This window comes from Quercus suber, unplaced genomic scaffold, assembly GCF_002906115.3.
Source record: "Quercus suber isolate HL8 unplaced genomic scaffold, Cork oak 2.0 scaffold_31, whole genome shotgun sequence".
Taxonomy (NCBI): domain Eukaryota; kingdom Viridiplantae; phylum Streptophyta; class Magnoliopsida; order Fagales; family Fagaceae; genus Quercus; species Quercus suber.
Genome location: NW_027069496.1, coordinates 1,600,468 through 1,672,556, shown reverse-complemented (window position 1 = coordinate 1,672,556; position 72,089 = coordinate 1,600,468). Strand labels below are relative to the sequence as shown.

General features: G+C 37.3%; 3 protein-coding genes and 1 pseudogene across 3 annotated transcripts; 2 read left to right on the top strand and 2 right to left on the bottom strand.

The window, feature by feature from the left end:
• Positions 1-9,769: 9,769 nt before the first annotated feature.
• Positions 9,770-11,167, bottom strand: LOC112016741 (hydroquinone glucosyltransferase). The gene has a single exon (XM_024049237.1). The coding sequence runs from the start codon at positions 11,165-11,167 to the stop codon at positions 9,770-9,772; it is 1,398 nt and encodes a 465-aa protein (XP_023905005.1).
• Positions 11,168-36,699: 25,532 nt separating this feature from the next.
• Positions 36,700-38,052, bottom strand: LOC112016650 (gibberellin 20 oxidase 2). Its single transcript, XM_065770448.1, has 4 exons — positions 37,966-38,052; positions 37,483-37,848; positions 37,042-37,363; positions 36,700-36,918 (listed from the first exon to the last, which is right to left on the bottom strand). Exons 2-4 carry the CDS (start codon positions 37,719-37,721, stop codon positions 36,748-36,750), a joined length of 732 nt encoding a protein of 243 aa, XP_065626520.1. The 5' UTR covers positions 37,722-37,848; positions 37,966-38,052; the 3' UTR covers positions 36,700-36,747.
• Positions 38,053-39,993: 1,941 nt separating this feature from the next.
• Positions 39,994-44,108, top strand: LOC112024839 (protein SRG1-like; annotated as a pseudogene).
• A 1,514-nt stretch (positions 44,109-45,622) lies between these two features.
• On the top strand, positions 45,623-46,545 carry LOC112024863 (mogroside IE synthase). The gene is given in 1 exon segment (XM_024057513.2): positions 45,623-46,545. A coding segment is annotated over 1 exon segment (714 nt). The 5' UTR covers positions 45,623-45,660; the 3' UTR covers positions 46,375-46,545.
• Positions 46,546-72,089: the final 25,544 nt, after the last annotated feature.

Here is a 72,089-nt window from a genome sequence, read left to right as displayed (position 1 = left end):
AGTTTTAGTATCCTTGAAATAAGGCAGCAAAAAGGAATGCAAATCCTTGATTCAGTTCTTGTAACATTTTTGCACAGAATATGAAAAATATGAGCGCAAATATCGATCTCTTCATCAGTAATCAGATCATGAAGGAACAAAACTCTCCCGAGATTCATGTATTTGGTGCTGGATAGACGATATAGATTGTGAAACATGATTATTGTAAGCACTCGTAGTTCTGGGGAAAGTAAGGAAACACTGATTAAGTTCCCATTTTGTGAGAACTCCAAGTTCCTTCTAAGAGCATCCTGAAGTAAATCCTCATCCGGATTCAAATCATCATATATTGGTGGCTTGGTAAACATCGGCCGGCTGATGTGTAGGATTTCTGCCATATAAACGGGAGTCACTGAGAAAATCTTTCCCCTAACCCAGTATGTGAGCTCTTTGCCCTCGACAATGGCATTAGCATAGAACTCTTTCACCAAATTTTTGTATGCATCATCAAGGCCGAAAATCTCTTAGGATGAAGTTTTAGTGAGAGAGAGGTGTTTTGGGAGGTGAAGAGATGAGGGCTATCGAGAGAGATCGAGGAAAGTGAGATCTGAATTGTGAAGCATGTATTTATAGGAACCTCATAATTCTCGACAGATCGAGAGGTGTCAAGCTTTAAAGGCGTGAAGAGATACAACTATCGAACAACTGTCCAGAGGTGTCCACAGCAAAACAAGCTCGATGGATTGAGTAGCTATCAAGGAGATAGAAACTTTCTCGATGGATCGATGAGCTATCGAGAAGCTGTCGAGATTGCAATAAAAAGAAGCTGAAGAGCTCGATAGATAAGCTAGGTGTCGAGAGGTGTCGAGGAGCTATCGAGATTGCTTAAAAACAGTTTTCAAGAAGAGAAAAACACAGACATGAATGCAATCAAATATGCAACTCAACCAAGGGTCCAAACAAAATTTTAATCTCTCAATCAAGAAAATTGTAAGCCCATAGATCCCAAAACACACACACGCACTAAACAAGTCTAACCAATTTTATATTTCAAAAACAAGTTAAAACAGTTTAGTAAGCATACATTAACACATGTATTCCTTATGATGGCCAAATCACATTGTACCTACATATGCATCAAAAGTAGCAAAGAATATTGCGTTTTGTATGTGAAGACATCGCAAGATTGCATAAGTGTCTACATGTTATGACGATTTGAGATATGAGAAAATCACTTTAACTTACACACACTCATAACTATTTGATGGGGACTATCACCTTTGAGATACAACCTATAGCTCCCACATCTCCTAAAATACACACTTGTAATCATATATAAAGCATTTTGATCTTTTTGCTTTTATTTTTTCTTTGCATATATATATTTTTTCTTTTAAGCAAACCATGCATGGGCATATAAGAGAGAGAAAAGAAATACCCAATGATGTTAAGCATTTGACATTGCACTTTTGGTATGCAAAAGCATACAGATATCATTTTATGATTGGCGGACAACAGTGATGAGATGGTTATTTATGCCTTTCTCTTCGGATTTTCTAGTCCTTCCCATCAAAAAGAGTGATACGAGTGTTAAGTACAAGTGATTACTTAATCTTACTCATCACAAACAAGAGCCACAAAGCTCACATGCTTAGTTGTGCATAAAGATGCTCATCTAAGCCACAAGAGATACAAAATTTAGAAAACTTTGTTTCAATGGCCATCCAAGGTACACAAGTACCAATGTACACAAACATACACTGTTTTGTATTTTTCACTTTTGTATTTTTATTTTTATATGGAAAAAAAAAAAAACTAAACTAAAAACTAACCAAACAAAAACATGTTAAACAAAACAAAGTAATGCATGAAACTAGACTAACTCAAAACAATAAAGCAAAACACACAAATGATGAAAAAACAAAAACAAGAAAGGGAGATAGAGAGAAGAAGTGACAGAATCACTTGGAGCCCTTTTCCTTCCACACCTTGGAAGAACCTTTTTGTTTAGAGAACCCTTAATCCGGCGGTGAGGGGGAAGAGTTAAAACCGTTCAAATTTGAAAGGAACATGAAGGCTTTGAGCAGATCTCCAAAAGAAGCTAAAAATGATGGAAGCTGATTCTAATCTCCAGATGCGATCATGCTATTGCTCTTTTGAGTGGCTAACCACTTATAGCAATTATGTTGAGTATGTCCAGCTACACCACAGTGATGATAGAAATGCTACTTTTTCTGTTTTGGCTTTTGAGAGTTTCCCTTCTTAGCCCTAGGGTTTTTAATCTCTTTCTTATCAAGTTTAGGGGGTGCTTCTAGGATAGATTTACCCTTGTTTATGTTCTCACTAGCTAATTCATTTTTAATATCATTGTTCTTAGTTTTAATATTATTAGTAGGAGGAACAAAAACAGTAGCACTAGTAGAAGGAATACTAGGAGAAGAGAAATCATACCCTAAATTGGTTCGATCTGAAGTAGATTTTTGAAGACTGAGCATCTCATCGAGCTTAGCACTTGAAGTCCTTTCCAACTGAGCTCTGACTTGGACCAGTTCTGCCTCAAGCTTCTTGGTCTTCTCAGCCAAGAAATTATTCTCAAATCTTAGTGCTCCAATGGTCTGATTTGCTTCATCAAACTTTGTAGAGATTTCTTCCCGCTTAAACTTCACATCACTAAGCTTCTTGGTGGCCAACCTATACAACTTCTCATGCTTTTCTAAGACCTTGTATAACTTTGCATAGGCTGTGTGAATGTCATCTTGTTCATCCATCTTCTCAAACTTGGGCTCCACCAATTCCTCTTCTTCATCCACATTTTCAACAATCCCTTCAGTAGGATTTACGGTGGTAGTGAAGGCATTTAGGATTCCATCATCCTCATTGTCACTCAACGTAGCAGCAAGTGCTTTGCTCTTCCCAATGGTCTTTAGATACATAGGGCACTCTTGTTTCATATGACCAAAACCTTGACACCCAAAGCACTTTGGTCCTGAGGGTACAATGTATTGACCGACATCCCTAACATCCTTTTTCCCTTTATCTTGACTCTTGAACTATAAGGAACTCGACTGCCTACGGTACTTGCCAAAGCCCTTCCCATTGGCATTCTTTATAAACTTCTTAAATTGTCTAATGATGTAGGACTTCATCTTAGAACCTTCATCATTAGAAGACTCATCAGTATTACTGCTCTTGGCCTTCAATGCCATGCTCTTGCTCTTGCTCGATTTCTCGATCCTTGTCAAACCCAACTCATAGGTCTGCAAATTGCCAACCAACTATGTCAAAGGAATTTTGTCAATGTCCTTTGATTCCTCAATAGCAGTGATCTTGGCATGGAATCTCTCAGGTAGAGATCTGAGCACCTTTCTCACAATCTTGGGTTCAGAAATGGTTTCCTCAAGATTAAAAGCTGAGTTTACTATATCCTTGAACTTGGCATAGAACTCATCAAATGACTCATCCTCCTCCATCTTGATCTCTTCAAAGCTTGTAGTAAGCCTTTGAAGTTTTGAATCCTTGATAGCCTTAGTTCCTTTAATAGGTTGTCTGGAGAATGGTCCATCCTTTCTTAGTAGTTTCAGTAGAGGATATCTTCTTGAACTCCTCATTCGTGACTGCACTGAATAGAGCATTCAATGCCCTGTTGTTGAAGTTTGCCACCTTGATCTCAGCATCATCCCAGTCGGCCAGCGCTTCTGTAGGCTTGGTCTAGCTTATCTCCAAAGCTTGCCACACTTTCTCATCTAAAGACTACAAGAAAGCTCTCATGTGTACTTTCCAGTATGTATAGTTAGTGCCATCAAATAAAGGAGGTATAATAAGAAACTATCCTATATCCATGACAAACAGGGGTTAATGAATCACATAGTAAAGATTAAAATCTAATCAGAATGTGCTTGCTCTGATACCACTTGATAGGCCAAAAACGTATTGACCTCTTGTGATGAATTAATTGATTAATTAGCCAAGTTTATTAATTAATCAAATTAACATGCAATTGTATTTGGCAACACAAACAAATCACCAATTAACTAAAGTATGCAGCGGAAAATAAATTGACACGGTGATTTGTTTATGAATAGGGAAAACTTACATGGCAAAAACTCCACCAGGTGATTTTAAGGTCACCACTCGCAAGAATCCACTATTATTAAAACAAGCGGTTACAAATAAAGGAATCTTAGTACCTTATACCAACCTACAGTTGAACCCTTACCCCAATACCCAATTGGACTTATTCTGTAGTGACAATCTCTCCTTTTCAATGCACGGTTCCTAGTACGTGACTAACCAATTGCGTGGATCCCAGTACGCGACTTGATCACTAACTTGAGAAGATCATGAAGTTACTTGGTCACAAAACCCTATAGTGCACAAACACAACAGCTTTTTGAAGAAAAAGATGAACTAGGGCAAATTCTGTCTCCGATCACAATTTGCATAAATAAGACTTTGCTTCACACTTGTGCAACCTTTGACTACCCTTAAAATAATCCTTATATATGTTTAGGGTTGTGAGAAAAAAAAGCCCAAACATACATTCACGGATTGGATGAAAATTAGTCCTGAAAAACTGAACTTCATAAATCTCGATAGATAGCCATCTATTGAGCTAGCTATCGAGCCATGAGCTTCAGCAGCTTTTAAACCTCGGTAGATGTTAGCTATCAACCTTTAAAATCCAGCACTTCATTCTGTGATTCTTGGATAGACTTGCATAACTTTAACACTTGAACTTGAAACCTTGTTTCTTGAAGCATTAAACACATCATAGATCTACCAAATTACAAGTAAAGTGCGTTTTGTCAAAGGATTAGCCAATTACACAAAATAGTGACATATGTTCCTAACATTGAATCACATATGTCCTAACACTTGATATCCTCACAATCGAGTTCTATCAATATTTTTAAGTAGAACTCGCCATTAGCAATGTCGAATTCCACTTAAATTTTCAAAAAAATTTAAGTGGCAAAATATACATAGAACTCAATATCATTGTTTTTAAACCCAGACCGGATCGACCGAGTGAACCGGGAACCGGTTCATCAATGTCTTTATTTTGGTAAAAATTGATGAAAATATACTGTTGGCAGGACTTGAACCTACTCTCAGCAAGTGAAATAACATGTCCAGCATGCAAACCATTAGGCCACACATATCTTGTTGGTCAGGAATGAAAAATTAATAAATATAAACCAATTTAAGTATTAAATATATTAAAAAATTAAATAATACATCACAGTTTGACCTCGATTGAACCTCCGTCCGACCTCAAGAATCTTGAACCTTTCCCTTTCTCGGTTCATTTAATGGTCCGGATTTCAAAATCACGCTCAACATTGCTAATATCAAGTACCACCTATAACTTGATTTTGTTAAAATTGAGTTTAAAAAACAATGGTATTTTGCTAAATAGCTTCAAAATATGAACATTTTACTGCATAGTTTGTAATTTAGGGACAAATGCCCATTTTTCACTAGGTCAAAATTGTTAGGTCAAATGCCCTTATAGCAATTTTACTTTTGGTTGGCATTTTGTTAGCATGTAATGTTGCCACGTTGGGCTTTAAGTTTATCCAGATTGAGATTAATTCTATTACAATATTATCATGGTTAACTAATAGAAATGCAACTTACCCTCCTAATATGATGTCTTTAATATATGATTGCAAGAGCCTCATGGAGCAGGATTGGGTGGTGCAAACGCGTCATATATACTGTGAAGCAAACGGATGCGTGGATGCACTAACAAAGCGGGGAACCCACCAACAACATCTTTTGTCTGTTTATAGTACCTGTCCCAGTTTTGTATACCATTGTTATGTAAGGGATTTGGCAGGCTCGAGAGTAATAGACTGTGTTCCGAACGGCCAGATTATAATGTTGTTGTATGAACTCTATATTATATAAATAAGACCTCCTGTTTCTAACCCAAAAAATAAAAGGATTTTTTTTAATTGATCTTATCCATGTGAAGATCATTGGACAGGAGTATATATATGAAAATGCAATGTGGTGGACTTGATTATTTATTCTGAAAAAATGTTAGTTGGACACATACATATATGTGCTAGATATTTTATTGTGTATTTGTTATATTGTGACTATGGTTTCCTTTTTTGGTTGTTATAAAATGAAGAACTACGGAGTTGGTATTTCAAGAATTGAAACAATAAAGCCAAATTCCAACAATTTAATATATATATATGTGGGGACTGGGTTTTCTTTTGGCTGCCCAGGCCCAATGGACCCGGGTCAAAAGCCCAACGAACCCCGCAATGAATTTGTAGAGAGTGGGTTGAAGGTCTAGGCACCCGCCGGCGCTCGAGTGGCGTGGACTCCGGCCTCTTTTATTTAAAGAACAAAGGATTTAGATAAAATTACATCTGGGATGGGCTCCTCGGCCCGTGGCCGAGGAGGCTCTTACCCCTGTTTCTCTCTCTTCTTCCTTCCTTTTTCTTTTTTCCGAATCCTCCTTTCAGGAGGGATTCCTTTACATTATATATCCCCCTTACAATTGATCCTAGCCCTACACTTGTTGGGCGATTAGGCCCTTTGATTAGATGCTTGTCCCATCAGCCGCCTTCCCAGTCTCTTTGGGAGTCACGGCCTCCAAGGTGATACTGGTGGAGGTCCCTTCCTCATTAATGCGGCCAGGATGATTGTCAGGTGTATTGAATGCTGAGGTGACCGTTTGGTTCGAGCCTATCCTTTAAACCCTCGGACGTCCGATGATGAGGTCGTCCTCGGACTTGGATTGTCTCCTCGGCTCGGGCCTTCGGCCCAGGAACGTAGTGGGCTGGGCTGCCAGATTATTGGGCCCCACAATATATATATAATTTTTTAATTATTTCATGCATTATATGAGTTAGCAACTAGTTAATTTATTTAAATAGATACCATATCACACACATGTAAATGTGAGTCAAGTCATATATTTTTATTTATTTAAACATCCATACTCAGATACTCAAATAATTAATCAAGTCATACTACGAAACAAGGAATTAATAGTGTTGCTTATAACTTTGCTAGATATGTTAGTGATTACTCGATATGGATGGAGGATGTTCCTCCACATCTTAATACTGTAATCTCAATTGATTTGGCTTCTCTTGCTTGATATTGTTACAACTTTCTTCTTAAAAAAAGAGTTGGGAAAATTCTATTTCGAGCAAAACTAAAAAAATGTTAAGTGTGACTAATTCATCTTTCCGTTTGGAGCTGGTCGGCTAGCCAGGCCTGCCTCAGATTCTCAGAAGGGTCAAATATTTCAATTATATAAAATTAGGACCGGCTTTTATTATTATTTTCTTATGAGAATTTGGAGGTGATATTATGATTTATGAATAGTACTAAACGCATAGAAATGAAAATTTTAATGACAAACGATGAATAAAGACAGAAGAGCAACAAGGAATAAAAGTAGAAATTTAAACCAAACTGAAAGCTCGAAAACGTGTTGAAAAACACAAGAGCTGTTTAGACCCCCGATTAAAATTACGGCTCGATAGATTTTACCCAACTTTAATATAAAGTGCGGAATAGTGTAAAAACGAGCGAATGAACAATAAAGCTACTCTAATCCATAAACTAAACAACACAACAGTATAATGGAATATAAAAGAGTAGGGAAGAGAGATGCAAACACAGAAAACACCAAGACGTGTTTTCGAAGAGGAAACCGAAGAACTCGGCGAAAAACCTCTCCACCGCCCTCCAAGCGGAAATCGATCCACTAGACAATCAGTTGGGATACATGAGTAAGCAAGAGACCCTCCAAGCCTAATCTACCCGATGTACCTAAGCCCTCCAAGCTCCTACTCCAACAAGGCTTCTCGGAACCGTGTCTTGTCTTAGTTATCCGGATCCCGCAACAAGCTCCATGTTTAGAAAGGTGGGGATGACAATCTCTAATTGCAAATGTGTTTGGCTAGGGTTTTCTCTCTGAAGCATTCCTCAACATTTGTGGGTAATGGGGGTTTATATAGGATAGGTGCAAAATGTGTGAGTCAGTCAGTACAGGCTGGCAGAACAGCATGTCTCGCGGGTGTCTCGCGGGAAGGCCTTACCCGCGAGATACTCGCGAGAGACAGCTGTCTCCATCTGTAATGACTCTTCGCATTCCAGCATGTGCAGGGCACATGCTTCACTTCGCGGGAAGCTTAGTCGCGAGACACCCGTGAGATTCCATCAGCTTCCAAATTGCTTGAGTCTTCACACACTCTCTATCACACACCCCTTACAACAATTCCCACAACAAATACAGGGTATAAACGATTGATAGAAATTACAATCAAATTTGGCACGGAATAAAAGCCAACAAAACACATAGTTGTAAATCACAACTTTACAATCTCCCCCTTTGGCTATTCCGTGACAAAACCCTAAAACAGACTCTAGACTTAAACGTGAGTTTGGGAACACAGGCAAAACTCACTCACACCTAATTCTAGATTCTGATAAGCTCTTGAAACATATGACCAAGTAACTCCTGAAACATAACAACAAAATATTATTATTGAATGCAGAAAACTTGAAAAGCATATGGAGCAATAGGCACATGATCAAGCAGAATGAAATAGAAACACTCAATCATGGCAAGATCAAATGAGTAATCACTATACACACGCAATTACTATGCTCATTCACACAAGGAATGAACATCCGGATATGCAAAATGATAGGCTCATATGAAGAGTACCATTTGCACATCCAACACTCAACCAATGCAAAATACTTGAAGAATTTGCATCTAGGAACAATCCTACTAGGGCACAAGAGTGTTCATCACTCAACCAATGCATAGAACATATATGCATCTAGGAACAATCCTACATGGGCACAAGAGTGATGTAGTGAAGTAAATGTATGACATTAAACTTCAATAGCACAAGCATAAAGGCTGCATAAGCAAAGTATTGCAAATACATGGCACAAACCATAAAAGCCTACAAATTATGCAATGAAATAAAACAACCCTTAAAGCTTACAAAAGCAACATGGGTACATGCAAAGTACGCTACAAAGCATAGAGAAAAACACAAAACAAACATCTGAACATAAATACTTAAATAAAGCATAGTATCAAAGTTTTGAACACAAAACAAGTAAACATAGGAACTGTTGACTTCTTCTCCCCCTATCTCCATACTCCCCTTATCAATGACATCATCTCCCCCTTTTTGTCATGGAATAGCTAGTCATCCCCTTCTAACTTCCGTTGAATTTCGTCTATCTGAGTTTGGAGAGATGTGAGCTGTGATGAACTTGGAACATATATACCTGTAACCTGAAACACTTGGGCAAACCACATTAGACCCTCAAGGTAAATCAGGTGATAAAAAGACAAGTATAATGTAACAAGTAAAATGCGATCAAGTAAACATGTTGTGAAACATATGAGCAACTTGATCAAACACAAGATAGTCATATGGAAATGACTACACTGATCATATAGCAAAGCAAATGATCATCCGAACATGCAACCAATAAAGCACAATAGCATAAGGGTAAAAGCATGTCCAACACATAAGCACGATGCAATGAGAGCAATAAAGCAAATCAAAGCATCATAAAGTAACGAGAAAACAAGCATAAAGTAGATCAAGGTTTTCTCAAAAAAAATGTCTTCTCCCCCTTGGTATATGCATCTCCCCTATGGCTTTCTCCCCCTACGAATGTGCACAAGGTAGAATTTCTCCCCCTAAGAGTGTGCATATGAGTCACATTGAAATGACGAAACACACCAGTATACTCTTCGGAATACAAACAAAGCTATCATGTCCTAAAAACGAGCTTGATTTGTCCAATGTGATGCTAAATCAGTGAGTGCCTTTGTCGAAGACCCATCTGCACTTAGTGCTTTTTCAGCAGCATCCCTTAGATCTTTCATACGGCTGTGAACTTTCTTTCCCTCTTCTCCAACCATGAGACCCTTTACAACTTTCGCAATTTCATCTCGGTGCACTAGGCCTTTCTCATTAGCTTTTGGTCTAAGTGCCACTTTTAGATCCTCAGCTAATAGAACAGCATTCATTCTTTGCTCTGCGAAAAGCGGCCATGCAATTAATGGTATGCCCTGCATGACACTTTCTAGGGTCGAATTCCAACCACAGTGACTTAAGAACCCACCTGTGGAACTGTGGCTAAGGACTTGGACTTGTGGTGCCCATGAGGGAACCACTAGACCTTGGCCTTTGGTTCTCTCTACAAACCCTTTTGGTAAGGAAGTAAGTGGGTTGTTTTCAAGGGTTTGGTCGCTAAGGTATGAAGCATCAGCGGATTCATTATTTGTAGTTCTTACAACCCATAAGAATTTTTGCTCACTCAATTCCAATCCAAAGGCTAGCTCATTGGTTTGTTCATATGAGAGGGTCCCACCACTCCCAAAACAAACAAATAGGACAGAGCCATGTGGCTGACTGTCCAACCATCTTAAGCAGTCTGACCCTTTAAATTGATTGCTTGAACCAGTTTGAATGATGGGTCCGATTGGATAAAGTGGGAGACTTTTAGCTTCTTCATCTAACAATGCTTTTATTGCATTTTCTTCCAATTCCATGAAAGTATTAAACATAATACCCTCGGCTAATCGCATCCGTTTTGTGCTGCGAAGAAACATTTTATACCAGTAACTAGTTCGATCTTGAACCGGTTCTGCAAGATCTCTACCGTGAATAGGTACGCACCCTGGAAGTTTCAATGGTTCTGCTTGGTCTCTATACTCGCCTGAAATTGTCTCATCTAGCTTTGGCAAATGCAAAACCAACGACAACGCAAAAGCATTTGACAAGAAGAAGATGTAGGGTGAGATGTTGAATTCCTTAGCAACATCTAGTGCATCCATGCCAAAAGTGTCCACGATAAAAGCAGCAAACCGAGTAGACTTTAACACATCACGAAGAGGTGGCAGTGACCGGGTCAAGGTGAGAATAGTTTGGACTTCAGGTAGTAAGCCTTCGAGGTCCTCAGAGCTCACTGAAGGAAGAAAGACATGGTCTATGCTGGTGGGCAAGGCTTGGAGGATCTCTTTCATGGCTCTGGATGGAGACCCAAGTACGGAAATGATACAAGTGATGTGGAAGTTGTGATGGAGAGCAAGTAGCTTTGCAAGCTCCAGATGAGGGATGAGATGTCCCATCCCTGGACTTGGAAAGATAGCTATGTGGGGTTTTTGTTCCATATGGAAAATATATGTGTCAATAATGCTTTGAAGTCTTGAATAAATGGGTTTTGAGAGAGAACAGTAAGATTTTTATGGTTCGGACTTGTAAGGTTACGTTGTTTATATAGGGTCTTTCTGAATGGGAGGATGGAAAGTGTGTACATGTTTTCTATACTTTTTAGTGTTATAAGATATATATCGACTATTTAGAATTTATCCATGGGATGTCATACATAGATGCAACCCCACCCCCACTAAACCCAACTGGGTCAGGTTCTTTCTATCAATATCTTAAAATTTTGGTTTTTTTTATTGTAAGGGTAACGTCTATTATATTAACCCAATGACAAAATTTTGGTTTTTCTTATTTAAGGGTAATGTCTATTATATACACCCAATTGCACACACCGTACACGCATTTCACTTTTGCATTGAAATTGTGTACATTTGTAAATGTGTATGTAAAAGACACTTCCTTTTATTTAATGTATTTGTTAATTGAAATTGTGTTCAATGTGTGTAAATGGGGGTATGTAAAAGACATTTCCTTTTTTTTAATGCATTTGTTGTGGTTGTGGTGGTAATGAAAGGTGGTGTTGAGTAAAGAATTTAATGCATTTGTTAATGTGGTTCTTTGTTGTATATCTGTGTATTAGTCAATGAAGAATTTTTGCAAAAGGATGCAAAAGTCATTTAGTAAATGTGATAAGGGAAGTTGGTAGTTTCCATTTGACTTTGCAATGAATATACCTCTAAGATCCACATTTTTGAATCCTTCTTTTTCAATCCTTTTTGCTTTTAATTAAATTTTTTGATCACGAACTTGGTCTAAGAATGCGTATCTGGTAATGTTTGAAAACTTTAGAAATAGTTTTTTAACTGGTGTATTTAAAATTTTTTTAATTGAATTGAGACATTTGATATACATTGACCAAAACAATACACACATAATGATGTTTTTCAAGGACAATTAATTTTAATGTAACATTGTATTTGAATTTAGTTAGAGGACCTAAGATATATCACTAAGAAATTGTACATAAGTTAATGTGTTGAGAGCAGGTTTAGAGTACGTGGCAACAAATTTTGTGGGGAAAGGAAATAGTTGGAGTATAGGTCGGAGTTGTTACAATTTTCCCTTTGATGGTGGCAAATCTAAACTACTACTACACAGATTCTCGACACCAACTCGACAAGTCGAACTCTTACATATTGGATTCTCAGCAGTTTCTCTCAACCCTATGATCTAGGGAACTTGCATCTTAAAGTCTACTATATAAGAAAGTATAGAGCATGTTTTCCGAGAGGAGTGAATTGTATAAAGATTTAGAATTTTTCAAGCTCTCTTGAAGTATCAACTAAAGACCTATGTTCAAGCAAAGGATTCGGTGATGAAGTGTAGTTGTTACATCCAATTTACTATCAAGTTATTCGGTCAAATTTTTGAGAGGTAATCTCAGAGTTACGACAAGGAGTTCATGTGCAACAAATCTGGAATTAATAGAAGAGTTGATGTAACCACATTAGTAAACACTACATGAGGTAGTTTTAGATTTATGATTAAATCTTCTATTTAAACTTCTATTCTATTCTAGTGGATTTTTTTCATGAGGGTTGATAGTTAAATCCTCACAGGTTTTTATTATAAAACTTTTTGTTTTACCGGTTCTCCTAGGTCATCATTTGGTGTTTTTATGTGATCCATGCTTGTGTGATGTTATTCAATTTAGATGTAAAACATAATTAATCTAATTAATTACATGGCTAAGAATTGATTAACTTTGTTACTAATACCAGGGCTTAAAACTCTAACTGAAGGAATGGTTTTTATTTATTTATTATTATTATTTTTTTTATAAGATAAAATTTCTACTCTAACCTAATCTAAGTATATATGGGTATGAAACTCTCTCCTAAAGACTTGAACCCTAACCTTTGCCTCCATACCTCACAAGCACTCATACTTGTAGAGTGACCACCGCACCAAGGGTATGCAGTGGTGAATGATTTAATTGTTCAAAACACAAAAGTTAGTAAATTTAAGAATATGTTTTTGAAAAAGCAAATTCCTTTAATATTAATAACGATATCAGAGGGTGAGGGCCTACCAATTTTGCAGAAGTTTTGGTAGTGGTGTTTACTACAGTTTAAGAGATTTTGATGCAACTTATCTGGACAAAATTGGGAAATGCCCTGTTTGGGCAAAAATAGCAGCATTATGCCCCCTTTCCCAAACTAATTAAGGAAATGTCCCTCTTTTGTAACTCGACAAACGGGAAATCGAGTTATATTGAAAAACTCGATCATACAATAGTCGAGTTATGCTTAGCCATGTTCCACTCTGGACTACCAGCGTGGCATTTTCTTTCTGAAAAACTAGATAATACGAAAACCGAGTTATATAACCGACTATGCAGCTATCGAGTTATGTGCTTGTTAAACATCTGTCTATCCTGTCTTGGTGTCAGGTGTACGGCACATGTCTTGGAACAGAACTCGATTAATATAATATCGAGTTATAAAGCATACTCGAACTCCGTAGAGTCGAGTTATTCTCGTATATTATCTGCCCATCCCTTCCCATTGAGAGTGTCTTGCATTTCGGCTGAACTGGTTGCACTCTGCAGCTCTGCTCCACAGTTGCGTCCGGACTCAAGTAAAATTTGTATCACCTCAGGTAAAAAACTCACACCATAATTTTATCGCAATGGTATTTTTATTTGATATTGTAATGAATTTTTATTTTTTTGGTTAAATTTTTAATTTTATGGCAATGGTATTTTTTTTGGTTGAATAAGTACATTGGTGTGATTTTGGTTGTTTGTTGTACTAAATGTTGGTCAAAAGAAATTGTATTTTTTTGGTTGAATAAGTACATTGGTGTGATTTTGGTTGTTTGTTGTAGTAAATGTTGGTCACAAGAGATTGAAATCTTGACTATAGCAACATTTTATATTGCACATAATCATTATTTTCCAAAAGTTGATGCACGCTGTTAACTTGATCATTTGCTGTTATTGTATTCAGCGTCAATGTCTGGTTCTGGCAACCCAGAACTCTATAGGCCTCACGATGTGTTCACTGCTATGGGTCGTTACTGGGTATTGGAAGATGAGTTCAGCTATCCAATCAATCCAAATCTGCGAAATAGTGCTTACGTTCACAATATCATGAAACAGGAGTGGGCTTGGTTATTTCGTGAACAGCAAATGTTTTATGATGAGTTGGTTAGTTTTAAGTTGCCAGTGCCTCGGCGACTTGCATCGCAAATGCCCAGAGACACGATCGACGAACTTCATAAAGCATTGAACCGCATAAGAGAAGAAAATAATCGAATGAAAATATGTCTTAATCGATATCATACCCAAGTTGAGATTCGAGAGTCAATAGAGGGAGAGTGGTACGAGCACGCACGATTCATGCAATCACTTCTTGGTGATCCCATTTATCAGTCAGATGTGGAGATGTCAGATGAAGAGTAAATGTGTCGTGGTGTAATTAGACTTTGTTAGAAAACTATTTTGGTTTTGGTTAACTATGTTTTAAATGTATGTGTGTCATTGTTGTTGAATTTGTACTATGTAAACCTTATTATTGATTTGTGAGGAGCATGCACGTTATTCGTAATTTAGATTATTCTCACATAACGCATAGAAGTTAAATATTCTCACAAATGATGTTTTTCAATAAGCACATACAACATAACACAGCAAACTTAAAATAACTTACACAATGTCACCAATATGCATGCATTGCATATTGAACACTAACACTACTAATATTATTAACTTAACCCTAGACACAACACATATACCACATAGGCATTCACTCTGACAGGTAGTCCTCGTAGTTGAGGACATTGTTACGTTCCGCCGGAGTGAGTTGCCTATTCGTTGCATCAGCCAGCTCTTCTGCCAGTTGTAGCATGTGATACCTGGACCTACGAAGTATCATTAGATTGTTCTCTTTTTTTATTTTTGTCACCGCACGCTCATATTGGTGCATGTTTCTCTGTGGCAGTGTGAGCGAGGTACGGTCGACAAGAGGCACTCCGAGTCGCACGAGATCATCGTGTAGAGCGTTGGACTCATTCACGCGAAAGTCCCATTCCCGGCGCAGTCCGGCATAGTATTCCGTCTCGTTGGAATCTCTCTCCCTCCTATAGTTATCTGGAAAACGAGGTAGCATCCAATTGCGCATTGACATTGCAAAATGTGACTTCTGATTGGTATGTGTATATGTTTTGCAAGGGGTAGATGTAAATGGGACTTTGGTATGTGTAGATGTTTTGCATGGGTAGATGTAAATGAGACTTTATATAGGATTTTTGCAAGGGCAAGTATTCACGTGGATGTGACTGTAAGGGTAAGTATTCACGTGAATAAAGATGATATGACTCGACTTGGCTATACAGTGGCACCTGTTGATATAGCTATAGCTTGTGCTACAACAGTGAGTTTGGTGATATGTACTGCAAAGGAGGTTGTGTATTTATTCACGTGAAGACTATTCAGCATTCCTATGCTTGATCTGACATGACTTGACGAGACAGTGCTGAGTTGTGTTAAATGTATCATAACCTTTTCAGGGATGCTCTGCATCCTTGAAAGCGGTGCATTGCAAAATGATACGTATCTGTGTATTGACGTGCGTGTAGGTGATATGACTGTACAAGGTTCAACAGTGCGAACCTATTGCATAGCACACGCAGAACTGCGAACATTAGTGTAGCAATGGTGGACAGCTCACTCCCAAAATTGATGCATAAACTTTTCAGGGATGCTATGTGTATTCACGTGAGTGTGGATGGGTACCGAGACAGTGCTGAGTTGTGTTAAATGTACCATAACCTTTTCAGGGATGCTCTGCATCCTTGAAAGTGGTGCATTGCAAAAGGATACAAATCTGTGTATTGACGTGCGTGTAGGTGATATGACTGTACAAGGTTCAACAGTGCGAACCTATTGCGTAGCACACGCAGAACTGCGAACATTAGTGTAGCAATGGTGGACAGCTCACTCCCAAAATTGATGCACAAACTTTTCAGGGATGCTATGTGTATTCACGTGAGTGTGGATGGGTACCGAGACAGTGCTGAGTTGTGTTAAATGTACCATAACCTTTTCAGGGATGCTCTGCATCCTTGAAAGCGGTGCATTGCAAAAGGATACAAATCTGTGTATTGACGTGCGTGTAGGTGATATGACTGTACAAGGTTCAACAGTGTGAACCTGTTGCGTAGCACACGTAGAACTGCGAACATTAGTGTATCAATGGTGGACAGCTCACTCCCAAAATTGATGCATAAACTTTTCAGGGATGCTATGTGTATTCACGTGAGTGTGGATGGGTACCGAGACAGTGCTGAGTTGTGTTAAATGTACCATAACCTTTTCAGGGATGCTCTGCATCCTTGAAAGCGGTGCATTGTAAAAGGATACAAATCTGTGTATTGACATGCGTGTAGGTGATATGACTGTACAAGGTTCAACAGTGCGAACCTGTTGCGTAGCACACGCAGAACTGCGAACATTAGTGTAGCAATGGTGGACAGCTCACTCCCAAAATTGATGCATAAACTTTTCAGGGATGCTATGTGTATTCACGTGAGTGTGGATGGGTACTTGTGGTTAAGGTTCAACAGTGCTGAGCTATCCTATGCAACACTTAATGATCCCTATGGTGGTATTTGGCAAGTGAGATTGAAGAAAGCTGATAACAACATTTGGTTTAGAAACTTGGTTGGCAGGATTTCGTTGAATATCATTGTATCTGTTATGGTTATTTTTTAGTCTTTAAATAAGAAGGAATTTTAAGCTTTCATGTTCTTATATTTGATAAGACTGCCACTGGGATTCAATATCCACCCATCAAGAACTGTAAATTGAAGGATCATCAGGTAGATAGAATAGACTTAGATGAAGATGATACAAGCATATCTCCCTCAGATGATTTGCCCAAAAAACATGAAGTCCGAGAAAATGGTTGTTACGAAAATATTTTCTAGCAATCCAAGCAGCTGAAAAGTTGAAGCCTAAAAATCCTTCTTTCATGGGTATCTCGCGGCTGCATAATAAGGTGGTGAGCCTTTATACATAATGTGGTTGTGATATTCTCTTAATGCCTAGTTGTTTCTCCTTCTTGTGCAGTATGTACCTGCTGAATTTTTTACCAAGTATATTATTGGGAAGCAAATTGTCACACTTCAATGTCTTGTGCTATTACCCCCCATCAAAACTTATTCAGGAACGAGATTCGGGAAGGGATGGGGTGCATTTTCGAAAGACAATAATTTAGAACAAGGAGATGTTTGTGTCTTCGAGGTGATTGAGAGGAAGCCTATTGTGCTTAGTGTCTCAATATTGTATACTTGGTTGACCATCAGAGTTCGTACTAGGATAACCTGTTTAAATTTTAAACTAGTGATATTTATGTTTATATTGGTATGTTTTGTTGGAGACTATTCAGCATTCCTATGCTTCATCTGACATGACTTGACTAGACAGTGCTAAGCTGTGTTAAATGTATCATAAACTTTTCAGGGATGCTCTGCATCCTTGAAAACGGTGCATTGCAAATGGATGCATATCTATGTATTGACATGCATGTACGTGATATGACTAGATAGGGTTTAACAGTGCGAAGCTATTGAGTAGCACATGCAGTACTGCAAACATGAGTGTAGCAATGGTGGACAGCTCACCCCCAAAATTATAATGAACCAATTTAGGGATGCTCTGCCTCCTCAAAAATGGTGCATTGCAAAGGGTTGCACATCCGTGTATTCACGTGAGTGGGGATGGGTACTTGTGGTCAGGGTTCAATAGTACGGAGCTGTTGAGCATGACATGCAGAATTGAAAACATCAATGTATCAATGGTGGATAGCTTACCCCTAAAATTTTGCCTACACTTTTGAGGGATCCCCTGCATCTGTGAAAACAGCGCATTGAAAACAGTGCATTGCAAAACATTGCATATCTGTGTTTTCACGTGAGCATGGATGATATGACTTAACAGGGTTCAACAGTGATGAGCTGTTGAGCAACACATGCAGAACTGCGAACATGAATTGGCTGAACAATTCCAACCAATGTATGTTAGCATTCTCCAACCTCACTTGCCAAATGCTACTATTACGAGTAGTGAGTGTAGCAACACTGGAGAGTTTTACCCCCATATTCCCTTACAAACTTTTCAGCGAGTCTTTGTGAGTACAAGATGTAGTTACATTTTCTCAACATCAATGTAAAATTACATGAGTGCAATTATGCTTCCAAGGTTTACATCAATGACTTTTGATCATCACAATTGCAACATTTGGGGGCTTTGGAGCAATGCTACAACAAACCAATAACTTGAATGAAACATTTTAGAGGCTAAGCAGGCTTTTAGGCATTTGGCCTATTCCTAAGTAAGCCAAATATTATCGTAATGATGACCTTGTGTGAGCCATATGGATTTTTAGTGAGTGAGTGGTTAGTTTTGTTTGGATGAGTCTGTATGTAATGTATTTATATAAAGTAGTACACTAGCAGAAATAAGATACACAAATAAGTGTATATGATACAACGACTTAATCAACTCATATAAATGAATTATTCGTACTATTGAATCATATGTGTGGTTGGTCTGTGTGGTTTGGATGAGTCTGTATGTATTGAATTTATTAAATTTTCCTACAAGCAATGTGCAATAAATCTAATTTGGGTGATGAGTGTTATGTGTGTAACATTTCAAGTTACACAGGCAGAACATTGGAAACATGAACGTATCTAACCGGAGGCATTTAATTTCTTAAGGTTTTTCGTACATTAGAAAGCAGAGGACATTGTCCAACCAAAGCACAATAATCATATGCAGCAACAAAGAATAGCTGGGAAAATAAGAGAAACAACTTTACTTTTACTTAGCCAAAACTAATGAACAATTAATCTATAGAGTTGAAAAAGTTGAACGTATATAATCATCATTTGTCAAACATTAACAACAGCATTTTGTATTGCACAGAATGTGTAGATATTAACAATAACGTCTAATGTTCGTATGTAGAAATTTTTGGAAATCATCATTGCTTGAATCTGAGAAGTCTGAAATATCTCTTTCATCATCTAACGCAGTAATTTCATTAATAGACTTAATGGCTCGCTCTTGTGCCTTCCCCTTTAGATGCTTCCTAGCTTTTTGGATTGCATGAAAACGGTCTAGTCGCCTTTGCATTTGATTGTTCTCTTGTTCAAGACGAGCAAGTATGTTGGCAGGTTCATCTCTAGGTAACTTGGCTGAGCGTGCCTTAGGAACTCGTATCTCGTGCCATCGACAATACACCTCTAACTCACACCTCTTCTCATGTAGGGTTGACCATGGTGGTTCTGCTACAGTGAACTCTATTGCAGTGGTATCTGTACTTAGTTTTGTAGGTTTGCCGACCATGATGTGCCCGACGCTTCCAAGACTCTCATAAGAGTATATTGGCATATTAACGAAATCTCTCTTCTTTCCAAACCATTTCCCTCCATAGTGGTCTGTGTATATCTGTAGTTGTTGATCTGTTGGAACTTGTGATGATTCATTTGTTGAAGTAAATCGAAACTTGTTTCGCATTGAACAATTTGATGTTGAGGCGTTGCGACGCATAGCTTAATCAATGTACGAAGTTAGCAGGGTAGAAAGAAGATCATTATTGTGTTGCATTTATAATGTAATGTCATGGTCCAAGCATTACAATGTCAGTTATTAGGGCTTGTCATGTCAATACAGGCTGGAAAAACATTATATCAACAGGATTTTAAAGGTTTCCAATGTCACATCAAACATGGGAAATAGTTGCAACATTATTAGATGTAAATGGGACATCTGTGCATCCAATTCCACAATTGTGTTCATTTCCCTCCATAGTGGTCTGTGTATATCTATAGTTGTTGATCTGTTGGAACTTGTGATGATTCATTTGTTGAAGTAGATTGAAACTTGTTTCGCATTGAACAATTTGATGTTGAGGTGTTGCGATGCATAGCTTAATCAATGTACGAAGTTAGCAGGGTAGAAAGAAGATCATTATTGTGTTGCATTTATAATGTAATGTCATGGTCCAAGCATTACAATGTCAGTTATTAGGGCTTGTCATGTCAATACAGGCTGGAAAAACATTATATCAACAGGATTTTAAAGGTTTCCAATGTCACATCAAACGTGGGAAATAGTTGCAACATTATTAGATGTAAATGGGACATCTGTGCATCCAATTCCACAATTGTGTATCCACGTGAGTGTGGGTGTGAAACAGTGCCGAGCTATTAAGCAGCACATGTATAATTGCGAATTGCCAGTATAAACAACCGCGTCTGTTGGCGCATGTGCTGCGATTGAAGGAATTTGATATGACTAGAGTTGGTGCTACAGCAGTGGGCTGGTGACGTGCCCTCAAAGTTCGAACTTGATCTTCTTGAAACTTTGCTATATTAATTGCGTATAGCGACATACGCTAAAATTACACTATATTAATTACTTTACTTGTGTTTGGACTTTCACAAAACGTATCTTGAACATCACAGCATTTATTATCTTTGGTCATTTTGAAGGTGTTTACACATCACGGTGTGTAAACTTCACAATGTTTATTATCTTTGGTCATTAAACATTTAGAGGTAAAACGCATCACTCTTAGAAATTATGCAGCCCCACAGCCTGAAACACTGAAATACCTGTTCTAATCGTAGCCAATTAATGTGACACAGTGAGGACTGTGTGTGTGATTGGTCAACATCACTCTCACTCTATTTTTTTTTGTTTGTTTGGGAATGACTTGGCGCCCGTTGTAGTTATTATTGCTATTGTACTTATTATGACTATCACTGGTGACTAACCCGTGCGATTGAACAACACAATGAAGATTAACATTCTATAAAATTACCATTCGTATACTCCATTGCAGTAGCGCGAAATCAATACCCTCCATATTTGATTAAAAAGAAAACTGTTAGATCTAATGCAGTCCAAGTCATGACGTCATGGCTTGAATGCAATCACTTCTTTTTGGATGAGTCTGCACTGCAAGGTTTCATCAATAAATGTTGTAATAAAAATATGATGCATGAGGTATAGTCCAAACGGGGATCAAATTCAGAATAATATAACTGCTGATTTATGAGCAACAACCATATCCAATTACCCTCTCTAAAATTCATCACTGAAAAGCAAAACCTCCAATAAAAACAATTGCCTGAAGTCAATATATAGGTTGAAATCTTCACCCATTGTGTTGGATAAATAGTCTTGGACAATATCGGATGAGTTAGTTTGAGCTGAATAGCGAAAAGAAAGTGTTTCTTTCCAAGGTAACTAGTTGGAAAACCTGCTAGTGAAACTACTAGCATAACCACATGGGATTACACACAAGTTCAGCAGCAACATAAATGTCCATAACTGACAGACACACAATAAGCAATGAAGGATGAAACTACAACACATTATCAGTTAAGGAGGGTCTTGACAATTGATTTAACCTTGAGTTTCTTGAGGTGTGTATATGACTGCCCACAGCCAACAAACATGACTGGTGCCCCAGATATGTAAACCATTGAAACTGTAGCTCCAACCTATAACATGAACAGTTACACACCATAACATCAATCAAAAATTGTAGACCATGAACAGGATAAAAGTATAAAGCAAGAGAAAATCTAAATACTCCTTGCAGTTTGAAGAGTGACTACCTTATCATCAATTGTATCAAACTTTGTGAGCAAGATCCCATCTATCAACCTGGCACTAGGTGAAGATGAAAGGTCGGCTACTTTCTGCAGGCACATCAAGAAGCATAGTTCAAATAACTTACTTATGATAAAAAAATGATTCAATGGATAATGTTTCAAAAAGAGCCGGAAAACAATTTATGAAATCCTGGATAAAAAAAATCAAACCTAATCGAACATGGAAAACTGATCAACTGCATCATTTCCAACTAGTGCCTCTCCAACAAACAAGACCAGATCTGGCTTGTGAAAGGAAATAAGCTTTGAGAGTGCTCTCATCAATGGTTCATTCTCCTAAAAAGCATACGAATTGTATCATAGCAAAACAACAAAGAAAGAACATGTAAGAAATACTTATATAGCCCTGACATACACATAAATAGAATTATACATGTAGCATAGAACACTGCAAAATCTTGCTGATAATACCAGCTAAGAGCATTCTCAGCAAGTGTGCCAAATGCCAAATACTTGGCAGTTGGCACACCAAACACCAAAAAACCCTTCTCATGAGGTGTTCTCACAAGTACGGCATATAAACAAATCTAGCTTGACAACCCTTGAAACATAATAGAAAGACAAACAGCTAAGAAAGAAAAGACAAGGGGGAAATAATTGTTGGGTCAAATTCGGGACCCACTTTTCCAATCCAGCAGAAGATTTTTGTCATTGCTGTTTATGTTATTACCTTTATTACAACAAGTAAGAACAGAACCAAAAGCTATTCTTGTACCTCAAAACAGCATCTTCAACTTCAAGCAGTCCATCACAAAATAGAAGTACTAAACTAATATTATGCCTGGTTGGTCTTTCTCTTTCTTCTAAGTTTTTTTGCAGTCCATCACAAAATACAGTAAGCAGTCCAGAAACTAATATTGTACTTTACTAAGCAGTCCATCACAAAGTAATCAGTCTACTAAGCAGTCAATCACAAAATACAAGTACTAAACTAATATTGTACTTTACTTTCCTCAAACCATTTATTCTTTTACTTTATTTCGGATCTCCTTTATATTATATAGAATCACATAATAACATAAACAATTGTTACAGTTACAACCATTTCAATAATACTAATAACAGTAACGATGAGCATGAAACTAACCATCATGTGCACAAAATAAAATTACTTTCCACCATATGATGTTCTTCAAAGCTGCCACTAAAATAACAAAATATACAATTGGCTGAAAGCCACATCATAGTTGGTGTGAATACAATTCTCCAAATATGCTACAACAAGTACTAAAAAGGAAGTCCCCCCTTAGGTACAATGGCCAATGGCAATCATGAAGAGTCAGATGATGGAGAAGGTGGAACCTGACGTCTAAAGTTAGCTACGTCTACCCGCAGAGCTGCAATGTCGCCAAGAAGACCATATAAAACCTGCCCATGGGTTGATTGAGTCATCATAATGGTCTCCATCATAGCACGAAGAGAGGGAGGAGGAGGGCCTGTTTGCGTTGCAGCGGTAGTGTCAACATCTACCTCATCATCACTAACCTCGACAACAGCAGCTGTGGGATCTCCATGCATGTCCTCATATGGAACATCATCTCCAGTAGTAGACTGTACTCGTGGTCTCTTGGATGAACCAACACTGGGTTCGGCAAACTTCTTTTGGGCACTTCGCTGCTTCAGAAATTTGGTTCCTATGGGGGCTTGAATGTGAACCACCTCTTAGGAAGGAAAGTTCCGTAATCCTAAATATTTGAGGACCCTATGGATGAGAACTGGAAAGAATAGACCATGCCTCTTATACTTGCTCCTACGCACCTCCACAATGGTTTCAATGAAAAGGGAAGGAAAACAAATAGAACTATCGGTGATGAGGGCGTAAAGAAAGAAACACCTGTCTATAGGGATTGTATGGATATGAGAGATAGGAAAAATGTTGTGACAAGCTATCCTAAAGAAGATATAATTAAGCTCAGTTAACTCACTCGAGCTAATACTTCGGTTAGACACCCGAGTGACTGATCGTCCACAAAGAACATCCATAACATCATCAATACGAGGAGACACAGAGTATGGATAAGTAGGTGTGCAAATTCTAGGTACATCAAGAGCTGCAGATACGATGGCCCTAGTTATTGTAAACCGTTCACCACGTATCCACGATGCCACTTTGTGACCACCGCACTCCTCATGCACCGAGAGATTCGAATAGAATTCTCTAATCAAGTCAACTGGAGGGGGTTCTATGTTTGTACACAGGGACAGCCAATGCCTAGACTATAGCTTCTCATAGACAGAAGGATGCAATTCATGTAGATTGATTTGCCTTTCTCCCCAAATACGCCTATGCTTAATCAAGGTTTCAAAGGTTTGCTCATTTTCAGGCTTGTTGAACCTTAATTGATCAAACACCACTTTAGGCTTGGATGCAGCTTTGGATTTTCCTCTCTTACCCCTCTTCGGAGCCATAACTAATTGATGGTCAGTAGTGGAAACACGATTAGGCATTAACAAAACATAACCAAAAACTGCATTTCGAAGAGATAAACATAACATTCCTACTACCTAACCCATTCATATTTTCATAGCCAAACATATCATTTCATCACAATCTACATAGACAATGAAGATTTTTTTTCTTTGAAGCAGAGAACAAAAAACCATTGAATAGCGTACTGCCATGTGTAGAAAATCATCCATACAATGTACCAACTAGAGCAGTTTACAACAATACACTGAAAAAACAATATTCTTACCAACATGTTGTTTAGTTGGTGAAATATTTGTAATGCATTTCGCACCGACTCAATAATTTGAAGATCTCTGACCTATGGTATATAAACTTCAGTTGAACTCAAAGAGCGAACATGCAATTTGTTAACATATTGAATTTTTTCAAAATGATCAATAATGTCACGCACCAATAGCAAGCATTCTAATAGCAATAATATTGTACAGGAAACATACAAGTGGATGTAGGACCTGAAACATTTTCGAAATTCGTAGCTACATGTAGTAAGTTTCACCAACTTGTACAAACAACCTTAAATTGCACAATGTACCAACTAAGACATAGAAACAGCATAAGGACTACCACACACATATGGAGCCACTGGCAAGTTCATTTTGTGGAAGGAGACTAGTTGAAGACAACCTAAGAGATAAGCAAGTAACCTTACTAACAACAAACCATTTGACTAGCCAAACACCCTATTTCATCCCAATGTACATAGACAATGAAGTTTGAAGCATCATCCAAAAATGAATATATGATTAACGCATCACCAATGTGTAATTTTAAAGACAATAACAGTTAAATGAGTCTTACCATGTAAAACCTTCGAAGATTTTAAGCGGAAAAATTGTCGATTCTAGCAGATGCAGTTGAGAGCAAGCGAAGATGTAATTTCGGATTGCTGCAAATTCTGCACAACAGTGGGAGCATTAATAAATGTGGGTAATCACATATCTCGATTACACAAAAGTCGAGTTACATATATACTCGATAATACGTAAATTGAGTTATGTGCTGTCCCCCGCTCAGACCCAGCCCACTTATTTGGACTGATCTAGATGCAGTCCAAGAGGATTCCAACTGTCCAGAAAGGGTCTTCCACATAACTCGATTATTCCAGAATCGAGTTCTGTGCGCATAACACGAGTAACTCCTTTTAGTCCCGTCAAACCACTTCGGTCCAATTTTGTTTATTTGGTCCAATTAGATCCATTTCGATCCAATTTTTAGCACTTCGATCCATTCAGTCAAGTTTGGTCCATTTGGTTCATATAGGTCCATTCAGTCCACTTTGGTCATGCAGCAAATAGAATTGGTCCAGTGAGGTCCACTTCAATCCCGAAGGTCTACTTTAGTCCATTTGGTCCAGAAGTCCACCACCTTACATTCGCTTTTTATGGTCCATTTTGGTCCACTTCCGCCCCTTAGGTACACTTTAGTCCATGAGATCCTTTTGCTCCATTTCGTCCACTTTGGCCTCTTAGGTCCCAAATGATTTGGTCCTTTTGTCCACTTCACTCTATTAGGTCCACTTCGGTGAATTCAGTCCTCTTCTGTCCAATTCAGACCATTTGCTACTATTGGCTATTTTATGTAACTATTGATTACAGCTTTAACTTATGTAACTATTGGCTACTTTATTTCCTAATAGTTAAAGATTATAGGATCCAGATCCTCTCCATTTCTGTTTAAAATAGAGAGTGTCCAGTTAAGGGTCAGGATTTGCCTAGAAACAATCAAAGGCCTAAAACGTTCCACCTCATTTAAAAGCTTTAACCTAACCAAATAGCAAACTCAAATTTTGTAACCAGAGTTAACTCTTGTCCAAAACCCAAAAAAGCCACCCCAAGTTCCCAGCAAGGCAGCAACCATATCATCAGGTTCAGATCCTTTCAATCTCAACAAGTGTCTTTCCTATTCTCCAATGTCATAAGTGTGTTGGGTTTGCATGTTATTCCAGTTCTAGCTGTAATCTTCTTCCATGAAAAAACGAATGGGGTAAAGGCGATTTCCATTTTGTTGGCTATTTGGGGCTTTATTTCATACTTCTATCAGCACTACCTTGATGATTCGGAGTCTAAGGCTAAAAAGAGAGATGTCAAGGATGAAATAGCAATGCTCTCCCTATTCTGACGAACAAGATGAGCTAAAGAATATCTATCAAAAAGTTCCACTTTCCACAGAAACAAATGTCCAAAATTATGAGCACTGAAGCTATTCCTCTATCTTGATTCCTAGAATGGTTTATAAACTTATACTTCCAAACCCCTTGCCATTGTTTCTCCACATGAAGTGTAAAACTGTAAATCATGGTCTTGTTCATTCCATTTCCAACAATATTTTCAGATTCCAGAAACTATAATTGGGCCCTTTTTTTTTTTTGTCAAAAAATGGAATTAAAAGTAGTGATTATTCTATTAATGAAAAAGAATAATCAAACTGAAATTTTAGAGCAAGCCAAATCAGTGTTTGATCACTTCGGTTGGTGGTGGCTGATGGGCACTTGGGGTTGAGATTGAAAGGATCTGAACCTGAGGATATGGTTGCTGCCTTGCTAGGAACCTGGGGTGGCTTTTTTAGGTTTTGGACAAGAGTTAACTCTGGTTACAAAATTTGAGTTTGCTATTTGGTTAGGTTAAAGCTTTTAAATGAGGTGGAACGCTCTAGGCCTTTGATTGTTTCTAGGCAAATCCTAACCTTTAACTGGACACTCTCCATTTTAAATAGAAATGGAGAGGATCCGGATCCAAGATTATAAATAGGATAGCTATGTAAGAGTACAACCAGTTTTTGATGTGAATTTAACTTAGTTTCAGACCTGGACAGAAACTTTGTTTCTCCAGTTTCTCTATAATTCCAGCTTTAATTCTTAATTTTAATGCAAGTCTAGTTCAAGTTCTCAACCAATTGATTTTGGTTTCCATCACTTTGCAATCAAGTTTACAGTTTATGCAAGAGACATTAAACTTCACTAATTGCATGTTTGCATGTATTAAGAAATCATAATATAGAACAACCGATATCAAATCACAAAAGGATTCAACAGTAAATAGATCATAAATACCAACACACAAATCACACAAAACAACTCAACCGCTATAGATCATAACTCAAAAATACCAACAAATAAATCAGCCATCCAGTCTATACATAAATACTGGTAAATACTAACAACCCAACAAGTTCATGAGTCTTGACAAAACATCTGCTGAAACATAGTCCAAAACAGTACATATCCAACCTTTTATTGTCAATGCAAAGTTAGTAACCACTTAATGAGGGCATCTGAAAATGTGGACTTTGACCACAACTTCGTCCCTCATAATCACTTCAAATACACACACATCTCCTAATCGCAATGTATTGTCCCTCGCAAATGCAACCCAACCAGCAGATACGACACAGGATGTGTATTTTCCTTCATAAATGTATAACTTCACAGGCCATAATCGGTCCACAACCTCGAGCTTCACAGTGAATGTACTTCCTTTGGTGGTGTAGTCCTTGGTAAAGCCTTCGCTTGGTAAGTAGTTAATAATGCCATGGGGTAAGCTCTGTACAAAAAATTTCATCAGACATACAATTAAGAAATAGTTACCCATTTGAATGAAATGCAGTTTTCAGGCAGTACTATTGATGTCTTTCTACCACCTAAACATAATACTATTTGAACTAACACAATGAAGCAAATCAACAAGTCTCTGCTACATGCTTTCTAATTGATCTATGGAAAATCAAAGTTAATGGGAGTTGCATTTCTAAAACCCAACAATATGTTCAGCCGGGAAAGCTTACCACACAATCCTTGCCATTAATGTATGATGGATGAATGGTAACCGTGAAAAGGGGATTTTCTTATTTGAAAGCATTCGCTCTCACAAGAGTTTCAGCTACACCAGCAACCCCATGAGCTGATCCTGAAATGACATGGAAATATGAAGTCATGCACATGAAATTTATAGTGAACAGGCTTACAAAATCAACCAGTTCCTTACAAAAGTGTAAGATTCATACCTGAACTCTCTCCTCTAGTCAAAGATACCCCAAATGGCATTTTCAATTTCTCTAACCTTGACCCCTTAAAACTTGATGGATTGGTTTTTGCCCTCTTATGAGGTAGAGGTACTGGTGGTTTCTCCCCTGTACAATCTCGAAGTTCAGCTGCAGGATACTCTATTTCTGTTGCAATGGCGTCAAATATGAGTACTGAAAATTCTGAATTTCCTTCATATCTAAACACTAGCAAGTGCCCCAGGGCTAGAGCATGAGAGCTTGCAAATTCACACCAGCCATTTCCAAAACAAACCTCCCCATCAGACTTTGTCAACTTCACTTTCCATTTTGTACCATTTGGAATCGTAAGAAAGGCCATATCTGACAGATGACCGCCATATTCACTTATAAACTTCTTTGGAATCCATTGTAAAAAGACGAACATCAACATAAATGCAAGCTTTGTAAATAAACACATGCAATCAATCAAGTGAAATTTGAGTTGTGCAGTCAGTATCAGTACCATTACGGGAAAAGTAATTTTTCTCACAATATTTTACAATAATACTTGTTGGATGAAACAAAATCATCCACATAACCAGTTCATGTGGCAGAAACATGTAATTCAGAAAATAAAATAAACACTGATGGGATATTTTGTTCCCATCTGTGCACCGCATTACATAATCATTGATTTTATACATGTAACATGGATTAACATTATCACATATTTTTCTTGAATTTGGTCATCAACAAATGTACATTTGTTCAATAATCACAACTAAAAAAAATAAAAGCTGATGCCGTTAATTCCCATATGATTTTCAAGAATCAAACTCGGCAATGAAATGAAGTTTACTTACAAGCTTTCCCTCTCGAAGTGTCTGAGGCATAATAATCTTGAAAAAGTGTCTGGGAAGATGAGCAGGATCATCCACATTGTCTCTCCGCCATTGAGAAGTCATCGTTCTGGTGTTCTCCAAACTGTTTCTTCGCTGAGATTCGTAACTGTTGTTGAGAGACTGTGCACTGGGGAGTACTAAAACAGAGTGTCCACGATGGTGGTTTATATTCCACATAACTCGATTACTAATAAATCGAGTTAAGTTCAGTGTAACTGTAACGAATCCATGTTGTGTGCACTGTAACTGAAAAGAATCCATGATGTGGGAATTGGCTTGCACATAACTCGATTCTTTAGATATCGAGTTATTTGTAACGGTACTCGATAACTACTTAGCCAAGTTATATGCACTGGGCTGCCACTCCGAGCCCAAATATTTGGACTGATCCCGATGCAGTCCAAGTGGAATCCAACTGTCCAGAAGGATCTTTCACATAACCCGGCTATTTAATAATCGAGTTACGTGCAGCGGGGCTTGCAAGTAATCGGGTTATTCAATTTTTACTTGATTTTACAGTAATCGAGTTATGTACACTGGCCTTCCACACCCAGCCCATATATATTTGGACTGATCCATATGTAGTCCAAGTGGAATCCAACTGTGCAGAAGAATCTTCCATGTAACTCGATTATCCTAGAATCGAGTTAAGTGCAGCATAACACAAACAAGTCCTTTTAGTCCCTTCAAACCACTTTGGTCCAATTTTGTTTATTTGGTCCAATTAGATCCATTTCGATCCAATTTTTATCACTTCGGTCCATTCAGTCAAGTTTGGTCCACTTGATATGGGCCTACTTGGACTGATCCATATGCAGTCCAAGTGGAATCCAACTGTCCAGAAGAATCTTCCACGTAACCTGGCTATTTAATAATCGAGTTACGTGCAACCGAGCTTACAAGTAACTCGATTATAAAGAAATCGGGTTATTCAATTTTTACTCGATTTTGCAGTAATCGAGTTATGTACACTGGGCTTCCACACCAAGTCCATATATATTTAGACTGATCCATATGCAGTCCAAGTGGAATCCAATTGTCCAGAAGAATCTTCCACATAACTCGATTATCCTAGAATCGAGTTAAGTGCAACGTAACACAAACAAGTCCTTGTAGTCCCTTCAAACCACTTCGGTCCAATTTTGTTGATTTGGTCCAATTAGATCCATTTCGATCCAATTTTTATCACTTCGGTCTATTCAGTCAAGATTGGTCCATTTGATATGGGTCCACTTGGACTGATCCATATGCAGTCCAAGTCGAATCCAACTGTCCAGAAGAATCTTCCACGTAACCCGGCTATTTAATAATCGAGTTATGTCCAACGGGGCTTGCAAGTAACTCGATTATAGAGAAATCGGGTTATTCAATTATTACTCGATATTACAGTAATCGAGTTATGTGCACTGGGCTTCCACAGCCAGCCCATATATTTGGACTGGTCCATATGCAGTCCAAGTGGAATCCAACTGCCCAGAAGGATATTCCACGTAACCCGGTTATTGAATAATCGAGTTACGTGCAAGTCATCCAGCACTGTTCATAGCCATACTAATTTGCATCTACTTTCGTCATAATAAAGGTGGACCTGTACACAACCACATTGATCAACAACTCATCCATATTGTTCCAACTACTTTCATAATCAAATCATCCATACAATTCCAACCAAATCCATAACCAAATCACTTCATTAAACAATCACATGAAGTGAAAATCATCCATACAATCTACAATGGAAATAAGGAGCCATTATCTAGCAAAAAACCATTGAACCAAGTTGTTGACAATGTAAGTACAACCATTTACATATAAATGTTGTTTTGCCATATATAGTTTACAAGAAGAAATTTGAGTTGAACTAGTGCCACACCAACTGCCTCTTTGCCACAAATCCCATATCTGCACAAATACAACAAAAAATACATCAATACCGCATGTTGTACTCATATTTGAAAACCATACTATCATGGTTACAATGTACACATTACTAGCAGGACTTGTGAGAATAACTTATGACTTGTAAGAATAATTGACAACACTAAATAAGAATAACTTATGAAATATCCCCCTTCCTTACTAGGGCTTGTAATTGTTACCTGCTATGTACAACCGTGGCTTGTTGATTCCACGTTCCGAGTCGGACATCTACGACGGTTATGACCCTCTTGGCGACACAACCCACACTTGGACTTTGGTCTGTTCTCAATCCACAACGAGGTTGGCAACTCCCTATCCTCGCCATCCATCTCATTGCGGATTCTTGTCGACTTAGGGCGCCCTTTCTCTCGAATCAACCGCGGGTTCGGCATCACTTTTCTCCTTTCTGTCGACTCCGGCCATTCTAACCTATCTTTCAACGGTTGGAATATCGGCTCGTAGCTCTAATACCGTTCGGACACGCGGTAGAAACAATCCATAAACTCTGTTGCATCGTGGTTGTACTTGGCACAAACTGCTATCAAGTGTGAACATGGGATCTTGTTTGCTTCCCATTTCCTGCATGTGCATGTCCTGTCCATGAGAGAAACCCTATGGGTGTGAGCTCCCCCACCAGTTCTCAGTAGTGAAGACTGTGTCTCCACTGTATATAAGCGATGTTGCGCACTCATCCTTCTAACCATATGGCGCTTCGCCTTCTCTTGATTTGCCTCGAACTTGTCGTAGGCATATTTGCACCACTCTTGCCCCTCTTCCAACTGCTTTAGGGTTTTGTTTCGGCGGTCATCAAAGTACGAGTTCACTTTGTAAAATGTGAACTTCACCATTGCAGTAATGGGCAAGCAACGTGCGCCCTTAAGCATCCCATTAAAGCACTCTGACAGGTTTGTTGTCATTGCCCCATATCGGTGCCCATAGTCATGTGCAAGTGTCCACTTTTCGAAACCTACATCGTTCAAATAGTCGTACGCATCTGGATTGACATTCTTGATGCAATCCATGATGTTTTCAAACTTCCTAACTTGGTTTGCAGTTGCTGCCTTCCATACCAAGTTCTTCAACACCATGCTATTGAAGTTAGTGTTAACATTGCTCACTAAATGGCGAATGCAATATCGGTGATGGGCTAACGGCACTTGCAAATAGCCCCTAGTGGTGTCATCAAAGCATGATTGTATCCCACGGTGCCTATCGGAGATTATACACAAATTGGTCCGATCCGTAACTCTGCTCAGCAGGCATGCCAAGAACCATCCCCATGTCTCCCTGCTCTCACTTTCAACAACGGCAAACGCAAGTGGAAAAACCTCATTGTTACCATCTGTTGCCATTGCTATCAACAACTTCCCTTTGTACTTGCCATACAAGTGCGTTGCATCTATACTTATCACTAGCCTGCAATGCCTGAACCCTCTAATACACAGACCAAACGCCCAAAACACGGAGTTGAATATACAAGTCCCCGGGACACGGGGGTCACAATTTAGCAAAGTTACAGTGTCCGGATCTTCATCATCCAATGTCGCTAGAAACCGTGGCAATTCCACGTACGACTCATCAAAATCCCCGTAAATACGCGCAACTACCTTCTGTTTGGCTTCCCAAACCTTGTACATAGTTACATCATGCCCGTGCTTCGCATGCAGCATACTACGCAAGTCCTTTATGGATCGGGTTATGTCCTTCAGTACATATTGCTCAAGTGCAATAGAAATGAACCTTGAATCCATCATCTGTCCATCGGTCACTACCTGAAGGGATGTGCAACTGTGGGGACCTGTACATTTACTGATTAGCCACAACATGTGCTTTTTGCTGAAAATAGCCCGAATTGACCATGGACATGCGTCATGTGTGCACCGCACAACTAGCCTATTGGTGTCAGACTTGATGACCTTGTATTGCTTATTATGCTCCACAGAGTAAAGGGTCAGCACATACTGAACGGAGGCTTTATTCTTGAATATCATCCCCTTCGCCGGCTGGTCACCTTTATGCCAACTTGTAAGCTCTTCTGGACCCAATGTACGTGATGGGTCATTAATATTGTCCCATGTGTTTGATGTGAACCATCCCGGGATAGCTGTAATAGGGCAATCCTCCTCGTTGTCTTTGAGCTGTGTTCCATCTAAGACCTCCACTTCGTCCACCGGTCCATCAATATCAATGAACTCTTCGTACACATCTCGGCTGGCATCAATATCAATTCCCCTATCCATATAGGCTTGGACATGTTCATATGCGTGAGTAGACCCTCCCACGTCATGTGTGTAGGTGGCACCCAACAGTTCAGTGTTGTCCAAATGGTCAACTGCACTGCATGGTTCAGTATTGTAGGGCAATGACATGGCATCGGCAAAGGAAGGTTGCATGTGAAGATATCCTGGGCGTGGCTCTTCCACCCCACTGGCATGTTGCGAATTTGCACCATCATGGAACCCAATAGCATCAATAGTTACATACAAGTCAGACGCTATGAACTGGGGGGTCCGCTTAATCACTGCCCACATCATGTCAACCTCGGCGTCGCCACACAACGGATTTGAGTTGTAAACAACCTGAGTATTCACAAGTAGCTGGGGGGCACGGTACACGATGGATATCTTATGTGACTCCTTGTCCAACCCTAGAGCTTCCATTATTTTCCGGTGCATTTTTCTCAAGTGTGCTTTGCATTTCAACTTAATGAACTTCTTCTTCACTGACTCGCCTCCATAGGACAGCCCATGCAAGTCATGGAAATACTGCTCCCCATCATAGTAAACGTAGAAGCAATGACGACCCATGGCAGACCTGGATAAGGACATATAATTGTGGTTATCATGCAGAAGATAGGGGGTTATGTTAACGCAACAGTAATTAATTTGTATGCACGTGAACAGACAATATAACTTTTACATACGCACTATAATCATATCCTAAGTATTCAGTGCAATCATTGATTCGTTTGTACACAAACATTGATTCCAATATAGTCAACAAAACTTGTTCACCTCGTACGCTTTCTTTTTTCAGAACCCACACACTGAAGCCTTTTAGAACTAAAAGAGCCATACAATTTAAACCAATTATTGCACACATTACATCATTGTTGATACCTATCGATGAATGCATATATCATCATCATAGGGTGGCCATACAATGTTTGTTTAAATATATATTCCCAAGTATCTATACATACATTACTATATATATGTGTGTGTGTGTGTGTGTGTGTGTGTGTGTGTGTGTGTGTATAGTGTCACACATACACATACACACACACATGTTACTGAACCAATTTTATGTGTTATTGATTTTGGTAATGTGGTATAGCTCATTTTTTGGGAAATTTGCATTATGAATTGATTGAGTATTGACAGGTTTTGCAATTTCAAACAAAATCCAACCAAAAATAAATGGTTTAATATGGCACACATTATATACAACAACAATACCTATATGTTTATATATAGATATATCTACACATACATATATATAGATATATATAGCAACATGTGTGTGTGTGTATCCATCCACATATATATATATATATATACACAGTGACACATACATGATTCTGAAGGTAATTACATTTATACCAACACTAGAATCCAAGTGTAATCACAGTTTTTTCAAAAGTGTAGATATACCTTTTGAGGAGTGATGTGCCACAACAATGACGAGGGGACCACAACAATAATTTGTGACACTTGGTGAGGATCCAATAGGGAGGAAGAAGATGCTCACTTGAAACTTGTTCAGCTCGTAGGCTTGCTTTTTTCAGAACCCACTCTGTAATGTGATTTAAAGCACACGTATTGCCAGACACGTGCATGGGTTTTGATAATGAGGGGGTCAATGTAACTCGATATCTAGATAATCGAGTTATAGTAAAACTCGTCATATAAGTAATCGAGTTACTGTTATAGAATCTATTAATGGGATGGCAATCCAGTAACTCGATAATTGATGAAGCGAGTTAATTGTAACTCGATCACAAGAAAGTCGAGTTATTTGTTAACTCGTCTTCTTGATAATCGAGTTTTGTGGCCATTTTTTCTATAAGAACCCAGACTTGAACACCAGAATGGTATGCATCCACCATTCTGGTGCAATAACTTCCCACAATTGCATGTTTGTCGAGGAAGATGGGACGTACCTATGTTGTGTTTAATGGTCATATTCCAGGCATATACGACAGTTGGCTAGCTGCAAGTAGACAAGTTCATAAGTTCCCAAACGCTAATCACAAATCATATAAAGATCGAAGGGAAGCAGAAACTACATACATGGAGTATTTGCATTGTAATGGTATGGATGGGCAGGGTGGTGCATCCGCATCGTGGGCAACTCCGAGCATGTCAACCTCAACTCCATCGGGCACTTCTCCAAGCAAAGGAACCAACTACTGTAGTGGAGACATTACAAAGACAATGTTAAGGTATCAGTTGGAAGTTGCCATTGAGGAGCGTGACCACGCAAGGAGGATTGCAACCTTGACTATGAACATGTTGAATGAAGTGGTGGCCCATGTTGTGGGGGATGATGAAGTTGATGCACCTACGAGACAAGGTACGGATAAATGAACGTGAAAGTTATGAGTTATAGACCCATAACTCCTTCTTCATCACTCACAACTAGTCACGTATAATGAGTTGTAGTAAAAGTTATGTAATTATTTATGATCTGGCATTATTCAAAATGTAGTCCTAGCATATAGTATAGGTGATGTGGGAAAAGCACGTGCATCAAAGCATTAACACGATTAAGATTTAACGAGAAAATTAAACAGAATATCATATTTATCACAAACCACCCCCCTTCCCCCCAATTTTTTTTATTAATCTATGTAATGTAAAATAATTTGAATGGTATTTTGGGTTTTTCTACTAGTAGATGGATTTAATTTTATTTATCTATTTAAGATGGTATTTCGTACAAACATTTTTGACAAAATTTTACATTAATGAAAAATTGATGTTAATTTTCCAAGTTATATTTCGGGTTCAATATAATGGTCTCACACTTGAGTGTAGTTACATATAGTAATTTAATATTCCGAGCGTAATAAAACATTCCAAGAGGGAAATTTATATGGCCTTTGATTCTATACCCTTTTTTGTAGTAGCTGTAAAAGCTTTTTTTTTTTTTTTTTTTCCTTCCCTTAAAATTGTAATGAACTAAACAAAAGGGTCAACAAAAGCAAGTGTGCAAAATCACAAAGGAAAGAAAGCCGGTTTGTAATTAATGGAATTTGGGTCGGGTTTGAAATGATTATAGAGATGATTTCTTTTTCTTATTTATTAATTTTGCCTCCCTAACCACCTAGTAACTAGGTAGGTCCTCAACAACCCAACTAACATGCTACAAACATCACTTTCTGAAATATATGTTGTTGTTTGCAACTCTAAAGACCCTATTATTTGACAATGCAATCTTACATAGAGGTAAAAAAAAAAAAAAAAAGCCTAACAGGTAATTGTTGCACATATATTTGACAACCTTCTATATTATCAAAGAAACTTACAAAAATTAGCTATCAAATTAATGCAGCTCATGTGAAATCCGGATATACCCATGGACACATAGTGTCCACCAATTCACTTGGTGGCCTTACCACCTTATCATTTTTTTGACACAAAAAGAAAGCTAGAGATTTCCTTGGTGTTTTGCTATTCACCACCGCCCTATGCAAGCAACTCTTGTATCTTCCATTTGAAAGTGCCTAAAAAAACACCAAACCCCAAGAATTAATTAAGCTTCTGCAAGTACAATTAATCCAAATTTCCAGATTTCAAATTCATGTTATATATGAACTACTGCAAAAATAATAGCTAGAATAACATACCATGAAGGTGTCTCTAATGTTAACAACAAAAGCATTGAAATTTGGGCTAATTGATCGCCATTGGTTGTCTACAAACACTTGGAGTCCACCAACTTGGTCTTGGTGAAGGATGGTTAAAGAAGTTGGATCACAATGAGGCCCTGTACCTAAAGTAAGTTCAGGTTTTTGACATGGTGGATAGTAGTTGAGCCTCATTATCGAATCGTTCTCTTCAAAATATTCCCTATAATGAGCTCGGCTTACACCTACGCTCATTCGTAGGAGTTCCATGATCCCTAGAGAAAGAGTGCTCATGGCCTTGCAATAGTCCTGGTAAACCCTCCTGATGACAGCAACAACAACCAAAAAAGATTGGAATTAGTACAAACTGCATGAACAAAAAAATGAAATATGACATGGAAATTGAAAACTAATAACAAAAAAGGTAGCATTTGTATGTACCCAAACGGCTTGAAATCTTCACCCATTGTGTTGGATAAATAGTCTTGGACAATATCGGATGAGTTAGTTTGAGCTGAATAGCAAAAAGAAAGTGTTTCTTTCCAAGGTAGCTTGTTAGAAAACCTGCCAGTGAAACTACTAGCATAACCACATGGGATTACACACAAGTTCAGCAGCAACATAAATGTCCATAACTGACAGACACACAGTAAGCAATGAAGGATGAAACTAGAACACATTATCAGTTAAGAAGGTCTTGACAATTGATTTGACATTGAGTTTCTTGAGGTGTGTATATGACTGCCCACAGCCAACAAACATGACTGGTGCCCCAGATATGTAAACCATTGAAAATGCAGCTCCAACCTATAACATGAACAGTTACACACAATAACATCAATCAAAAATTGTAGACCATGAACAGGATAAAAGTATAAAGCAAGAGAAAATCTCAATACTCCTTGCAGTTTGAAGAGTGACTACCTTATCATCAATTGTATCAAACTTTGTGAGCAAGATCCCATCTATCAACCTGGCACTAGGTGAAGATGAAAGGTCGGCTACTTTTTGCAGGGACATCAAGAAGCATAGTTCAGATAACTTACTTCTGATAAAATAATGATTGAACGGATAATGTTTTAAAAAGAGCCGGAAAACAATTTATGAAATCCTGGATAAAAAAAAAATCAAACCTGATCAAACTTGGAAAGCTGATCAACTGCATCATTTCCAACCAGTGCCTCTCCAACAAACAAGACCAAATCTGGCTTGTGAAGGGAAATAGGCTTTGAGAGTGCTCTCATCAATGGTTCATTATCCAAAAAAGCATACGAATTGTATCATAGCAAAACAACAAAGAAAGAACATGTAAGAAATACTTATATAGCCCTGCCATACACATAATTAGAATTATACATATGGCATAGAACACTGCAAAATCTTGCTGATAATACCAGCTAAGAGCATTCTCATCAAGTGTGCCAAATGCCAAATATTTGGCATTTGGCACACCAAACACCAAAAAACCCTTCTCATGAGGTGTTCTCACAAGTACGGCATATAAACAGATCTAGCTTAACAACCCTTGAAACATAATAGAAAGACAAACAGCTAAGAAAGAAAAGACAATGGGGAAATAATTTTTGGGTCAAATTCGGGACCCACTTTTCCAATCTAGCACATCCTTTTTGTCATTGCTGTTTATTTTATTACTTTTATTACAACAAGTAAGAATAGAATCAAAAGCTATTCTTGTACCTCAAAACAGCATCTTCAACTTCAAGTAGTCCATCACAAAATAGAAGTACTAAACTAATATTATGCCTGGTTGGTCTTTCTCTTTCTTCTAAGTTTTTTTGCAGTCCATCACAAAATACAGTAAGCGGTCCAAAAACTAATATTGTACTTTACTAAGCAGTCCATCACAAAGTAAGCAGTCTACTAAGCAGTCAATCACAAAATACAAGTACTAAACTAATATTGTATTTTACTTTCCTCAAACCATTTATTCTTTTACTTTATTCGTAGAATTTTTGCACTCAGATAGTGCAATAGGGATATATTTTCCTGAAGCTGCAATATCCACAAATACTCTGCTGCCTTCTGTGTTGCTGGATTTCATTTTCCACACACTTTGCATGCCTATTCCAGTCACCTATAGACAGGAAGTCTAAAAACTCGATTACTACGAGCTCAATGGCCTTTTCGTTTCTGCCCATATGCCCTCACAGGTCTCATCTTACCTATTTCATCAGACACAACAGCTTAATTAAATGAACATATTCAATAAAATGCACAGTACAATTAGCTAAATACGATGGGCAATGTAGAGGAAGAAGATACCGTCCCCGGTCCTGCAATCGGGCGCGTGTGCAGGAGGGCGTCGCGATCTTCGCAAACCCTCCACTGGCTAAATGTCCTCACCCGGTATCTGCTCAATCTGTACAGCCTCTTTGTGGGGGGTTGGAGGTGAAGGTCCTATGGTGGGCTCCGCATGCACTAGAGGTGGGGTGGGCATGCCTGGTGTGGGGACAAATATGCATCCACCATCATGGGCAGATCCACTGAACACTGGGGGCGACATACGGGGGGCCTCGTACTCCTGGCTAGCACCACAAGACATAGTACGGGATGGCCTAGCAGCATCACCGGCGGGGTGGGATGGCCTGGCGCCATCGACAGAGAATACCCAATCATCCTGAAGCCATGATTCTTCTGCGGCAGACTCATCCCCTTCCTCGTAGATGGGTTCTGGCTCAGTCACACGTCCGGGACCAGCTCGACCACCTCCACGGCGTCGACCCCCTCAAGACCCACCACTTTGCCCGCTGCGACCCGGGACCTATGTATGAATGTTGGCTGCTTCCGCGAGCGCATCAGCCAATTTAAGTCGGCCCTGCTCATCCACAACCTCTAGTGTAAACTTAAGGTCACTGTACATGTTGGACCCTTGGTTGCATCTCCGTAGAGACCGAAGCATTGTCCGAACCTGCAAAACAAGGGCATCATAAAATGAGGAACGCAGGTATGATGCAAAACTATAATAGGGGGTCATGTGAAATTATCTTTTTATGAACTTATAAGTAATTTTGGTTACAACATAATGAAAGTTGAAGGGTTTTAAACGGTCCAAACTGAAATAACTTTAAACTTAAAATGTAATTAGCTTGCACAATTCATATGCTTTCTCAACAGTCAAGTAATTCCAAGTTCTTTCCAATGTCTTCCTCAAATCCCAAGCAAGGATGAATCCTTACAACTTTTTAATATAACGCAAGGCAAATATTACACAAATATCAAGTATCAATATATTGTTAGCAAGTATCAATTAAAAAATGACCATAAAATTTAGGGATAAGATAAGATTAAGGGTGCATTGGCCTGATTGCAAATCTAAGGAAAGAATGCATGCATGTGCATGGTGGTCTAATCAATGAGAGCGCATAAAATGATGATGCTTTGAGTACTTCCTCATAATAACAAATTCACATTTATAATCGATGGGAACATAATCATAGTCTTTAAGCTGTAATCTCTCTCTCTCTCTCTCTTCATAAAGAAAAAGAACTTCAAATTATTTTAATGAATCTATTAATCTTTAAGTTTCCAAAGTTTCAACATCGCAATATTCACATGAACCAATCTTCTTTGGTAAGGAAAACAACCCATGTGGGAGCCAACATATAAGACTATGTAAACTCCTATGATAAGTATAGAATACAATGCACTTTTGGTTAACCAAACAGAGATGCTGACTAGCTTTGCACTCATCCAACTCAATAGGCCACATATCCATTCAATAAAGGAATTTCTCTAATCAAATCACTAATCAAAGTACTCTCTTTTAAATAGGACACAATCCTCTTCAACCACCTCAAACGGCCAAGGATGTTAAAGCATAAGCAACATGACCAAGGAAAATGTATAGGAAATCAAGGAAAAGTAAAAAGAGGGGTACTTCTTTATTTTCTAGGGAATCTAGGATTATGTTAGACCTTTATCTGATATATATATAACGATGCAACTTATAGTTCAGAAGCAACTGCAAATATTATCAAGAACAATAGCAAGTATTTGCATGGTAACTTGGGAGTTTTGAATAATGGCTGACATGCAAATTGTACAGCTTGCAAGAATGTGGAAGCACAATATGTGGAGATGATGGTGCCTCTGTATTCTTATGGGTGTGAGAAGAAAGTGAAGAAGACCTTATCTCATCTAAAAGGTATATTTAGAGGATTAATTTCCTACACTTATATTTTCAGGACAATAAGATTAATTATATTTCATGTTGCTCATGTATTTCGTTTGGAATAGTATTCATGTGTCATGTAAATTTCTGTTTATCTAAGTAGAACATCCAATCTATTTTAATGGAAAAAATACACCATTTATTTGGTACATGAGTCATCCCTCTTATATGGGGTGGTGGACCTCAGATGATATACCTCCTCCTTCCAAGAAAGCTAGGTGATAGTTGTATAAATTAAGTATAGCATATTCCATTTTATTGAAGTGTTGGTCAACCTACAGATAAGAAAGACTTCGACTTGGGTGGGACATGGGCTTCGGCCTGAGCATCTGCATGATTTCTATATGGGCTAAACCCAAGGCCATGAAAGATCAAAGTGCATTTAATTTTAGCCCCAAATCCATCCTCTCTCTGGGCTAGAGCAGCCCAATTATTTTTCCAAGAAATCAGACATGAAAAAATATTGATCTAAGCATGTTCAATCCATAGGGTGGCTACTCCTGCTCCTAGATTTACAAAGAGTCATTGTATGTGTCGTGTTACAATGACTCTTGCTGGTCCATTGAGTTAGGAAAATAGCAAATACCATTCACCTAATGAATGCTACTCTTCTTCCTAATCTCCCTTCTCTTGGTAATTGAGTACGCCATATGGATTTTATCAACTAATTAGTTACCTTTTACAAGAACAAGACAAATAAAACTTCTATCAATCTACTTTTATTTTTGGATAATTCCTTTATTACGAGAAATAGTAAAAAAGATAAAATTTTATATTAATGAAACCAGAGTCTTGTCGATGTTATAGTTCAAATCTTTCTATTGTGGTCAGTTTAAATGGAGGGAGAGTAAAGAGGATTAAAGTAAAGTTAGCCAAATAACTGTACTCTACTCTCCCCTCATCCGAACTATCCATTAAAGAAATTTGGTTCAAATCTCAAAATCTCTTATTTTTTGAAAGCAATTAATTATATTAATGAGGGTATAATTATTGACTTTCGGACTTTACCCACAATTCTGTATCTGACAGGTATCCATTAAGGAAGTTGCATGAATGTTGCAAATAATGGGGTCTCTTTCAGGTTTTTTTTCTAAACTATTATTTTTAATTAGTTTTCAATTGATTAACAAACATGATAGATTGGGTTTACATTTCACTTTTTGTGAAATTCATGTGTTGTTGTAAATTTTCTTGGCTGCATGCATTGGAAAAGATATTATCACTTTCTTCTCAAGTAAACAACCTAATAGTTGTCACATTGTTGTTGCGCAGTTGGTAAATCATGGAGTTAGTTCTTCACTCTTGGAGAAGCTGAATGATGAGATTGAAGGATTCTTCAAGCTTCCTTTGGAAGAAAAAATGAAGTACAAGATAAGGCCAGGTGATGTTCAAGGTAAAATAGCAAATAGCATTCACCTAATGAATGCTACTCTTCTTCCTAATCTCCCTTCTCTTGGTAATTGAGTACAACAATAAAGAGATTTTATCAACTAATTAGTTACCTTTTACAAGACAAGACAAATAAAACTTCTATCAATCTACTTTTATTTTTGGATAATTCCTTTATTACGATAAATAGTAAAAAAGATAAAATATTATATTAATGAAACCAGAGTCTTGTTGATGTTATAGTTCAAATCTTTCTATTGTGGTCAGTTTAAATGGAGGGAGAGTAAAGAGGATTAAAGTAAAGTTAGCCAAATAACTGTACTCTACTCTCCCCTCATCTGAACTATCAATTAAAGAAATTTGGTTCAAATCTCAAAATCTCTTATTTTTTGAAACTAATTAATTATATTAATGAGGGTATAATTATTGACTTTCGGACTTTACCCACAATTCTCTATCTGACAGGTATCCATTAAGGAAGTTGCATGAATGTTGCAAATAATGGGGTCTCTTTCAGGTTTTTTTCTAAACTATTATTTTTAATTAGTTTTCAATTCATTAACAAACATAATAGCTTGGGCTTACATTTCACTTTTTGTGAAATTCATGTGTTGTTGTAAATTTTCTTGGCTGCATGCATTGGAAAAGATATTATCACTTTCTTCTCAAGTAAACAACCTAATAGTTGTCATATTGTTGTTGCGCAGTTGGTAAATCATGGAGTTAGTTCTTCACTCTTGGAGAAGCAGAATGATGAGATTGAAGGATTCTTCAAGCTTCCTTTGGAAGAAAAAATGAAGTACAAGATAAGGCCAGGTGATGTTCAAGTCTATGGAACCGTGGTCCGATCCGATAACCAAAGGCTTGACTGGGGTGATAGGATGTATATGATAATAAACCCTCTTCATAGACGAAAGCCTTACCTCTTTCCAAAGCTCCCTTCATCTTTGAGGTTCCCTCTCTCTCTCTCTCACATTTATCATTTGTTTTGTTTTTCATAAGCTTTACAAACTAATACATCGTTAATCACAACAAAGAAAGTTATATTTATTTTTAATTTTGTTAAACTAGCATCAATTATATTTATTGTTATATAAGTTTGTTTTTAGTAAAATTTGTAGCTTTCCCCTTCTTTATTTTTTTAAGCTTAAGTTTTGGGTCACTAAACTAATTTTCTGTTTTCACTAGAGAAACTTTGGAGGCTTACTTATTAGAGTCACAAAGAGTTGCTATGCAACTTTTTGGTTATTTGGGAGAGCTCCTAGAGATGAAAATGGGAGCGATGGAGGAGTTGTTTGAAGATGGGATGCAATCTGTGAGGATGACATACTATCCTCCATGCCCACAACCAAAGATGGTTGTAGGTGTCACACCTCACTCAGGCGCAGCTGGTATCACCATCCTCCACCAAGTTAATGGAGTCGAAGGTTTTCAAATAAAGAAAGATGGTGTTTGGAATTTGGATACTACACATTCACTAAGTTAGTGAAGAACTTAAATCATAGTATGTTTCTCACTTTAAAATATAATGAAAGATAAAACTCATTTTCAGTTAACGACAACAATTATTGTGAAGTTTTAATTACCAGATAAACATGCTGAAGATATTTAATCAAATAATGGTTTCAACAAAGGTTCAGGAATTGTTGCCTTACCATGAGTTCCAGTATGCAGACTCTAATGTTATGTACCTCCTTGTGCTGCCATTGTACCATGTCATGTACTCAACAAGGTATGTCGTATCACCATCCAGGAGAGGGGCAGCGCGAACAAGTTGCCCTCGGTTGGCCCATTGCTGAATATGGGCATCATGTTCTACCACCCAATCCTTCTCCCATTTACCCTGGAGGGATATCTTGTGAAGGTCGATTGACGTATCCACGACCATTGGAACCGGTTGCTTCATTCCAAATTGACGGAGGACCTACTCGGGATGATGCCCTTCCACTATCCAAAAGTATATCAGTGGCACCTCGGCCCTCCAAATATGCTGGCCAGTAGAGCAATACGCAGGCAGGGAGGCCAGTGCAAACGTGTACGGCTCCCACACAATCTGCATAAATGAATCGTTATTTTAGTGATTATGTGAAGATGGATGGTTGACATTTGTCATGGAACTTAAAGAGTATTTATCAGCACATTATTTGATTACTACTACACTACAGTTTCAGATTTGAAATATCTAAACACAAGCAGGTTTATGACAACATGGACTTATTCCCCATAAAACGCACACTAGAAAAATGCATAAAAATTAGACAAGTTGCATATAAATATAACACTCAATACAGGCTTTTCATAGCAACTAGACATATCAAAGATGAAGGTGTGCAAAACCAATCATTGCGGAGACCTCAAAAGTAGGAAATTGTAAATATGATATACAAGATACAAAACACTAAAATGTAGTTTATTACCAAAAGGTTGAGACAAAAAGCACAAAAGTTTAAAAATAAATAAATAAATAAATAAATACAATAGGGAAATAGGTTAGAGCCAAACACACTAATATTTTAATTTGGTTTCATTGACAATCTAACCATACACTAACACACTAATATTTTCCCTAGTTTCATTGACACCGTACATAACTAACTGAAATTTAGGGTGTTTAAGCTCAAACGTGAAAGGTTAAAATTTATTCTTTCCACTCGGTATTTTTTGTCAACTCCAATTATTTTTCAAGTACTTTGAGCACAAAAATATATATAAGGACTCATTGCAAAACACTAATGTAACTCAATAGAATTCATGGTAATAAGCAACTTATTGAGTATAGTAGATTTGATCTTATACCTTTTTTATAAATATTAACGTATTGTAAAATTATTAAGCTAATATGATTGCACAAGACATCCCTACGTTTCCTCCATTTGTTTAGTAAAAGTTTAGATTTCAACCAATTTTTGGTAGCTTCTTCTCTTTTGTTTTAACAAGCCTTTCTTCTTTTTAATTGTTGAACAATATTCTTTATTATTATTATTATTATATTACCTATGTTTCAAAATTTCATCATTCTATATTAGGTTGTGAATTGGATGGCAAGCCAGCAATGGCCTATAAAAACAATTGGACCAACTATTCCATCGATGTACTTAGACAAGAGGTTGGAGGATGACAAAGAGTATGGCCTTCATTTATTCAAGCCTGATGTGGATGCTTGTATAAAATGGCTAGACACAAAGGAAACTCACTCAGTCGTTTACACATCGTTTGGAAGCTTAGCATCCTTGGGAGAAGAGCAGATGCAAGAGCTAACATTGGGCCTAAAGAATAGCAATTGCTACTTCTTGTGGATTGTTAGAGAAACTGAACAAAAAAAGCTTCCTACTAATTTTCTACAAGAAACAGCGGGGAAGGGACTTGTTGTGAGTTGGTGTTCTCAATTAGAAGTATTGGCTCATAAGGCCATTGGGTGCTTCATGACTCATTGTGGATGGAACTCGACTCTTGAGCCATTGAGCTTGGGGGTGCCAATGGTTGCAATGCCACAATGGACAGATCAATTGACTAATGCAAAGTTCATTGTGGATGTGTGGAAGGTAGGGGTTAGAATTAAATTGGATGAAAGGGGCATAGCTACCAAAGAAGAAATAGAGTTGTGTATAAGGGAAGTGATAGAGGGAGAACGAGGGAAAGAGATGAGAGGGAATTCAATAAGATGGAAAGAATTGGCTAAAGAGGCAATGAATGAAGGTTGAAGTTCAGATAAAAACATAGAGGACTTTGTGGCAAAACTTGTTTGCTCATGAAGTTAATGTAAGCAGCAACTCTTCATTTGAATAATGATCAAGAAAATGATTTCACTCTAGGAGGATTTGTTTTAGTGATGGCAAGCATCACCAAGTTTGAGGAATTTTATTTTTATCGGAACATTACTTATGTCTTTTCACTATAAGGAATGCAACATTATTTTTTTAACAGGTAATAGCAAATTTAATTTTAACTAGGAATAGACTCTTCTTGTACAGGAAGAAAAAATAAAAAACCAAAAAAAAAGGAAAAAATAGAGCAATCGTACTAAAGATAAGAACTTCTAAATAATAGAGCCCACAGTTGTCTTTACTTTTAAGGAACTGACTACTGTGGAAAATCTTTATCACGTTGAATTGAATAAAATCAGTAAAAGCTCCCCTGTAATTTTAGTTCATGAATTATTCACCCTCCTACTTCCATAGAGCGAAAGCATGGAAAGAAAATGGAGGGACAGGAGATTAGATTAGAAATTGTGATATACAATGCTAAAGAAACAACATTTTTTCACAACTTCATAAGATGTCAAGTAACTCAATTAATAGATATTAACGTAATGTTCTGGCTATATGTTCTGGCTTTTTACTATATGTTCTGGCTAGCGATAAAAAAGAACCAATTAATTTTACTATATGTTCTGGCTTTTTATTTCAAGATTCAATTCCTAAAGAATTTGGAAGAAACTGAGAGTAATGAATGTCTTAAAACTACAAAAGTCTCAATATACAAGATATTAAAGTTTTCTGTCATCGAGGTTTATTTATATATTAAGTAGCATGAGCAAACTCTATTTTATTGCAACATCTATGTAATTGAGATGTGAAAGTTGGGCACAATTCAATCATGCATCACAACCAAAATTGGAGGGTTGACTTGTTAATATGCAGTGTAATGGCAGGTGTGTCTCCTGCCCAACTAATTGAGAATGTACAACATAACTGGACCATGGTCGTAAAATTTGTTCATGCTCAAGTAAGTTTAGATATTTCGGTCCAGCACAACCAACCTAGCAAGGAACCAAAATTCTGAGATCAACTCAATTGAGGGAAACAAAAATAAAAACTTCAAATTGTGGCGAATTGAGGTCGTAAGTTAACCGAATACGAATACCTGCTCTGCCCGTACTGTAGCCAATGACGTTCGGTACGCAGCAAGGACGTGTGTGGCATGCTGTGCGATGCTCTTTGGCCCGCTCCACCTAGCAAACATGGGGTTTAGACAAATGGTCATTAGTGAACTTTCGTGTGATGAACTGTGAACAATGTCATTACTGAGAACAATGCTTTATATTTTTAATCCATATAAGCATTAGCAAAGTTTCGTTTCTTTGTTAGTTTGGCATATTTTTAATTATATCAAAGAGAAAAATTATATATAATATACTATTACACTTAAATAATGAGAACTCAATGAACGTACCTAATGGCAAGGGGCCCTGAGTGCACTGGCGGTAAAGGTGGCCTCGCAATTGGTCATATTTGTGGGAACCTTGAATAGGCCCACAGCTGCACCAACACCAGTGCTCCTCTAATCTGCATCGCATCCTTCATGGATGCTCTACAAAGGTGCCTATAGAGCCAGGCCAACGCTGCACTACCCCAGCTATATTGTCTCGCATTGCTAATTGGGTTGAGGAGCTGCAGAGGCAGGAGTGAGACCCGGTCCACCGACTTGTCCATGAACAATAGGGCCCCCAACCAAACAAGTAGGTGGTAGCGGGCATGTTGCTGCACTACTTCATCACCGGCATCCGCAGCTGGGGGGGCGGAAAACCGTGCATCAAGCCACTTGTATTTTATCCTCGCCCCAGTAAGGGTAGACTTGTTTGAGTTGGGTATCGAGGGCGGAGGTTCATGGCCCAACAACTCTTAGCACAACCGACTCCAGTTCATGTCTGTCCTCCCAGTGACAGGCAACCCATCCACCGGAATCCCCAACATCACCCCTATATCTTGCAAGGTGATGCCCATTTCTCCATGGGGTAAGTGGAACGTGTGCGTCTCAGGACGCCACCGCTCGACCAAGGTTTGATCAAGGCGTGATCGATTTCCATATCGGGAACCTTGAACAAGCCAGTGAAGCCTGCTGCATCTATGTACTGCGTGATACGTGGGTCTAGCCCACCTTGCGGCAGTTCACATTTGCGATGTCAAACCTTTACGATGCCAGGCACCTCTTGCACACAAACAAGCATTGTGTTAGGTAGTACACACGAAGTAATTATAAAACGGAGATGTATTAATAATACAAATACATACCTCGTTGGCGGTGTGCCTCCAAAGCGGAGTTGACCGATGATTCGGCTGCTGGTTCAACTGGCTATCATCGTCGGGTCCAGGCTGCAATTTATCCAGTGCCTGCATATCTGACATGGTAGCAAATAGATTGTTAGCAATTATTCATGATTCACTCTATGACAAGATGTAATTACAATAGCAAATCATGCAGTCCGGCATAATCATATAGTAATCAAATTGTGGGTAAAAACTCATAAAAAAGAAAGATGACCATATAACGATCAAGTATTGCCATAAATGAAAGATGACCTCCTAGAATTTACAGTTCAGATTCCAAAGTTCAAAACCCCTATCCCCCAACTATCAAATAAATGCATATTAATAACTATCATAATTATCCAATTTCATATTTGGACAAAATTTAAAGGAGAGAAAAAGTAGTATTCAGTAAAACTCTTCTTTGGTCAGGGTTACCGACTAGTTAAAATAAAAATAAGAATCAAAGAAATTAAAAAAGAATCAAGAAACAAAACATTCAGATAGACAAGGATGACCTTTCATATTTTAGTGTTATAAACTACTTTAAAGACTTCCTTCACTGTCTTTTATTAATGGGGGGGGGGGGGGGGGGGGGGGGGGGGTTTGATTTAAGGCAACTCACACAAGTATCAATATATTGGTCACAGAACACAAACCCTTGATGGCATATTCATGATACCAAGGTAAAGTAGATCATTTCAAGATAACAAAAATGGAAATTACAAGCTTTTATATATAAGCACATATGCACATCCTTCTTAAAAAACTGACTTATAAAAAACCAATTGCATTTGACAATAAAATGAAAAATGGTAATAATTTCAAAGGCAACCAATTGTTCACACACAGTGAGTCTTTGTGAATTATCTTTTTCAATATCTCATTTTATTACACTTCATTGTATGAACCATGGGCTAGTAGCACATAGTATATAATGAAGCTGTTTCCACATAGTATATAATGAAGTCAAATAAAAGGCCAGCACACATATAATAGAAATATAAGGCTTTTCTTTATCTCAGCACTGAGGCTAGTAGGGTTGTTAAGCAACAAAATGAATGAATATTTTCGTAGGTAGGTGATTCTTATCAGGTTTTAAGACTTCTAGATGTTGAACACATGCTTGCCCAAAGTTTAAGTTCAAAGCTAAGGCAATAGCTAAGCCATTTTAGGCAGCCAGTTACCTATCCTATTGTGGACTCAGCTGAATTAACCATCGTAACATAATTAAAATATTCTGTTAGCAAGTATCAATATATTGGTCACAGAACACAACTCTTGATGACAAATTTCATCTCAAGCTATATTCACATATAATCTCAATAGTTTATTTATTAACAAATCAGACCAACAGTTATTTAAACCCAAGCTGCCAAGATGAAGAAAAAATTGAGGCACTAGGATTCAGTGTATACATTATGCATTCAGCACAAAAGGAGCAGTCAAATTTGTACAGCTTCATCAAAATATGAAATTGTATAATGCATAGAGGTGAATTATATGAAAACTATGACAACTATTCAGAAAGGCTTAGTTAAAAAACAAAAGGACAATAACAAGCAAAGATAACTTTTTTCGTAATAGGGATTGAATATACAATTATACACTTCCTCTTCCAATAATAGAGATAGAGGTGATGCATGATTTCAGACTGCTGTAACTTCACTCTAACACAAAACAAGAATTGTGACAACTTTAATTTAATGAATCTGATACAGGATAGAAGCTTTAATGGATCTGATACAAATTTTGATGCAGGAATTTTAAAACTCAGCATTCAGTTAAGGTTCTTGAATAGGGTTTTGATGTTTAAAGGTTTACGTAGGTTGGGTAATAAAAATTTTGGATCTTGAATGAGTCTGATGATTGTTTGCCTGTTTGGTGTTAAAACAGTGACTAGAACCTTATACAAAAAAGGATAAAGTATAGGCACTCACACCTAGGTTCCCTATGCAGTTAGATTTAGGAATGAGAAGGGAATTTTTACAAGTTAATTTTTGCAAGTGAATTTTCACACACTATGCAAAATATTTAAACAAAACAATCACATTACATTTATAATGTCATCATTGCAACATATAAAACACAACAAAATTCTCATCTTTATAATTAAATTTACTACTTTTGAGTAAGTTTCAAAGAATGCATTTTGCCAACAGACACGGACAAAAATCATCTTTCACCATCGTCATCCAAATATCTCTACTTGAAGCTAAAATTCATGAACCCAGAAACACAGAGATCACAGGAAACTGTAAATGAGCATGACCCATATAAACAGGAAACTGTAAATGAATCAGGAAGACGTAGGTAGCTATTGATTGGAGTTGTTTATATGGTCTCTACACGGGTGCACACACACAAGATTGATTGAAAGCCCAAAATACCCACACAAAATACCCACACACAACAAAAAATTGCTTCGTATGTGTGAAAAAGAGATTTCCAGATGACTTTTTCTAAACCAACAAGATGCATGCAAGGCTAATTATGGTTAGTTGTGATACACAAAACAAGAGAAAGAGAAGAGCAACGTACTTGTAATCAACGGTGGCGGTGAGGGTTCGACAGAAGCACCACGGAGAGTGAGAGTGTGAGGGAAAGTGTAGAGGGAGAGTGAGAGAATGAGGGAAAGTGTAGAGGGAGAGTGAGACTAACGAAGAGTGAGATGTTAAGGTAGAGTACAGGAGAGAGTGTTGGCAGAGCGAGGGAGAGTATACAGGATAGAGTGAACAGTTTCTGAGACATTGGGGTTTGAAATGGTAACAGGTTCAGAAAACTCGATTTACAAGTTACCGAGTTATGTATGCATACATAATTGGAAAAAACCACGTCTGTTTTGCCAGCGTGGCACAAAGTTCATACCAAACTCAATTATATTAACATCGAGTTTTTCAATATATATCGACTTCTCTAATGTCGAGTTACAAAATAAGGGCATTTCCCTATTTAGTTTAGGAAATGGGGTAAAAAGCCACTATTTTTGCCCAAACAGGGCATTTAGCAATTTTGTCCTTGAAGTTCCAATATGCCTTTATTGAACTGCAGGCTAGGGCTAACCTACTATTCATCCTTGCATATTAAGCTTCATTGAGTATTAAATGATCATAAGTAGTATTAAATGTAAGTAAGAATTTTAATATGTGATTAATTGTGTTTACTTTTTAAAAAAAATAATTTGACTAATTTTTTATATTTTTATGATAAAAATTGTGTTTAATTTTAAATGTATTTATACATATGCATGTGTTACATGCTATTTTTTTTTTTTTAATAATTTGACTAAATATTAATATTTTATAATAAAAACTGTGTTTAATTTTAAATTCATCTATGAGTTTGCATGGGTTACAAAATAATGAATATATACATAGTTGCACATCAATTCAACTTAATTATCATCTATATATATATGGCAAAACTTAGAGAAAGTTCAATTAGAATTTGAAATTAGAATCCAACTTTGCGCTATGTGTTTAAATTTATGTCGAAACTATACCATAATTATCCACTTAAATTTGTATCATATGTGAATGAGTGCAAAATACTATATAAGAATCTAATATTAACGAATTATAAAATTTTAAAAAAAACAACCAATCACATATACTTAATAAAAATTACCACAAAACAAAAATCACCACATGTTTTATCTTATTAAAAATTTAAAAAAAAAAAAAACTATCATAAGCAGTATTAAATTTAGGTAAGAATTTTAATACGTAATTAATTACGTTTACTTAAAAAAAAAGACTAATTATTTATATTTTTATNCAGAAGGAATGCAACAAGGCAACCCACTTACTAGCTCAACACGCTAAAAGGACTAAGTTCAGATCTTGGATTGAAGAAGACCCTTTTTTCTTATTTCCACTCTAAATGAGGATGGATCTGCTATATATATATTATATATAGTATATATATTGATTGTTTGTTTTGTTTGGATGAAAGTTTTCTTATATATAAAAAAAAAGGCTATATTTGTGAAAGAATCAAAATGGGTTTGCATGACTCAAGGTCCAAGGAGACGTTAGAATGGAAACATGCGTATATATCAGTTATGCCCCTTCTTAGCCTATTCTTTTCCAGGGGGGAAAAAAACCCCTTTTCCATTTGACTATTTTCTTCTCTCTCTCTCTCTCTCTGCCCTCTTTTGCTAGCTATCTTTCAATGTCAACGTCGTAAAAATAAAAGCACCGGCATTTGCAAAAATTTGTTATTTTAACATATTAAAAAGCTTTTTAAATATTTTAGCGTATCATATAATACACATCCACCCCACAATCACCGTCCCATCCACCACAGAACCGCACAATACCAAAACACAAACTCAAACAAAACAATAAATTCAGTCGAATACCCACAACAAGCCCACAATTGCTACCGCCACAAACCCATAGCCACAATGGCCACAAACCCAATCAAATTCAGTCAAATACTCACAACAAACTCACAGCCACAATCACCAAGTTGCCGTCGTGGTCACCTTCTCCTTTGTGGGACACCCAAGAGAGAGAGAGAGAGTTGAAAGAAGACTAAGAGAGTGATAGAGAAGAAAGAGAGAGGCAATCTAAGAGAAGAAAGAGAGTCGGAGAGAGGAGAGAAAAATAAAATAACTTTTTTTAGCATTTGTGTTCTTGTCATTTCCAATTTAGAACAGTATTGTTTATCCATACTAAAAATTTTAGCATTTAGAACTGTTGGTGCAAACACAACAATAATGGAAACAACACTATTTGGACTGAGGCGCAGACTCGCTCTCTTTAAGGAGATTCAAGCCCTTAGTTGGCTAAACTTTGTGATGTAGAACAGATAGCACATACCTTCCTGGAGCAGCAAGGGCGCAGGAAGTCACAACGCAAGATCAAAGGGGGGGTGCCAGTAGGGGCCGTCAGAGGTAACAGTGTCGGAATTGCATGAAATTTGGCAGGTTGAGGGAAACGGCGTTCTAATCCAGATTCATGTCATGATCGTCGCCAAATTTTTAGGCAAATTCCTACGTTAAGGCCCGAAAACAGTGTTTTGCTATTTATAGTAAAATTTGTTTTTCCTTAATAACTTTTAGTTTAAAAAGTCAGAATAAGGTCCCGTCTGTTTTGGGACGACCCTTAAGGTCAGTAGTTTATGATTCTGCGTTTAACTCAATTTTGTCATTTTTGGTAAAATTCGGTAATTTTGTCACCTAATCGCTTAATTAGTGCGAATTAGGATTTTAAACGTTTTTGCTCACTATTTATATGTTTTGTAGCCGTCAGAACAAATTAGACTATTATCAATAAACACAGACATTTTGTCAATTTTCTCTTCTGGTGATTCTAGTTTTTATCTCCTTGTGGATTCAGGAAAACCCTTCGTGAATTCGAGGTTTACTACCAGAAACTAACAGTTTAGTTTCTGTTTCATCGAGAGAGCATCGTGTGTGCTTCTCTTCAGGCTTTCGCGACATCAGTTGGTATCAGAGCCTTGATTTACCCTGGTCTGATAGCTAACTGGCGAGACGGTGACCACCATAATAGTGACGGCGGTGACGATGTCAATACCCAGTCCTCACTAGGGCTGAGTTCCTTGATTTTTGTGATGAAAATAAAAAATTTCGTGATTCAACCCAACAGACTCTGGACCAGATTCAAGCAGCACTTGCCACCTTGCTTAACCGAAACCCTAATTGCGTTGATGAAGAGCGACGTGATAACTGAGCGCGTTGCCCTCCCATTGTGGTCCAAACCAGAACAGGCAGCAAGACTACAATAAAGAAGACAATGAAGATGAGGAGTATGCAGAAAGAGTCCTTGGGAATATCGTGGTCCGTGAGGATAATGGTCGAGATTATCAGGAGCAGAGGACTATCGGATGAAATAGAGTTACCATCCTTTAATGGTAATGTCTCCATTGAAGAGTATCTGGATTGGGCCAGTAAGGTGGAAAAGTTTTTCGACTATATGGGGTAAGAAGACAAACAGGTGTGGCTACAAATTGAAGGAAAGAGCATCTGCCTGGTGGGATCGTGTTCAATTAAACCGTACCTGTGAAAGGAAAGCTTCCAATACGGTCATGGAGGAGGATGAAAAGATTAATGGTAGATCGGTTCTTACCACCCGATTACCAGCAGGAGTTGTTTAGACAGTACCAGGATTGCAGGTCAGGGTACTTGGACAGTTAATGAGTACATGGAGGAATTTGACAGGTTGGCGAATCGCAATGATTTGGAGGAAACTGAAGATCAACGGATATCCAGATTTGTACACGGGTTACGAGTTTCCATCCGAGATCAGGTATCTTACAACTATATACTTTGAATGAGGCTGTAACCTTATCCAAGAAAATAGAATTTCAGCATCTTAGGACAGGTTCGAAGTTTTCCAACCGTAATTCGGAGTCCTCTAGTTCCATTGTCAACAAAGGTAAACAGCCCATGTTTACACCACGGTCACAACCCGTGGTTAGGGAGAATAGTGGTGTCAACCAATCCACAGTGGCAGTAGCAGGTTCTGCAGCCCAGCCAATAGCGAATGCCAACCCTATGCTAGGCCAACTGGGAATAAGTGCTACAGGTGCGGAGAACCAGGACATCGGTCTAGTACTTGTCCTAAGCGAGCTGCAGTGAATCTGGTAGTGGCAGAAGAGGGTGAGGTAGAAGGTGAACAAGAGGGTGAAGAGGTATATAATGATGCGGATCCGTATGCCTATGATCCAATGAGGTCCAAGAGGATGAGGAAGGCATGCCATTAGGGCAGTCTTTGGTGATTCAGAGGTTGTTACTCACACCAAGGGTGGAATTCGGTAACCAGCGGAATGAGATCTTTCGAGCACGATGCACCATCAATAAAAGGGTCTGTGATTTGATCATAGACAGTGGCAGTGTAGAGAACATTGTGTCGAAGAGTTTGGTTACCAAGCTGGGGCTGAAAACAGAAAAGCATCCTTCTCCGTACAAGATAGGTTGGATCAATAAAGGTACGGAAACTCTTGTTACTCAACAATGTCGTGTTACTTTTTCTATGGGTAAATATTATGTAGATGAAGTAGTTTGTGATGTTGTTGAAATGGATGCATGTCATTTAATACTGGGTAGACCTTGGCAGTATGATGTAGACGCTACTCATAAGTGTAAGGATAATGTGTATGTTGTTAGGACATATATGTAACTGTTAAGAACATATGTCATATAGAATTGGCTAATCCTTTGACAAAACCACTTCTTGTATATTGGGTAGTCTAGTGTGTTTTAATACTTCAAGAAAAATGTTCAAGTCAAGTTTGAAGTCATCAATCTGTCCAAGAGAAATGCAAGTATGAAGTGAGAATTTTAAATCGACATTCGATAGCTACTCGACGGATGTATCTTCAGATTTAAAATGTGAAGCTCGATTCATATCTGATGTATTCTATGAGAGAATCTGTCAGAATCTATTCACATATATCTAAGCTATGTGTTTAGGTTTTCTTTTCTCACAACCCTAAACATATAAAAGATTATTTTGAGGGTACACAAGTTGCATAATTGGCACTTGTTTAGCATAATTGTGACGCAAGCAATTTGCCTTAGTTCATCTTTCCATCAAGAAGCTCCTGCTGTTTTTGACCATAGGGTTTTGTACCAATGACTTCCTGATCTTTATCAAATGGATGACTAAGAACTTTGCAGCCAATATCCTTCTCAAGTTGGTGTGTTAGCCTACTGTGGATCCGCCTATTGGTTAGTCAGTACTTGGAGCGTGCATAAAGGGGAGATGTACTACAATCAAGTTCAATTGTGTATTGAGGTAAGGGTTCAACTGTAGGTTGTTAAGGTACTTGGATTCTTTACTTGTAACCGCTTGTTTCGATAATAGTGATTTCGGGAGTGGTGACCTAAATTCACCCGGTGGGGTTTTGCCATAGGGTTTTCCCATTCTAAAAAAATCACCGTGTTAAATTTATTTTCCCTCAATTAGTTAATTGGTGATTTGTTTGTGCTCCAGTATTGATGTTAATTGACTTAATTAATTCACTTGGCTAAATTAATTAATTAGGGTTAATCACAAGGGTCATTCAGATTGTGACCTATCATATGTGTTTTTTAAGAATGGCAGAAAAGTTGTCCTTGGTCCTATTAAGGAAGGCAGTAGACCCAAAGCTTCTAAAGTGGAGGGGAAGCCAGCACTCCTTATAGTGAACAATGAAGATGAGTTTGACAGGGATTGTAAGGAGTTGAAACAGGTATATGCTGTAGTAGTGACAGATGATGAGCCAAAGAAGGTTGCTGAGATACCTGAGGCGATTCAGCCATTGATTAAGGAGTTTGAAGAGCTTTTTTCAGAAGAGCTGCCTGCTGGTTTACCACCGATGCATGACATCCAGCGTTGCATTGATTTAGCTCCTGGAGCTAGTCTACCAAATCTGCCACATTACAGGATGAATCCTCAAGAGGATCAGATTCTACAGGGGCAGGTGGATGAGCTCTTGAGCAAGGGGCAGATCAGGGAGAGTATGAGTTCATGTGCAGTACCGGCATTGTTAACACCAAAGAAGGATGGGAGCTGGCGTATGTGTGTGGATAGTCGAGCCATCAACAAGATCACAGTCAGGTATCGATTTTCTATTCCACGACTAGATGACATGTTTGATATGCTGAGTGGGTCCAAGTGTTACACTAAGCTGGATCTCAAGAGTGGGTATCACCAGATTCGGATCCGACCTGGAGATGAGTGGAAGATGGCTTTTAAGATAAATGAGGAGTTGTATGAGTGGATGGTAATGCCTTTCGGATTGTCCAATGCTCCCACGGGAATAACACTTGTGAAATTTATTTTATATTATTAAAATAAATTGTTTAATTTATATATACTTTTCTATTAAGCCGTGTATCGCACGGGAATAACACTAGTGAAATTTTAATAATAGAAAAAAAAATTTATGTCAATGTGAGCGACTTGTTCTTTAAAAATTCTTGAGATGCACGTATCTTTGACAAGCATGTACTTACTATGCTTATCCGTTGTTTTAGCTAGGGAGGCATATTTTTTAGCAATCACATGATTTCAATTCACACTTATTAATAAAACTAGCATGTAACCCATGCAAATGCATTGATACATTTATAATTAAACACAATTTTTATTATAAAAATATAAATAATTATTCAGATTATTAGAAAAAAAAAAAAAGCAAAGTAACACTTGCATACGTATAAATACATTTAAAATTAAACACAATTTTTATCATAAAAATATAAATAAGTAGTCAATTTTTTTTTTAAAGTAAACATAATTAGTCACATATTAAAATTTTTTACCTAAATTTAATACTACTTATGATCATTTTTTTTCTAATTTTTAATAAGATAAAATGTGTGGTGATCTTTGTTGTGTGGTGATTTTTATTGAGTATATGCGATTAGTTTTTTTTTTTTTTTTTTTTTTAAATTTTATAATTCATTAATATTATATTCTTAGTATTTTGTACTCATTAACTCACTTGACACAAAAATTAAAAAACTTAAGTGGGCATATGGCATAAACTTAAATGGATAATTATGGTGTGGTCTTCACATAAATTTAAACACATGGCGCAAAGTTGGATTCTAATTTTAAATTCTAATTGAACTTTTTCTAAGTTTTGCCATATATATATATATAGATGATAATTAAGTTGAATTGACGTGCAACTATGTATATACCTCTATATTCACTAGTATGTAACTTATGCAAACTCATGGATGCATTTAAAATTAAACACAATTTTTATTATAAAATATTAATAATCAGTCAAATTATTTTTTAAAAAGAAAGCATGTAACACATGCATACGTATGAATACATTTACAATTAAACACAATTTTTATCATAAAAATATAAATAATTAGTCAAATTATTTTTAAAGTAAATGTAATTAGTCACATGTTAAAATTCTTATCTAAATTTTATACTACTTATGATCATTTTTTTTTCTATTTTTAATAAGATAAAATATGTGGTGATCTTTATTGTATGGTGATTTTTATTGAGTAAATGTGATTGATTTTTTTTTTAAATTTATAATTCATTAATATTAGATTCTTAGTATTTTGCACTCATTAACTCACATATGGCATAACCTTAAGTGGATAATTATGATGTGGTCTCCACATAAATTTAAACACATGGCACCAAGTTGGATTCTAATTTCAAATTCTAATTGAACTTTCTCCAAGCTTTGCCATGTATATATAGATGATAATTAATTTGAATTGACGTGCAACTATGTATATACCTCTATATTCACTAGTATCTAACCCATGCAAACTCATGGATGCATTTAAAATTAAACACAAATTTTATTATAAAATATTAATAATTAGTCAAATTATTAAAAAAAAAAAAAAAAGCATGTAACACATGCATATGTATAAATACATTTAAAATTAAACAAAATTTTTATTATAAAAGTATAAATAATTAATCAAATTATTTAAAAAAAAAAAACATGTAACACATGCATACGTATAAATACATTTAAAATTAAACACAATTTTTATCATAAAAATATAAATAATTAGTCTTTTTATAAGGAAAAAAAAAAAAACAGTTACCAAACATACCCTAAAATTTAGTGGGAGTATTTTTTTAGACATTACACAATGGAATATTTTAAGAATCATAAGCTTTCATTAGGTTTTAATTTAGAGCATAACAATATGAGATATTTTCTCTTTTCCAAAATATTAAAGGGGAGATTGCTTGATTTTAAATTTTAAGGAGGAATTGTGAACTACCCCATACATAAAGGATGGAAAGTGTTTTAATCCTAAGTTTTTGTTTTTGTTTTAGGTTTTTCATTTTGTGTGTGTGTGTGTGTGTGTAAAACTACATGTTTTCACTTAAAATGGTGCATAAAGAAAAAAAAAATATACAAAAAAAATACAAAAATTCAACCTAAGAAAACTGTATGTCAAACAATGAATTTTGGCTTAACAAAAATTGACTATTAAAAAAAATTTTAGAAACACAAAGATATCTTAACAAAAATTATTTCACCTGCTAACGTATAATACTCATTACACTCCCTAGGTTTTTTTGTGATTGGAAAATGTATTTGTAAGGTTGAATTTAATCAAATATGTGTTGGCTTTATTCTGTGCCAAATTTGCTTGTAATTTAGCATGTAGAAACCCTCTATTTAGGTGGGAATAATGAAAGGGTTGTGTGTGAGAAAGTGTGAAGAAACTCAAGTTGTGTGAATTCAAGATGAGTCTCGCAACTGGATCTCGCGACTGTTAAGTCGCCAAAGTACCATACGTGTGAAGCATGTAGGAAGCTGAAAGGTCACGATAGCTAGAGCAATATAGGAAAAAAATTACAGTTTAACCTGGCAGTTAACTCGCGACTCAAACTCACAACTTGTTCTAGTCGCGAGGCTGAGTCACCAAAATGCCCTGTTTTGCTGAAAATTGACTTTTCACATTCCTCTCATACCCTACTATAAATACCCTTATACCCACGAAATGTATTGTGCTGAAAAGGGAGCCTATTAAGAGAAAAACCCTAAGAAATGTTTTTACAACACACCCACCTTATTAGAGAGAGAGCTACTCATTCTTAGAGAGAAATCTTTGTTATACCCATTGAGAGGAGATTTGTACACAAACACTACCCACACCCATTCAAAGTGTTGAGAGTGTTTTTGGAGCTTGATAAGCATTGGAAGATGCCAAGGATGGCGGATGCAATATGGAGCTTATTGCGGGATCCAGAAAGCTAGAGAAGACAAGGTTAGGCATAACCCTGTTGGAGCAAGAACCTTGGAGGGCTTAGGTGCATCGGGTAGGTTAGGCTTGGAGGGTCTATTTCTATTCATGTATCCCAACTTTATTCTTTAGTGGATCATTTCACCACTTGGAGGGCGGCGGAGAGGTTTCATGCCAAGTTCTTCAGTTTCCTCTTCGATAACATGTGTTGGTGTTATCCTTGTGTTTGCATCTCTCTTCCCTTACTCTTTAACCATTAATTGCTACTGTGTTTGTGATTAATTATGTGTTAAAGTAGTATGCCAAATTGGATATTGCATATATATCATATTCCGCACATACATTGTTTGAATATAAGCTTGTGTTGGTTATTTTGTAATTGGGGGTCTAAACATTCATTAGTGTTTTACACACTAATTGAACTTTTAGTATTAATCCCAAATTATAATAAATGCTCTAAATTAACTCTTACCCAAAAAAATAGAAGAGTCTTTATGCACGCGCATAAGCGCGTGCTTAGAGGCTAGTATTCCATAATTATTATCCATTTTGCCAATTTTGTTTATGTAGCAATCAACATGTTATTGATTGGAAGATGATGCTATAATTTAGTTTTAAACTATAGGAGAAGGAAAAAAAAGATCCATTGAATAAATCTCTTATATTGGTACAGCTATCACTTGTACAACTTTCACTTGGAGCATATTGATAGAGCTTGTGCTTACCTTGAGAGGTCCATCCATAGCTTGGTAACCCTCAGTCGTCTAGCTGTCTGGGGACTTGGTCTTGAGTCTACTGAATCAAATCTTGCATACAAGGAGACCACTCGTCGAAGTAAGTATCGACCAACCATTCATTTTTTTTTAATTATTATATATTATTAACTCTGTCTTCTTCATCATATGGTTAGCCACTATGAAGGACAACAAGGGAAGAGCCGTTTCCAGTGGCACTGAGGGTGAAGAGGACATCTAGGTCGAAGACGATGTAACTCCTTTGGTCGTCTAGAAGCCTGTCATCTAGGCTGGGAAAAGAAAGGGAATTTCTAGTTCTGTTGACCTTGGTGACCTTCTAAGTCACCATGGTTTAAAGAAGCAAAAGCCTGGCAAGACTCCTCCTCCCAAGGTTCCAAAATTTCCTCCCATGAAGGTAGACCTGGACTACTCGACAGTGAACTTGGTACCCGTCTAGACTACTCCATCCGTCCAGCTTGAGAACCTTCCTTCCCTCGTAGCCAAAGCTTCTCACAAGACTCATCCTTCAAACCGAACCAAGTGTCCTCCCAACTTGGTTCTGGATGAGAGCTATGCTTGGAAGACGTTTAAAGGACTTATCACTATCAATGAAGTGAGTGCATGCTATAACATGTCAGTGAGGGATTTTAAGCGTTCTCCCATCCATGACCTTTTCAAGGTATGTAGTTTTTATTATCCTCATTTTATTTTAAAGATATTTAAGGAAAATTTCTAACTCTCCATCGTCCATCTATTTTTCAGGCCATGTCAAAGTTCTATACTATGTCCACTCAAGATAAGAAGCTATGTGATGAGGCTAAGGCTGCCAAGGAAAAGAGTAAAGAGCTGAATAACGAGGTCCTTTTGAAGAAGGGGGAAGTAATCAGGCTGACTGAGGAGCTCACTCTTCTTTAAGGAATTGAGAAGAAGTTAAAAAACGAGGTGGAAGAGCTTAAAGAAGACTCCATTGAGAAGGAGACCCTTCTCACACACCTAGAAGTGAAGGTTCAAGGGCTTACTTTGTCTATGGAGAAGGCTCAGAAGGAAGCCATTGTAGCCTTCATGAAGTTAGACGAGTTCACAAATCATCTGGATCGTCATTACGCTGCTGGCTATGAGAACTTCCATTCTGATGCTAAGGAGGCCTACCCTGAGATAGACTTCGACTCCTTCAAGATCCCCATTGTAGCAGAGAGTTCCCTACTTCAGACGAGCTCCAAGGATTCAACATTATGGACGACGCTTCTACTAAACCTATCTAGGATGCCACTGATGCCAGCAAGGACGACCTGAAGTCTGGGGGTAATGCCTTTAGTGGTTTATCCCAGTAATTTATTTCTTTTTTAGAAAAAAATTATTTATTTCAGTTTGTTGGAAGTGCCCACTATTTTGGGCTTTATTTGAATAACCATTTAGGTACAATCCATTCATCCAAGTTTATGGATGTGCAACAGATACAATGGCCTTCATTGGCTTTGAACAACAAAAGGGTTTTTGGACGATGGTCGTCTACCCTTTTTTACATTTTTTGAATGAATATTTACTTCCATTTTCACTGTTCATTTGGTGTTGAACATGTTAAATGCTTTATGAATGAACAAATTTCCTTTGTTTACATCGTCCATGTTATTTCTTATGGTTTTAAGTGTGGCCTGTCCACTTATAAATGCATTTAGCTCGTCCATGTTAGAATAATTTGTTTCATGTTCAACACTTTTACCATTCTTTAAATTTTACAAGTATAACTCATCTATGAATAGTATTTCCCTTGTGATAGCCCAAAAATGTATTGACCCCCTAGGTAAATTAACCAATAATTAGCCAAGTGAATTAATTAAGTCAATTAACATACAATACACGTGGTAGCACAAACAAATCACCAAATAACTAAGTGTAGTGGAAAATAAATTTAACACGGTGATTTGTTTATGAATGTAGAAAACCTTCGAGGCAAAACCCCATCGGGTGAATTTAAGGTCATCACTCCCAAGAATCGACTATTATCGAAACAAGCGGTTACAAGTAAAGAAATCCAAGTACCTTATACCAACCTACAGTTGAACCCTTACCTCAATACACAATTGGACTTGTAATGTAGTAACAATCTCTCCTTTCAATGCACGACTCCAAGTACATGACTAACCAATAGATGCATAGATCCCAGTATGTGGCTAACACACCAACTTGAGAAGGATATTAGCTGCAAAGTTCTTTAGTTCATCCATATGATAAAGATCAAGAAGCTCATTGGTGACAAAACTCTATGGCATAAAAACGCAGGAGCTTCTTTAAGAGAAAGATGAACTAAGGCAAATTGACTTCGATCACAATATGCATGCAACAACAAGTGCAACAACCTTATGATGACCCTCAAAATAATCCTTATATATGTTTAGGGTTGTGAGAAAAGAAAACCTAAACACATAGCTTAGATATATGTGAAAAATAGATTTGAAAAACTGATTTTCTTAATTCTCGATAGATACAGCTGTCAAGCTATGTATCGAGCTTCACATTTTAAATCTTGATAGATACATCCGTCGAGCTATTTGTCGAATTTTAAATAACAACACTTCTTCACTTGATTCTTGGATAGATTTGCATGGCTTCAATACTTGGACTTGAACTCAAACTCTTGTTCCTTGAAGTATTAAACACATCTTAGATCTACCCAAATACAAGTAAAGTGTGTTTTGTCAAAGGATTAGCCAATTCTATATGACATATGTTCTTAACATGTTCCACATATGTCCTAACAATCTCCTCCTTGGGCAATCTATGACAAAGCCATAACAAACAAATGAAATATAAGAGAAGTCATAAATCACTCAACTCATACTCACGTGTTGAATACAATAAAATCTACCATAACATAAACTCTTGAAAATTTTTGCAAGAAGAGAGTTCATGGCATGGAAGATTTTGACAACCTGTTTTTTTAAAACACTCTAAACAAAACTCATCATGTCATCTTAGTGTGAAATAGAAATAAAAAATTGCATATAATAAATAAGAAGCATGTGTATAAAGAGAGAAAATAAACAATACATGAAAAGATAGGGGAAAATGTGATAACAACCTCATCAAATATATATATATATATATATATCGATAATGAATACAAAGTTTCAAAAAAAAAAAAAAAAAAAAAAAAAAAAAAAAAAAAAAAAAAAAAACCCACTCCCCCTAATAAAAATCTCTTATACTAACTGTCCCCCTAAGTACATGACTACTCTCATACCTAAAACTACTCTCCATTTTTGTCATGAATGACAAAGGGCAAGTCACTGAGAAGAAGTCATCTCCTTATCACCGGAAGAGCTAGCATCCTCATCCTCATTAGCATCATCATTATCAGAGCCATCATCATCGTCCTCATCCTTTAAAGCCTATGGAGATGGAGATGGAGAAAGAGACGCAGCAAAGCCCCATGACCTCCAGTCATCATGCGATATGACCAACATGGGTGTTCACCTGACACAAATCATCGCTGAGAGTGTCAAGGTGAGCATCCATGCGCTCTAGCTATGCCATGATGGCCTTGAGAGTCACACCACCCATGGAAGAAGAAGGAACGGAGGTGGACTAAGCATAAAAGGCTGGAGGAGTTGCCTTCTCAGTCTGTGGCCGCTTCGTCGAAGCTAGGCCTCACTCCGTCTAACGGATATGCCACTGATGGCACCCATAATGGTGAAATGAGCTGACTCTAGATAAGAGACAGAAGCATGGCGAATGATCCTCGTGATAGCAAAAGGGAAAATAATCTTATCACGGGTCGTCGTATCCTTATAGACATCTATAAGGGAGAGTATAAAGTGAGAGGGAAAGTCAATGGTAAGCCCCTCAAGGAGGGATAACAAAAATCAAGCACAAGGCTCAGTATTAGAATTATAGTGAGACATGGGATGTAAAACAAATGTTATCACCATATTCAGGAACCTCAGACCTTTTGCAAAGCCCGAGCACAAGTTGTTTTGACGTTCAGCCCATGATGAAGGTGTCACACAAAAGAGAGATAGAAGCTTGCCTTTAGACACAGTCTTTAGACGAGGACATCTAGGGTAATTAGGATGTGATACCCTCGGAACATGTAGCACCTTAGAGATAAGCTCCGGAGTGACTACTAAACGGATACCTTGAATAGAAGTGATGAAACAAGGTATTGAATAATCAAATTCGTACATATTGGAGTAAAACTCCTATATGATCACGGAGGGACAACTAACAGGGATCTCACAAAAGGATTCCTAACCCCAACTGTTGATGACAATGGGTAGATCAGTATCGGAGAAATTTGAAAGGATAACCTGGCGTTCCGAATGAATGCCACGTTTGAAGAAGTTCTCCGAGAAGTCTATTCGGGCTTTTTCATCATGGAATCGGATGTGAAGTGTGAAAGAAATTTAGACCTCTTAACACACAACCAGATTGAGTAGCCTAATTAATTAGCCAAGTTGTTACTTAGTCAAATTAAGTGATTCTAGGTTAAAACAATCAAACAATTATATCAAGAATATATAGCAACGGAATAATAAATAACACAAGATATGATCACCCAGGAAAACCAAACCGGTAAAAAACCTGGGGAGGATTTTACCCACCGATCCTTAAGGCAAAACTGAATCCACTATGAAAGAATCGAAGTTCATACAAAAGGACTTACAAGCTCCCCGTTCGACTTCCTAATACTACCTACCAGTAGAACTTACTGACACGACCCCGTGCAAGCTCCGAATCCATGGACTCCTTCCTTCTTGGATTCTCCAATCAGCTACAAGCACCCACGCTTGATATTCTTTAAGCTTCAATGGTAGCAACCGAGTTGATCATCAAGATGTTGAAGTAATCTCTATCTTGGAAACCTTAAGATTTGTGTAAAGGAAAGCACCTCTAGATCTCACAAGAGATTTACACAAAACAGCAATGTATGAGCAACAATACAACTGGAGCAACTCTAAAAACGTGGCTAGGGTTTTGCCTTATATACCTAGGGCAAAAACATAAAACCCTAAACGTTTAATGAGTTAGGGCTAAGTTGGAAAAACTGCAGAAAACGCAATCTGGTCGACTTTCGATCGATCGAGTCTATTCTTTGATCGATCGAGCCAGACCGAAATGCCCCAATGCATCTACAGTCTCTCGATTCCAACTTTACAATAGTTAATCAACTTTGAGCAAGCTTAAACAAGACTAAGCATATTGTTTTGATCATGGTTTGCCAATATTACAAATTAGAGTTCTAAATACATAAATTCCTGAACTTTTAGAACCTAACAAACTCCTCCTTTGGCAATCCATGACAAAACACAAATTAAAAGCTCAAAGTTTACAAGTAAAAAGCCCTTTACAATAATAATGCTCATAAACTCAAATTCAATTATAACCATTATCCATCAGTTGCAAGTATAGACAGTAGCTCAACTGAATCAACCTGTATATTCCTGAAACACTCAACAAACGCATAAACGCATGTGTGACAGAAAAGAGTAAAACAACAGGTATAACATTCTTGTAAGATTCACACAACACAAAATAAAGACATATATTAATGAACAACTCATAAATATAAATCAATAAGCAGTGAATCATAAAGTAACAAGAATCAATGAATATATCACGTAGATCAATCAATGTTACTTCCTCTAACATGAATATCCCCAAAAATGATATACAAAGTGAATCACCTAGATACAATCTAAAGACTCCACAAGCTCTTCAAAAACAAAAAAGTCTCCCCCTAACTACAAAAACTCCTCTATAAGTCAAAAACTCTACTCTCCCTTTTTATGACGGAATGCTAAAGGGCAATCACAAGTCATCATCAAAAGGAGGTGGTGAGGGTGAATGAAGACGCGCAAAGTCGGCTCACAGAGCACGAATCTCATCAAGCAAGTCCACCAAAATCTGACCATGAGCCGCCTGAACGGTCATGACAGTCTCCAAGGTACGACGAACATCAAAGTCGGTCGAAGGAGGTGGAGGAACATCAGCAGCAACAGCATCATCACTAACAAGATCAGGAACATCCTCACCAGTAGGACCTGTAGAAGAAGAAGGAAGAGGAGGATGAGGAGGTGTGCTACTAGAAGGTTCAGACCTAGAATGTTTAGAACCAGCTCTAAGATGAGCAGCCCTCTGTCTAAGGAAAGACGCACCTATGGGAGCAATCACATGAACAGGCTCGGAGGAAGGGAAATCCTCTAGACCTAAGTAAAGAAGAATCCTATGGATAAAAATAGGATGAACCAGAGCATGAGAAGTAGATGAACTCCTATAAACATCGTTCAAAAAATGAAGAAAAAGATGAGGAAAACCAATAGGAGTATCAGTAACCAGAGTGTACAAAAATACACACCGCTTGAGAGGAATGGTGTGAACATGAGATATGGGCCAGATAGAATGACAGGCTATCCTAAAGAAAAGATAGTGCAACCCAGAAAGCTCAGCAGAGGTGATCCTAGGATCAAAACCCCACTGGACAGAAGTCCCAGTGATGTAAGACAAGACATCACTCAACTCGGGAGACTTATCATAGGGATAAACTGGGTGCTGGACCAACGGTACCCCAAGAGCATCAGCCACTACTGTAGGAGTAATGGTGAACTCTACACCTCGTATCCAACTCTTTATCAAAGTGTTGGAATCATAGATGCGGACAGAGATGTTCGAAAAGAACTCTCTAATCAAGGCAAAAGGTGAAGGAGGATCAGAAATATCCACCAAGGGTAACCAGCCCCGACGCTCAAAGTTTGCCCTAGTGGCAAGATCAAGTTCATCTAAGAGAACTGAACGCTCAGCCCAAATCTTTCTCCTAAGGTTTAGCTTCTCAAATATCTCTTGGTTTTTCTCACTCGAAAACTTCTCACGGTCAAAAGAAGGAGGGGATGGAGAAGGTGAGGGAATAGTCCTACGGGCTCTAGTTTTCCTAGGCATGATGCTAAGGAAAAGACAGAGACACAAAGAGAAAACCAAAAGAACAAAATAAATAACAATATTGTGATGCATGAACTAATGCAGTAAACACAGTTCCAATTAGGTTCAATTTCAGAAAATTGGCTCGAACATAGAGTTTCTAACAAAAACCCTAAAAAATTGGAAAAACCACTTGAAAATTTTGAAACAAATTGATGAATTGATCATCACACATTGTTGAAAACAGATTAGAATAACCAATTTCATCAAAACAACAAGCCAATTTCATCAATTAAACCCAATTGAACAGAAATCCCCAATTCGGATCAATTACAAGCCCTAGAATTTTCAATTTCTCACAAAACCCAAAATTGATCAAATTAAACTATCAAAATCATGTTTATAGCATGTCCCCACAAAAACCCATTGATCAATTACACAAAATTAGGCTTGAATCAACAAAAATCCCAAAAAGAAAAAGGTCAGAAAATTTAAGGGAGAATGCATGAAAAATGCATGAAAATATGTAAATAAACTCAAAAGGAAGGGTAAGATAGTCATACCGGCTTGAGGAAAGAGAAACCTTGCAAAAAATCCAGAGGAAAACGACAAAAAATTTGGACTTTTAGCTTGCCGAGTCGGAGAGAGAAAGAAAAGTTTGAAAAAACTTTTTGAAAAAGTGTTTGAATCAGTCAAGAACAATGTTTTAAAAAACCTGATTCACTTCTTTTGATTGATCGAAAATTACATTCGATCGATTGAATCAAACAGTCATTTTTAAACAAGTTAAAGCACTTTTTCGATTGATCGAAAATCAGGATGGATCGATCTAACTGGGCAGAGGCTCACAAAAGTTTTGAGAAAAATCACAGTTTTGAAAATCACAAACCATATTTTGAAAACAACTCCTCAAAGCATTAAAAAACTAAAACAAAATGCATGAGTATGAGATGAAATGCTTTTTCAAAAACCCAATTTTTAATCCTAGTTTCTCCAAAGAAAATTTCAGCCATTCTCTTTTTAAATTCTCAAGCAAAAAAAAGTTTTGCATACTTCGCAAAGTATTTTCAAACTTAGTTGGTCAGACCAAAAACACACACAATAACATGTACAAAGATTAGCAAAGAGTAACTTGTGTAGTGTGTACAACTAGCAAAAACTTGAGATACATGTGAGGTGATATGTGAATAGCAATCAATCACAAAGTCTACACAATCCATCACATAGAATTTAAAAGAGACTATAACCTAAAGAGTTACATCATATAACTCCCACATCTCCTAAAACAAAAGCTTGCAATCATGTAAGTTTCTTGAATTTTGCCCCATCATTAGGTGAAATTTGGCATCAAGCCTAATAGTACACACCAGTTTTAATTATGTGAATTGGCATCAAGCCTAATAGTACACATCAATTTTAAGCATTAAGCAATTAAAGATGCTACACCTTATGTTCTTTTTGTGAATGTGCTACACTTTCTCGAGCACAAAATCTTATGATATGCACTAAGATTTTCATGATTGGCTAGTAAACAGTGGTGAGATGGTTATTTATGCCTTTTTCAAAAGGATCAAGTCCGACAGTCAAATAACATTTGACTTCAAGATTAAGACAAAGTGATAAACACTATAAACATCTTTCCCACACAACATGCACTACAAAACTTCAACTAGTCAAGTGCAATAAATAAGCTCATCCAAGCTAAACAAGGTACATAAGACATGTTATGTGTAAATAAATTGACCAACCTTGTTTTCAAAGACCAAGAGAAATAGTGCCAAACACAATATGCTTTTTCCTTTTTTATTTTTATTTTTTATTTTATTTCAAAAGAGAAAACAAATAAATCCTAGAATGAAATGCATGAGTGTAATGCAATGCAAATCCTAGAAAAAAACAAAAGAAACAAAAAAACAAAGAACAATGGTCACAGAGGGATGAGCAATGAAGCACAAGGACCATGTCAGAAAGACTTAATTAGGTTGAGTCTTTTGCATCTAAAGCCTTTTAGATGCACTACGAGCATTGGAGTTCCTATTCACATTCGAATGATTTCTAACTCCAGAATTGGAATAAAGGTTCAAAGCCTTTACCAATTCACCAATAAGTGCCATAGGATCTTGTACTTGAGGCACAGACACTTTTGGTTTGTTTGCTCTCTTAGCAGCTTGAAGTTTGTAACAGTTAGGACGAATGTGTCCAGACTTTCCACAATAATGACAAACCTAAGCAGGTTTACCATGCATCTTGTCCTTAGAAAGGGTAGAATCCTTAGGTTTAGTCTCTCTCAGATCAACCCTAATCTTCCTAGGAGGTGAAACTTCTATAGGCATGACTACCTCACTCACAGGTGGTTTGATAGTTTCACTCACAACCTCACTCACAGAAGGTTCAGAAGAAGAAGAAGGAACAAAGTTTGTGAAATGTGGAGTAGACACAGAGATGCTTTCAACATATCCTAACCCAGATTTATCAGAAGGATACTTTTGAACATTCAGCATGTGATCAAGTTTAGAACTAGCAGATCTAGCAACAGATAAATCATGTTCCAAAGTTTTAACTTTATCAAGTAAAAGCACGTTCTCAGATTTCACATGGTTCAAGAGATCATTAGCATCAATTAGTTTAACAAGCAAATTCTTCTTTTCAAGCTCAAGAGAATCAATTTTCTTCAGACCAAGTTCAACATTCATAACATCCTTTGCAGCAACTTTGCAAAGTTTATTATAGGCCTCTTGAAGATCTGCATCCTCAGAGAGTTCCCCATCAGAAGGGTTCTCCTCAACAGATATGCTTTCATTGACTACAGCAGTAGCAGTGAAAGCAATGAAGTTTCCATCCTCGTCACATTCAGACTCATCATCAGAAACCTCATTATCACTCAGGGTTACAGCCATAGCTTTACTCTTAGACTTCAAAAATGTAGGATATTCAAATTTAACATGACCATACCCTTGACAACCAAAACACTGAGCACCCAAAGAATTGTTTGAAGATTGACCTACTTTTTCTCTAGGTTTTTCAAAGTTATTAACCTTAGTGGGATCATTCTTCCTAAAGTTTCTAGGTTCAACAGTGTTTGTACCTCTTGCCCCTCTATTTGTATTTCTCAGAAAGTTTCTAAAATTCTTGGCATGGTAAGCTATCTCTGTAGCAGAGAGCTTATCATCAAATCCACCAACCTCAACATCATCAACAGACTTGAGCCATTGTTTGGATTTGTTTGTTTTAGGTAAGTCAGACTCATAGGACTAAAGAGATCCTACAAGCTCATCAACAGGGATGAAGTCCACATCCTTGCTTTCAGTAATGGTAGTCACTTTGGGTCTAAAGTCTTCAGTTAAAGATCTAAGTATTTTCCTAACAATTTTAGGTTGATCATAGATTTCACCCAAATTAAAAGCAAAATTAACAATATCATTCAGTTTGGCATAAAATTGACAAAGGATTCATTATCAGACATCCTAATGCTCTCAAACCTAGAAGTTAATTGCTGCAGTTTGTTTATCTTAACTGCCTTTGTGCCTTCATGCATAGAGATCCTTTTAGAGATCTCTATGAGTAACCTCAACATTAGAGATCCTCTTAAATTCCTCCATAGAGATAGCATTGAAGATGACATTCATAGCTTTGCTATTTAAGCCTGCTGCTTCTTTTTCAGAAGTTTGCTACTCACTCACAGGAGTAGTGGGCTTCTGCCATCCGTACTCAACAGAATTCCAAACTCTTTTATCAATGGATTTCAGGAATGCTTTCATCCTTACTTTCCAATAAGCATAGTTATTCCCATCAAAATGAGGAGGAACAACAAGAGAGTGTTCATGCTCCATGACAACAGGGGTCAAGGATTAGCTCAGAGATCAAAGAATCTCTAACAAAAGAGCAACTTGCTCTGATACCACTTGAAGGAAATTTAGACCCCTTAACACACAACCAGATTGAGTAGCCTAGTTAATTAGCCAAGTTGTTACTTAGTCAAATTAAGCAATTCTAGGTTAAAATAATCAAACAATCATATCAAGAATATATAGCAGTGGAATAATAAATAACACAAGATATGATCACCTAGGAAAACCAAACCGGTAAAA

Bases quoted from the DNA above. Each gene is read 5' to 3' on its own strand.
- LOC112016741 (XM_024049237.1), bottom strand. From the start codon at position 11,167: ATGGAACAAAAACCCCACATAGCTATCTTTCCAAGTCCAGGGATGGGA.
- LOC112016650 (XM_065770448.1), bottom strand. From the start codon at position 37,721: ATGTGTTCTAGTTTCATCCTTCATTGCTTACTGTGTGTCTGTCAGTTA. The intron at 37,364-37,482 runs GTACATACAAAT...TGCTGTCATCAG, and splicing joins GAAGATTTCAAGCCGTTTGG to GAGGGTTTACCAGGACTATT. The intron at 36,919-37,041 runs GTATGTTATTCT...GTGTTTTTTTAG, and splicing joins ACATTAGAGACACCTTCATG to GCACTTTCAAATGGAAGATA.